The 60,948-nt window shown below is 52.8% G+C and overlaps 4 protein-coding genes and 1 long non-coding RNA gene across 8 annotated transcripts; 4 read left to right on the forward strand and 1 right to left on the reverse strand.

Annotated features, from left to right (window-relative positions):
• The first annotated feature begins 12,521 nt into the window (after positions 1-12,521).
• On the forward strand, positions 12,522-25,533 carry Yju2b (YJU2 splicing factor homolog B). The gene is made up of 10 exons (XM_004872435.4): positions 12,522-12,642; positions 15,324-15,492; positions 17,903-17,956; positions 18,904-18,986; positions 21,279-21,334; positions 22,636-22,696; positions 23,403-23,545; positions 23,635-23,807; positions 24,563-24,701; positions 24,898-25,533. The coding sequence occupies exons 2-10, from the start codon at positions 15,490-15,492 to the stop codon at positions 25,365-25,367; spliced, it is 1,182 nt and encodes a 393-aa protein (XP_004872492.1). The 5' UTR covers positions 12,522-12,642; positions 15,324-15,489; the 3' UTR covers positions 25,368-25,533.
• Positions 25,534-25,710: 177 nt separating this feature from the next.
• Positions 25,711-30,227, forward strand: Mri1 (methylthioribose-1-phosphate isomerase 1). Its single transcript, XM_004872438.4, has 5 exons — positions 25,711-26,801; positions 27,558-27,733; positions 28,673-28,849; positions 28,925-29,149; positions 29,518-30,227. The coding sequence occupies exons 1-5, from the start codon at positions 26,431-26,433 to the stop codon at positions 29,655-29,657; spliced, it is 1,089 nt and encodes a 362-aa protein (XP_004872495.1). The 5' UTR covers positions 25,711-26,430; the 3' UTR covers positions 29,658-30,227.
• A 952-nt stretch (positions 30,228-31,179) lies between these two features.
• On the forward strand, positions 31,180-36,550 carry CUNH19orf53 (chromosome unknown C19orf53 homolog). Of its 2 annotated transcripts, none has more exons than XM_004872440.3 (4): positions 31,180-31,372; positions 31,450-31,505; positions 33,120-33,288; positions 36,354-36,550. In XM_004872440.3, exons 1-3 carry the CDS (start codon positions 31,276-31,278, stop codon positions 33,258-33,260), a joined length of 294 nt encoding a protein of 97 aa, XP_004872497.1. In that variant the 5' UTR covers positions 31,180-31,275; the 3' UTR covers positions 33,261-33,288; positions 36,354-36,550. The 2 variants fall into 2 exon arrangements, with proteins under 2 accessions (XP_004872497.1, XP_004872498.1); XM_004872441.3 differs by having other exon boundaries at positions 33,120-33,264.
• A 3,617-nt stretch (positions 36,551-40,167) lies between these two features.
• On the forward strand, positions 40,168-60,654 carry Zswim4 (zinc finger SWIM-type containing 4). 3 transcript variants are annotated; one of them, XM_087201393.1, is made up of 15 exons: positions 40,168-40,555; positions 42,388-42,589; positions 42,815-42,919; positions 44,370-44,726; positions 45,693-45,841; positions 45,924-46,074; positions 47,298-47,465; positions 48,082-48,435; positions 49,773-49,910; positions 50,308-50,562; positions 51,201-51,336; positions 54,403-54,557; positions 56,839-57,002; positions 58,103-58,184; positions 58,880-60,654. In XM_087201393.1, the coding sequence occupies exons 3-15, from the start codon at positions 42,913-42,915 to the stop codon at positions 59,737-59,739; spliced, it is 2,976 nt and encodes a 991-aa protein (XP_087057519.1). In that variant the 5' UTR covers positions 40,168-40,555; positions 42,388-42,589; positions 42,815-42,912; the 3' UTR covers positions 59,740-60,654. The 3 variants fall into 3 exon arrangements, with proteins under 3 accessions (XP_087057519.1, XP_012923871.1, XP_021106027.1); XM_013068417.3 differs by lacking the exon at positions 42,815-42,919; XM_021250368.2 differs by lacking the exons at positions 42,388-42,589; positions 42,815-42,919 and having other exon boundaries at positions 40,422-40,555.
• On the reverse strand, positions 48,429-54,407 carry LOC147821158 (uncharacterized). Its single transcript, XR_015447464.1, has 3 exons — positions 54,146-54,407; positions 50,350-53,651; positions 48,429-49,403 (listed from the first exon to the last, which is right to left on the reverse strand). It is a non-coding gene; the product is annotated as an uncharacterized LOC147821158 (long non-coding RNA).
• Positions 60,655-60,948: the final 294 nt, after the last annotated feature.

The following is a 60,948-nucleotide window of genomic DNA, read 5'->3' on the forward strand; positions in this document are numbered from 1 at the left end:
ACATTTCAACACTTTTGCCTCTTTTCCCTTTGGCTATATATTTTTATACAGCTTCCTGGAACTAACATATTTCTTGCACGCTTGTAATCCCAACCACTTGGGAAGCTGAGGCAAGAGGACCACAAATTCAAGGCCAGTCTGGGAAACTTAGCAAGAACCCATCTCAAAAATAAAATAAACCCACCAGGGATTTAGCTCAGCAGTGCCACACGTGCCTCAAAAGCACAAGGTCCTGAGTTCGAAAGTTGGAAAGAGTGGTGAGTGTACTTAAAGCAAAGAGAAGTATTTTGAGAGGAATTAATGACAATGTATCTTTAACTATAATAAATTTTTTACTTAAATACCTCATTGGTCAATCATTTGTGGCAATTTCTGTCAAATAAAAACATCATTGTGTGTCCTGATCCACTTTATTCACCAGCTCTGACACTGTGTGACTTCTGTCTCTTCCCTAAAGTCAAACTGACCATGAAAGATAAAGCTTTGAATTGATTCAGGACATCAAGGCAGCCACAACAGCACAACTAAAGACACTCAGGAAAGAGGACTTCCAAAGCTGCTTCAGAGGGTGTCAAGAATGTTGGAATGAGCACATTTTAGTGAGGGGGTATATTTTGAGGGGGGGAGTAATGCCAATGTGTCTTCTGTTATAAATGTTTTTAAATAAATAAATACTAAAATAAAAGGGATTAGGGCCGGGGATTTAGCTCAGTGGTTTCGCTGCCTGCTGCGCAAGCCCAAGGACCTGAGTTCCACCCCCAGTACCAAATAAATAAATAAATAAATAGGATTAGAGGTGTAGCTCAGGAGTACAGTGCTTGCCTAGCATGCATGAGGCCCTAAGTTTGATCCCCTACACCACAAAAATAGAAAAAAAAGCCATTCTGACATCTCATAAATGCTAGCTCTAATCATAAACAAAACACACACAAAAAGCATAAGCTATGGGGAAAAAAAAGCATACGCTATGTCTACCTCAGCATGACTCAGTGAAATTAAACCAATCAGATCTAGGCCAGTCAGTTAAAAAAGCTGTTTGCCTTTCCATGAATGTTCATGCAGAAGAGCTGATCACTAAACAGGGCAAAATGTTTTCTTCCTAAAGCTTTCTAAACTGTCCTAATTGATCAAAAGGAACGTCCTACCACGTGGGTTGAAGTCTTCCCAATTCCAACCTATATTTTTTGTATTTTTCCTCAATTGATTTGAGACAGGGTCTCACTGTGTAGTTCAGGCTAACCTTGAACTCACTATATAATGTAGCCCAGGCTAGCCCCAAACTCAGGGCGGTCCTCCTGCCTCAGCCTCCAGAGTGCTGGGATTACACCACGCCCAGCTCCTTGAGGTGATTTTTTTGTTTTCCTGTATCGGGAATTGAACTCAGTACCTTCAGCATGCCAGGCAGGCGCGGTGTCCCTGAGCTACATCCCCCGCCCTCCTTGATGTGATTTTTGACACTGTACAAATACCGTGTAGGAAAGTAGCTGGCACATGGAAACCTCATGCCAACAGAATAAGGCTCCCCCTTTAACACGGGAATCAGGAAGAGCCCTTCGCTCCTCCAGCTTGGGAAACAGCCTGTGGGTTTCAGCCCTGTTCCCAAACCTTCAACCGCCGCTCGTGTTCAGGGCACATGATTCTTCAATCAAATACAGCTGCCCAGAAAAGGGGGGAGAGGATCTGGAATCTAAATGGATTTTATAGGAAGTGCACCTTTCTCAAACTTTCAGAGGAAGTTTTCTATTTCAAGACATCCTGTTGTGACCCCTGTGGTAAAGAATGCTTTCCTAATGGAATTAGTCACCACTGACTCATTTCTGCAACGTTCCCAGTTGCGATTTTGCCTAAACAAAGATCTGGCTTAGAGAAGTCAGATAAATTACAGATGACCTTAATAAAGTATACAGTACCCAAAGGCAAAAGTTTTCTGTTTTTCGTTGTTTTTAATGATCCGTACTTAAATGAACAGGATCAACATTGGGACTTCTTTAAAGTGCGGAGGCTCCGCCAGCATCTAATCATAGCCAGATCTTCCTCTTGTGGGCGTAAAAAAATGCTCCTAAGGATAAAAAGTCAGTTTCTGTTCAACTCGGGTGAGACCGGACGAACAACAAAGAACAACTCAGACCAGCTCGGAAAGCAAAGGACTTTTCGCCAACACACACAGATGACTCAGTCGCATATTTGCCACGCCCCTGTTGCCATGACAACCTCACCGGAGTCTGGGCGGGACTTTGGGCGCAGAACCAGCCTCCCCAGGAGGCCCCCAGCCCGCGTTTGCGCGTGCGCTCGCGAGCTGTCGTTACGTAGAGGCGGAAGCAGAACGCACGCCGGGCGCCTCAGCTCGCGTCTGGATCCGTTGGAGCTTTAGAGTCCGAGGACTTCAAGAGGCACAAGAAGCTGGGCTGGGTACCTACTTGAGTCTGAGAGCCCTTCGAGGAGACCCTAGAGAAGACCTCCGCCTTCTAAGCCAGCCCTCTTCCTCAAAACAGATCGTGGTCTCCCAGCCTCGGTTTCCCCGTTGGTAGTTCTCAGCCCGTATTAAGAGGAGGATTTGGGGATTTAAAGAACCTGGAGCAGGGCGGGCCTGGGGCTGAGATGGGGTGACGGGACCCCACAACAGCTGGAGGAGGTGGGTGTTACTGTCTTCATTTTGTAGGAAAGGAATCTGAGATCCAGAAAGGCAAGCGACACACCCCAGGGGCTGAACTGGAGCTTGGCAGAACATGGAGGGAGAGGGGTCCTCCCTGGGTGACCCCATGGAAAGCCCTAGCGGGGGTGAGGATGGTGCCCAATCTATTATGTCCACCAGGCCCCGAACACCGTCCAGGCTATAAACATGGTAGAGCACAGTGTTGGATTTAGGGGTCGAGAGGTCCACGACTTTCAACACCGTACTTTGCGGGCAAGTTCTTCAGCCCACATGGCATCCCCTCTGTGGTCAAGTCGGCTCCCCAACTTCCTGTGTATATGATATCAGTCCCTCACGTATCCAGTTTATCTGAAAATATTAAATGGAAAGTGCCAGGAATAATTCGTAAGTTTCAACTAATTTTGATTTGGTATATTATTATAATTGTTGTATTTTATTAGATGTTGTGAATCTTACTGTGGCAAATTCATCAAGTAAATGTCATCTTTTTTTTTTTTTTTTTTTTTTTGGTACCGGGGATCAAACTCGGGACCGTGCGCTTTCGAGGCAGGCACCAGAACCAATGAGCTAAATTCCCGCCCCATCAAGTAAATATTATGTGTGGGACAAAGAAAGTTTATGTTAACTATCTCATACTGAGGTTTTAAATGGCCCACCAGGTGTGGTAGTGTATGCCTGTAATCCCAGCACTTGGGAGTCTGAGGCAGGAGGATTACTGTAAATTTGAGGCCATCCTGGGCTACATAGTTCAAGGTTAGCATAAACTATGTAGTTTGACCCTGTCTCAAAAAACCAAAATATTAAATAAAAATTAAACAGTCAGATGTTCCAGAAACAGGTTGACCAAGTCAAAGTGTATGACACAGTGAATAATTGGACTGTACAGTTCAACTGAGTAGAACAAGCGCCAGTTGAGAATCAGGAGCTCTGAGTTTGGTCCCTATTTCTGCTACTGTAAGCTCTGTGACCTTGTCATTTATCTTCCCAGGACTTGTTTTCCCCTCTGTCAAATAAGGTTGTTAGGGTGACTTTGCAGTTCTAGAGCTGGAACCCAGGGCCTCGTGCATGGTAGGCAAGCACTGAAGCACTGAGATATACCCCATTCCTTTCTGTTTTGAGGCAGGATCTTGATTAGTTGCCCAGGCTGTCCTCAAACTTGGGATCCTCCTGCCTCAGCCTCCTGAGTAGCTGGGACTACAGGCTTGTGTCATCATGCCCAGCCTGTGATTTCTCAGGACCTGGAAATGCTCAGGATCTGACCGATCGCCCCCTCCCCCAGGTACAGATGCCACCCAGCCTCTGCCTTTGACCTATTCTCCTCCAAATGTCTTCTGTTCTTTCAGCCTCCCAACTTGGGCTCCTAAACACATCTTCCCAAGTCAGTTCTTCCCGGCTGTTGTTAACCCTCAGACAAACTCATTATTATTCTGAATCTAACAAGTGAATCATGGTGGTTAGTGCAGCAGAGGCAGTGGCTCGTTTGTGGGAAATGACCATGTTTAGGCACAAGACACCCTGATGTTTACATGAGGAAATATTTAAAACTGCCCTTTCAGAATGCTCTGTGATAGAGTGAAGAAATTACAGGATGAGCCCCAGGGTTCACATCAGTTATTCTGACCCAGCTCATATTCGAGCAAAGAGCTAAGTTATCCCTTTCATTCTCCTCATCCACTTGCCTCTCTGTGTGCACCACAGTTGCCAAGTCAGGGTAACAAGTCAGGAGATTCACTATGTGTGACAGCAAGGAGTGACATGTATGCAGCCACAGAAATTTGAGGTTCGGATCTGCATGAACAGAGAAGAGCCACACAATGATTTTTAAAAGATCAAAGTAAGTTTATTATAAAAGTACAGCAGATAATAAGCATAGTCAAATAATACCACACAAGGTAAGGGACAGCACCAAAGATGAAGGGGAATCCTCCAGGGGAAGGATCTTTTATGAGATGGAGCCTTCAACAAGCAAGAGAGAAAACACCACACCATACCCAGTTTCTCTGTTCCTTAAGTACTGCATTCAGACAAAAGTGACTTGGTCCCAACAGGCCTGCGTGGCTAGAGGGACTGTTCCCAGGCTTGGCTTCTCAGAACCTTCTCAGAGCGAGCAGTACTTCATGTGTTAACAGTTATCTCTGTACACTCCTTTCCCAGGAGGTTGCCAGCCTCCCTGCAGAAGGGCATTCAGCCAGTGTCACCTCAGTGAACACACACATTCCAGATGACACTCGTTTTAACCTTTCCCTGACAGTGTGCTACCCAAAAAGAGTGGGAACTTGAAGTAACTGGGATCCTGCTCACAGGGATCTGACCAGCGTGGTCCACACTGAGCCCACTACAGCATAAGCTCCAGAGAGCAAGACAGTTTTGGTTAGCTGGGTGCTGTGGCACATGCCTCTAATCCCAGCTATTCATGAGGCTGAGGCAGGAGGACCCCAGCCTAGGTAACTTAGCAAGGTCCTCTCTCAAACTGTAAATAAAAGGCTGAGGATATGGCTTAGTAGAGCACGTGCCTAGCATGCATGAGGCCTGGTTCAATTTCTAGTAGAGCCAGAAAAAAAAACAAACCAGGAAATGCTTACCTCTTGAAGTCAGTGTTGGCAGCATGGAACATCCCTAGCATATTCTTCCCAGCTATAAGCAAAAGCTTTTAGCAGCCTGGCGTGGTAGTGCATGCCTGTCATCCCAGCACTTGAGAGGCTGAGGCAGGAGAATTACAGTGAGTTCAAGCCCAGCCTGGGCTACATATTGAGTTCAAGGTCAGCCTGAACTACATAGTGAGACCCTGTCTGAACTTCCCCCCCAAAAAAGGCTTTTAGGAAACCAGAAATGCTATGATTATCTCTCTTGTCTTCAGTTCCCTGATTTCTCAGATTTCAAAGATGAGATTTCCAGAGATTGTCAGACACTTCCTATTGCCCAACAGCTCAACTAAAGTAACAAGCAAGAGAACCAAGCATAGTACCTAACAGCTCCTGAGAATACTCTTTCAGCCCTATCAAGGCCCCAATTTAGTCTGAATATGATTTGTCCCTGCCAGAATTCATACTAAGGCTTTGTACTTGTGACTACTGTGATTGTTAGCCTGACTGGATCAAAAAGCCTGCCAGATTAGTGACACACTTCCAGGTGCATCCAAGTGGGGCATGGTGGTCTGACCTTGGACTCTGCATCTGTTTCCCAGCCCTTTCCTCTCCACTCTCCTAACAACCCACTTTGCTTTCCCGCCTCCATGAGGTGAGCAGCTGTTCTCCCCAGGCCTTTTTACCATGTTTCTGCCTTGGAGCAAGGCATGGACTGCACTACCTGAAACCATGAACCAAATCAACCTCTCCTTGAAGCCTGTGGGTGTCAGGTGCTTTGTGCCAGCGGAGGAAAGGTAATAACACAGTGGCTAGCATAGTGTGGAGAGAAAGCGCGATCTTTAACAGCTGTTTGCATAATAGGTATGGAACGTGATTCATTCCTTTCTCACAGGGCTAGGTTGATTTTCAAGGTAGGATCGAGTTCTCACTCTTGCAGGGCTGGACTAGTTACCACAAGAGCTGGTTGCTTTAAAGTGAGGCTGCTTGTGCTTTGCCTCTTGCTTCTTCCCTTACATGTGCCCGCCTGTCCCCAGCTGCCTTTGTGCTTTCCACCCTGAGCTGATGTAGCTTGAAGCCCTCCCCAGTGGCCTTCTCAGCCCCCAGAACTGCAAGCGAAAATAAAATTGTTTATAAATCACCCAGTCTCAGATATTCTCTGACGGTAACAGAAAATAGACACCCTAAGACAGCCACAAATCCTTGTTTTTTTTCTTTTTTCAGGTACTGGGGGTTGAACCCAGGGCATTCACACTGGGCTACTTCATCAGCCCTTTTATTTTTTATTTCAAGACAGGGTCTCAGTAAGTTGCTGAGTTACCCAGGCTGGGCTGGAACCTGCAGTCCTCCTGCCTCAGCCTCCCAGAGTGCTGGGATGATCAGCACACACCCCCACACTGGCTCACAGATCTTTTTAAAAGTTCAGACACCTTATAAAGTACCAGCAGTGCCTGGACTAGACCATGCACAAGGCTATGGGTTCCTCCCCAGCACTACAAGAAGAAAAAACAAAGTGCCTGAGTTTTTGGGGGGTTTTTTTGGTACCAGGAATCAAACTCAAGTCCTTGCGCTTGTGAGCCAGGCAGCAGAACCACTGAGCTAAATCCCCAGCCCTCATATTATTCTTGTATGTAGACAACTCTGAGCTCTGGAAGGTAAATGTCTCCATTGTGTGTTTCTTCCTGTTACAGTGCCACAAAGCATGATGGGGCCTCTGGCTTCCATGATTCTGAAAGGGAGGTCCCCTTTCTTATTCACAGCCAACAGTTTTTCAGAGGCAAATAAGGTTAACAGATGCTAGCAAAAGGAGCTCTCCATGTGGGCGGAGCCATGGAGCGCTTGCTGTTCCCATCACCCCTCTGCAGGGCACCCACCCTGGCGCCAGGCTGAACATCCTGGTGGCCACTTGGTTCAAGACCAAGGTGGCTGTGCTGATTCTTATGATCTGGCCCACAGTGTCTGTGACTGTCCCCCCCAAACACACCTTTCCACCATTTAGTAGTCTTGACTTTTTCCATTCGTATTTGTCGTGGGACCTCGTGGGACTTCATCACACCCTTGTGCCCTAGGGAAGTTTCAGTGGGTCAACAGCAGAAGCAGAGAGGGAGAAATGAAAAGGCAAGTGGACAACATCATTATGATTTCATCGCCACTATGATGTCATCATTATGACATTACCATCACAGATCACTGATACAGATTTATTTTTCTGCTGAGTACTTGGTCCCCATTTCTTCCTATATGTTTAAAATTCTTTTGTGTGTGTTTTACCAGGCATTGAACCCAGGGAACATTGAACTATACCCCCATCCTCTTTTGAGAAAGGGTCTCACTAGACTACCCATCCTGGCCTTGAACTTGCAACCTTCCCATCCTGGCCTCTCAAGTAGCCTGGATCTGGGACTACAGGTGCATACCACCATGCCTAGCTCTAAAATTCTTTAAATTCTTATGTTTACCCAACAGAACTTTTTTATGTTAGGTTACCTTGCTGAACAGAAAGGTAAAATACATGGATTTGTGGTTATATGGATGTATCAGAGACATTCAAATATTTCTCATTGTCCATTGTCTCAATAATACATTCTTCTGTAATCCCAGCACTCGGGAGGCTGAGGCAGGAGGATTGCCATGAGTTTGAGGTCAGCCGGGGCTACATAGCGAGACATTTGTCTCCAAAAAAAAAAAAAAGAAGTACATTCTTTACTACATTTTAATACAGCATTTGACCTGTAGGAGAGCTGCTTACCTTCATGTTAGCTGGAGGGGCTAATTCTTTATTCCGTCAGCTCTGCTTTATGGCTTTGGAAGCACTAGGTTCACCAAACATACTCTCACTCTTAGAATGTGTCGTCAAGAGAGAAAAGAGGACTCTACCTATTTCCCTCCAGTGCTGGGGATGGAGCCCAGGGCTCACACACGCTAGGCAAATGGTCTACCATGGAATCACACCCCGTCCCTGCACCCCAGCATTCATGAAAGTGCCCATGGCCCTTCTAGCTCAGCAAGTTATAAAATCGCATGGTACTTCGGGCTGGGTTAGAAAATTCAGGGACAAGCCAGGCGGAGTGGCTCAAGCCTTCAATCCCAGCACTCAGGAGGCTGAAGCAGGAAGATCACCATGAGTTTGAGGCCAGTCTGGGTTACACAGTTCAAGGCCAGTCTGAAATACTTAGCAAGACTCTATCTCAAAAATATTTTAAAACAAAGAAAAATTCAGGGACAAACCAGGTTCTTTGGCAGATTTTTGTTAAGAAACTTGGGAGGAGGCTGAGGATTTAGCTCAGCGGTTCCACCACCTGCCTTGCAAGCGCAAGGTCCTGAGTTCGATCCCCGGTACCAAAAACTTGGAGAACTGAGGGAACAAAGCCATGTACCTATCTGAGGAGGCACCAGGGTGACCAGTGGTCGGGGCAGCTTCTCTGTTGAAGTCTTGACCCAGGCTCACTCTGCAGAAGGCAGAGGAAGATTATCCCAGAAGCGCCCACTTCGATGCAAGTTCCACTAAGAATAGCACCACAGTGACTGAGGCATTACTGTGGCCTGGATGTGATTTGTCCCCCAGAGATTCCTATACTGGAAGCTGAGTCTACAGCACTCCTGTTGAGAGATGAGCCATCTTTAAGAGGCGGGGCCTAGTAGAGGCAGTTAAGGGCACAGTGGAAGGATTCATTCCCACCTCAGGAATGGGCAGGGCTGGATTAGTTACCAAGAGTGGATTTTTTTTGGTACCGGGGATTGAACTTGGGTCTTTGCGCTTGCGCAGCAGGGGGTAAAACCACTGAGCTAAATCCCCTGCTACCAAGAGTGGATTGTTAAAAAGCAAGTGTAGGTTTCTGGGCTCCTCCCTTTTCTGCCATGAGATTCTCATTCTCTCCTCCCCTCCCCCTCCCTCTTTCTTCCTTTAACTCTTGTCTTCCTCCTCCTGTTCCCTTTCTCTTCCTGTCTCGTTCCATGGCTGCTGACCTCTGCTTTCCTCTGCACACGGCTAAAGACAGTGTCCCACTAAGTCCCAACTTTCCATGTCCTCAGGTCAGGAACTTCAGGATGCCAGTTCAAAATTCCAGGCTCTCCTGATAGCACAACTAAAGACACTCATGAAAGAGGACTTCCAGAACTGCTTCAGGAAGTGGCACAGATGATGGGATAAGTGTGTTCAAAGCCGAGAGTATCTTGATGGGAATTAATAGCAATGTGGAGCCAGGGATTTAGCTCAGTGGTTCCGCCGCCTGCCTCACACAAGTGCAAGGACCTGAGTTCGATCCCCAGTACCAAAAAAAAAACTTCCTTAAAAAAAATAGCAATGTGTCTTTTACTGTAATAATTTTCTTTTGGTACCAGGGATCAAACTCAGGACCTTGCGCTTTCGAGGCAGGTGTGTGCCACTGAGCTAAATCCCTGGCCCAAGAAAATTTTTAAATAAAAACAATTCCCAGGAGCAAACCTGATTGGCCCAGCTTCCGTTAAAACTGGTACCCTTGCCCAATGAGCCACTGCCAAGGGGGAGTACACTAAGTACAAATGACAGCAGCAACCTCCAGAGACTGGGGGTTCTCACGAAGTAGAGGATGGAGGTAGGGCAGACACCTCAGAAGATTCATCCACAATCACAGAGCAGTTATATATAGAAGACCTAAAGCCCAGTGTGGTTGCATACTCCTGGGATCCCAGCTACTCAGAAGGCCAGGTGGAAGGATCAAAAGTTCCAGTTGCTGGGCTGGGGATTTAGCTCAGTGGTGCCGCCACCAGCCTCAAAAGCGCAAGGTCCCAAGTTCAATCCCTGGTACCAAAAAAAAAGTTCCAGTTTCACTTGGGCAATTTAGTGAGACCTTGAAAGGGCTGGGGGTGTCACTCGGTGATAGAGTGCTTGTCTAGCATGCGCAAGGCCCTGGCTTCCAACCCCACACCACACAGACCCTTAGAGGTGGCGGGGAGCTGGAGTGTGGCCAGCAAGAATCGGGCTTGGTCTCTGTTGCCTTCACAGGCAGGAATAGGGCTGGAAGGTACCAGGACCGGGGAAGTGGGTTTCCACTTGATTGAAGAACCTCATGCTTAGAGCCTGCCTTCTCCACCGTGACTCTTCTTGTCCCCCAAATCTTGGAATGCTCTGCCTTGCCTTCTTCCCCTTTTCTTCCTCAAACCATTTTACACATACATTCATCGGAGTGTATTGCCTTCACGCTCACCTTACAGAGGAGCAAACAGAGGAACCTGGCCAGGGTTACTGTTTCCCCAGGAAACAGTGCTGTTTGCAGACCCAGAGCTGGAATGCGGGTCCCTGTCCACCACCCTGCCCAGGCCAGCTGCTGTCTTCTCCCGAGACTTCCTCTGACCCACAGTCCCTGGCATGCTCTGGGCACCTTAAGGAATGGCTTCTCCATCTCTCAGGCCAGGGTCTGGCTTCCACCACCTGTAAATATCAACACTGAGGGTCTAGTGTTCTTTGAAAGCTGAGGGTTCTCACATTTCCCCTTGCCCAAAATACTGGCTACAAGGTGACACTCTGACTTTTCAGTCACTACCTCTTGGTTCTGGTGCTCAGTCAAAATCCAGGCGTACTGAGTGAGCTCATTAAGGTTGAGCACAGCTCCACCTCACTCTGGGGACCTGTGAGGCTGCCTCCACCCCACCTTGCCTCATTCATCCTTCAGGGGTCTCAGCCCTCACTTCTGCTTGCTCCTAAATCCTCACCCTGTTAAAGAGTCTACTGGCCTCATACAACCCCTAACTATAGCTCAGAGGACAAGGGCTTAAGATTTCAAATCAGCTGGTATAGCTGACCTCCTCTCCTCACAGGTCCGTGGGCTTGGGCCAGTTACTCGAACTCTCTGGATCTATCTCCTAATCAGTAAAATCAATAAAAATCCACCTTGTAGGACCATTCCCTAAGATGAGGCATCTAAGTCCTGAGAACTGGCAGAGAAAGCAGTGAGCACCATGATTCCATGAGAACCAGGCTAAAACCTGGATCGCATAATCTGATGGTGTCATCATTGCTTCTCACACCACCTGGGGGGAACTGCCAGGACATAGCTGCTTCACCGTGGAGAAAACGGTGTGCCTTTCTTTTTCCCTGAGTCTGCAGGGCCTAGCATGTAGTAGATGCCTGATAAACAGACACTGAGCTGGGTTTGATAGCCCCTGCCTATTATCCCAGCTATTGGGTAAGCTGAGGCAGGAAGATTGAAAGTTAAAGCCTTCCTGGACAATTTAGCAAGACCCTGTCTCAAAATAAAATGGGCTAGGATGTAGCTTACTGGTAGAGCGCCCCTTGGTTCAATCCCCAATACTGCAAGTAAAATAAAAATTAAAAGGGCTGGAATGTAGCTGTGTTCAGTCCCCAGAACTGCAAATAAATAGCCCATTGAATGAAATAACGGACTCTGTTAGGCCCCACAAGATACAAAAGTGAATTCAAAACAAGCGTGATGGGGTCCGCGGTGTAGCTCAGTGGTTTCGCCGCCTGCTGCGCAAGCACAAGGGCCCGAGTTCGATCCCCTGTATCAAAAGAACAAAACAGGTGTGGTGGCACATACCTGTAATCTCAGCAATCGGGAGGTGGAGCCAGGCGGACTGCCCTGAGTTTGAAACCAGCCTAAACTACATATCGAGACCCCGTCTCAAAAAAAGAAAAGTAAAAAAAACAAAATGAATTCAAAAGTCTCTACGCAGAAAGCATGGCCCGATTGGTTTGGAGGCGCTAAGCAAGGTTCTGCCCTCTTCTATAAAGGGCCAGATGGTAAATATTTAAAGCTCCTTGGCCTATAAGCTCTCTGTTGTGACCATTTAACTCTGCCCTCTGCCTTGTAGCAGTCATAGACGTGGCTGTGTTCCAATACAACTTTATGGACACTGAAAGTTTAGTTTTTTATCATTTTCACAAGGCAAGAAACATTATTCTTTCCCAAAAAACATTTAAAATGGAAAAACAATTCTTAATTCACTAATTGCACAAAATCAGGAGACTGGGGCTAGGGATGTAGCTCTGGCAGAGCGCTTACCTAGCATGCACGAAGCCCTGGGTTTCATCTCCAGCAGCTCAAAAAAAAAAACCCAAAATGAGGCCAGTTTCATTCACACCTAGCTCCACTTAGGTCAACCGGGTTCGGTGGGATTTAAGGAAGTAAAACAGAGCTCCTAGGTGGGCGGGTCAAGAAGCAGGCTTCGGATTGGGTCTCGCGTGGTGGGCGGGACGGATGGAAGGGGGGGATATAGTGACGTGAGCACGGCGGGGCGGGGCAGGCCTGGATTGGTCTATTCTTGTAGCGTATTCCCCATTGGGCCAATCAGTGCGGCGCTGCTAGCTGGCCCTGACGTCTGCGTCACGCGGGGTGGACGCTACCCAAGCTTTCACGCCCTGGGCGCACTTCCGGTCACAGTGGCGGCGTGACGTCAGGTGGAGGAGAGGTAAGTGCGGGTGGGCAGACGGACGGACTCGCCTGGAGCCGGACCGAGTCCCCGCTGCGACCCCTGACCTAAGTCCTCCGATTCCCTACCCAGCTCTGGCCCCTGTTACGCCCGCAAGGCTCCTCAGTTTCCTCTAGAAAATGAGACTTTCAGGTCCCTACCTCGTTGAGTGGTAGTGAAGATTGTGTAAAACGGTGGGCGAGAGAAATAACCAAAACCGCCAGCCTTTGACTTGGCGTCAGGTGCTGTCCTGAGTAGTTCAATCGCTGAGTCTTAAGAGCAACGTTAGCAGATCAGTACTTTTATAAACCCCTATTTTCCAGATGAGGAAACAGGCTCAGAGAGAGTAAGCAGTTTGCCCAATGCCAGGCAGCTAAGGAAGCAGCAGATTCGAGATCCCATTTCAAGCCGTGAGCTAATGGGGTCAGTAGTTACCCTTGGCCTTGATTTCTGCACATCAGCCTATAATCTTGCCTGTATTATTCACTGGGATGACAAAACCATCTTAAGTCTCTGTCCCTCTCTCACACACACATACTCAACAGCTCCTGTAAGCTGAGTCTTTCCTTTATGCAAGCACTTCTCTTACTTCATTCACAGCAAGCCAAGAAAGTCAGTTCTGTCCCTGTCCACTGTTTCCCAGTGAGAAGATACAATTTCAGGGGAATCCACACACTGACCAAGGCCACCCAGCTAGGGAGGAATGAAGCTGGGATTTAAGCCCAGGGAGCTGTGACCCCCAAAGCCTGGCATTTAAGTTATTTTGTTAGCAAAGGTATTTTTACAGTGGAAAGGACCTTGGAAAGCTCGCATCCAAGAGAATCCAAGACCAAGAATCATCTGGGTTGGTGGCAGAACAGTTTCATTTGGGACTTTGCACCACCTCAGCCCCTCATTGCATCAGAATCTCTGCTGTCAGCTTCTGATGCTACCCAAGTTACCCAGCCCCCCATGTCCTTGTTCATTACCTGGAGATAATAGTAACAATACATGCTAAATTTCCAGTATCAGACTGAATATTCACAGTGGCTGGCACTCTAAACTTCAGAGCACAAGCAAATAGGTTGATAGATTGCTAATTAGAGACCAAGTTTCCTGCTTCCTGAGCAGTGGCCAGTAAACCAGGCCTGCAGGCCAAATCCAGCCCACCCCTGATTTTGTCCAGTGCTCAAGCTGAGAATGGTTTTAAATTTTTAATGGTTGGGGGGGCATAAAACAGATTATTGTTTGTGTATCATCTGCCTGCTTTTAGGTGTGAGGCACATTTGAGTTATTGAGCACATTCTTTCTGGGCCGAAAAGCCACAAATATTGACTACCTGGCTTCTGACAGAGAAAACTGGCCAATTCTCATTCCTTGCTGTGCAATATCTTTCCTTACTGTATGCTAGAACTTCCTTTTATTTGACCTAAAAGTCTTCTCCAAACATGGGGGGTAATTTCCTACTTCCTCTGCCTGGATTTTGTACCTAGGTCACCCATACAGATTGTACTGGAACCTCTCTTGGTTATTTAGCTTCTTTATTTTCTTGCTGGGGGGGTGCTTTGGGCGGGGGATGCCGAAGATTGAATTCAGAGCCTTCCCCCTGAGATACATCCCAGATCTTTTTCAATTTTTTTTTAGTTTGAGATAGGGTCTCGCCAAGTTGCCAAGGCTGGGCTTGAACTTGCAACCTTCCTGCCTCAGCTTTCCAAGTTCCTAGACTACAGGAACAGGCCACCACACCTGACTATTACCCAGTTAGATTCATCAGGGACCAGACACTATGTTAGATTTGGGGAATACAGCACAGATAACCCAACAAGAAAGACAATGTATACACCAATAAATAGAAACAGGGTGATGTGGCAGAACACTCATGAAGAAGTGACTTTTTTTCTTTGCCGTACAGGGGTTGAACCCAGGGCCTTACACATGCTAAGCAAGTGCTCCACTGCTGAGCTACACCTCCAGTCCAAGAGTGTTAGTTTGAGTGCGAGAGGTGGCTCTGACCAATAGCAGGTGGCTGATAAAAGAGCAGTCAAGACAGGGGACAAGAAGGCAGAGGAACACCAGGTGCAGGCCAGCTGCATTTGACCTCTGGGGACAGCCAAGAAGCCCATGTGGTTGGAAGAGGGTAGGGTGCTCCAAGAGGCAAGCAGCAGCCACACAGATTTGATTTTAAACGAAATGGAGTTAGCCAGGTCCAGTGGGTCAGGGGAAAAAAATTAAAAAGAACAATATTTTGTGACAGGTAGCAACTGTGAAATTCAAATTTCCATGTCCATAACGTCAGCCTTTGCTTCTTGAAGTGCTGGGGGTGGAACCCTGAGCCTGACACGTGCTAGGCAAGTGCGCTACCACTGAGCTGCACCGCAGCCCTGCGCGACACCTTTCTTCATTTATTCATTCATTCTTCATAAAAAGGAAGGACAGCAAAGCGGGGAGGAAGGAAGTTAGTTTCTGGAGGGGCTGAGCAAGAGGCCCCCCTCTGGCTGCCATGGAGTGAGCAGGTAGAGGGGACAGGGCAGAGCAAGGGGCGGGAGATGATGGGGGCTGGACGAGGTCACCTAGGTTGGTGACAGCGAGAGAAGAGCAGTATCAGGTGTGAAATCAGCATCAGCCAGAGAGTGGACGGGACTGACTCATTCGTTCATTCTCATTCATATTCTCTCTCGCTCTGCCCCCCACACACACATCAGGTGAGCACTGCTCTTCGGACACTTCCTACCCTGGCAAGAGGCTCTCCTGAGCCAGCACTACCCAACCCTCACCGCCTGTGGCCCCTTTCCAGACTCCGAGGAGGGCAGCATTAGGCCATTTTCCGAGTGACCCCCTTGAGGACGAGGACCAGTAACAGCTCCCAAGATGGTGAGTAGCAGCCTCCTGCTCCCTGGAGTTCACACTCCATTTTTTTGTTTTGGTACTGGGGATCGAACTCGGGTCCTTGCGCTTGTGCAGCAGGCAGCAAAACCACTGAGCTAAATCCCTGGGCCCATGCTCCATTTTTGTCAGGCCCCAAAGTTGTATCTATCCTCCTCTTCCTGAGCTCTAAGGTAAATTCTAAGCCAGATCTTGAATTCTTTCTGAGTTTGTTTTTTGCACTGCTAGAGATGGAAACCCAGGGGTACCCTACCAATGAGTTACATCCCCAACCCTAATTTTTTTATATATTTGATTCAAGGCCTTGATACATTGCCCAGGCAGGACTCAAATTTGCCATCTTCCTGCATCAGCCTCCTAAATATAAGGATTACAGGCATGTACCACTGTGGTTTGTTTGTTTTTTTTCCGGTACTGGGGATTGAACTCAGGACCTTGGGCTTGCAAGGCAGGCGCAGTGCCACTGAGCTAAATCCCCAGCCCCCCACTGTGATCTCTTGATAAAGTAGTTCTAAACCTTTGGTCGGCACTAAAATCATCATCTAGAGTTTCTTTTTGTTTTGTTTTGCTTTGTTTTTTGCAGTACAAGGAATTGAACCCAGGGGTCCTGTACTGCTGAGGTACATCCTCAGCCCTTTTTATTTCTTATTTTAAGACATTGTCTTGTTAAATTGCCTAGGTTAGGCTTGAACTTGCAATCCTCCTGCCTCAGCCTACAGAGTAGCTGCAATTACAGGGGTGTGCACTGCCGTCCCTGTCTACCAAGTAAAGAGATCTTTTGTCGTTTTTTTCAAATGAGGTAAAATTCATGTACCATAACCTCAATCTTTTTTTTTTTCTTTTTAATGCTGGGACTCAAACCCTGAGCCTTGAATGTGCCAGGCAAGTGCTGTACGCTGACACTGAGCCACACCCCAGCCCTAGGCCACGGTTCTTCCGTCATTCCTGTGTTGGTGGCCATGTGTATCATTCTGCCTTTTGGCTGTCTGAGGTCTGCTTGGCGAGGCTGTGTGTACTGGGCGGTGCAGAGCCCAGTGTTCCTGGGAGCCTCTGAACAGCCCAGGGCCACAAGCCACACCCAGCAGGTCCTTGGCAGCCCAGCCCCTGTACTCCAACCCTCAGGTGGTTGCACCGAGCAGACAAGCTGAGAGCCACTACCCTGCTGGGGCTTTAGGTCACTTCTTTGGGTGCCCGCCAGCTTTGACAGAGAGAGGCTTGGGCCACAATCAGTGCCTTTTCAGGAGATCTGCACTTCAGCTGCGTGTATTGTTTTTTGTTTTTGTTTTCCAGTACTGAGGATTGAACTCAGGGCCTTTGCACTGAGCTCCATCCCTCGTCATTTTTTATTTTTTATTGTTGTTTTTGACAACAATAATAAAGAGACAGGGTCTTGTTATGTAGTGTAGGCTGGCCTTGAACTTAATATGTAGCCCATGCTAGCCTTGAATTCTGTCAATTCTCCTGCCTCAGCCTCCTGAGTGCTGGCATTGCAGGCATGCACCACCTCATCCAGTTTTATTTTTATTTTGAGACAGGATCTCACTAAGTCAGTAAATTCCCCAGGCTGGGCCCAAACTTATGATCCTCCTGCATCTGCCTCCCAGAGTGCTGGGCTTACAGGTATGTCCCACTGGTGTTTGCATAGTTCCAGTGTTAAACAAAAATGCTCCTCAACTGAGGATGGCGCTGCCGCCCAATAAACCCATCGTGCATGGAGAACTAGCAGGTCACACACATGTGGGATCCGCTCAGCAGCACTGCGCACTGTGGGGGTCAGCTGTTTCCCCTCGTGGTCACAGGGCTGCCTGGGGCTACAGCTCTCCATCTCTGCCCAGCATCCTGAAAGAATAGTGTGGAACATCACTAGCCTGGGAAAAGATCAGAATTCCAAGGACAGCCACTACTAAAAGCAGGTCACATTTGCACTGTCATAAAGTAAGAAATCTTAGGTCGAGGAGCTGAGGCTGTGGTGCAGTGGTGTCTGCTGCACACGTACAAGGCCCTGGGTTCCATCCCTAGCACCAAAAAAATAAAAACAGTTAAGTCAGACCATCCTAAATCAGTGATCACCTGTGGCACACACCTGTAATCCCAGGACTCAGGAGGCTGAGGAAGAGGATCTCCATGAGTTCAAGGCCAGCCTGGGCTACATAGCAAGGCCCTGTCTCCAAAAAAGTTAGCGGCCATCTGTGGTCGCTCCAAAAGTACACAAGCCACTCACATAAGAATCTGAACCTCATAGGATCTTCCAGAGTGAGGACAGCAGGTTTTCATGTGAGTGGCCATGCCCTAGGCAGGCTGGACATAGTGCCCCTTGCTCAGGTCCCATTCCTGCTCCTCGGGGCTGCAGACAGCTCTCCAGAGGGTCCCCTCCACTTCATGTCTCTCTTCTTTCCAGGGTGAAAGGAAAGGCGTCAACAAGTACTACCCTCCGGACTTCAACCCAGAAAAGGTAAGGGTGCCCAGTTCTCAGAGAGACCTGTGCTGGAGCCTCGCTGAGGAAGGGTGGAAAGCACTGAGGCCTCTCTGCCTTCGCTCATCACACGAGTCTCAGGCGCCTCCCTCCTGGGTGACCTGCGGGGCTCTGCTTGGTGGCCGTCCCCTCCACTTTCCATCAGGCCTGGTGTATTTGTTATGGCCCGGTGCCTCCTCCTCCTGACCACCAGGCCCTGCACTCCCTCTAGGTCACCTCTCAGAGGTCCTCCTTGACATCGCTGTCGGGCACGCTCTCATTTCCGTCACATCACCCCTGCCACATTGGTCATTGACCTGTGTCTGACCATCTCCCCCACCAGAACACCCGCTCCACAAGGGCAGGGCTGTCTGTTCCCAGCCCAGTGCCTAAGCATCCCAGCTGTGTGACCCCGAGCACAGTATCACCCTGTCTGTGCCAGAAGAGAGAAAAAAACCTCACCTCACAGAGTCATTGACCATTTAAAATGAGATGAGCCAGGCATGGTGGCACACTCCTGTCATCCCAGCACTCAGGAGGCTGAGGCAGAAGGATCACCACAAGTTCAAGGCCAGCTTGGGCTACATCGTGAGTTTGAGGCCAGTCTGAACCGCATAGAGAGACCTTGTCCCAAAAAGACAAGTAAATAAATAAAGCATGTAGGATGTGTGCAGGTCTTACTTGAATACTGCACCACATCTCAGGAGGGACTGGAGCATACGCAGATTTGGGTCACCCTTGGGGTTTAGGCACTAACCCCCACAAGCCAAGGGAGGCTGTGTTCCTGATGCCAACCACACACTTCCCCAAGCCCTCCCTGGCCCTTGCATTGCCAGACCTAACAGAGGCCTGTCGCCCGGGGAGGCTCTGGTCCAAAGTGTGGGGATGCAGAAAGCCTGAGGGCTTCGGCTCAGTGGTGCTGATATCTGTCTCGCCCTTGCCTACAGCATGGCTCTCTCAACCGATACCACAACAGCCATCCCCTCCGGGAGCGGGCTCGGAAGCTGTCACAAGGCATCCTCATCATCCGGTAAGACACTGCCACCCCCTGTGTCAGTCTCAGTGTCTCCTGATTGACCCAGTGCTTTGAGGTCATAATTCCATAGAGCAGAAAGTCATTGCATCAGTCAGCTATTGCTGCATAGCCAAAAAATCCCTCATTATTGCTGACAAGTCTAGATGCTGCTGCTGAACTTGAAGGGCTGGGCCAAGCTGTGCTCACATCTTTGGGAGCAGCTGACTGAGGACTGGCTGGTCCAGCAGGGCCTTGAGCTGTACCACTGGGCTCTGCTCCCTGCCACGTCTCATCCCCTGGCTGGCAGCCCGGGCTCAGCATGAGAGCCTGCAGCAGCTCTTGGGCCTCTTCAGACCAAGACTCAGAGCTCGCGCACTGTTCCTTCCTCTCATCTCATCGATTGGTCAAAGCAGGTCACGATTCCAGGGTAGGGCCAGATGCCACCTCTCCATGGGATGAATTGCAGTGTCACACATATGAGATGGGTAAAGGCAGGGCTGGGCGTGGTGGCACATGTGTAGTCCCAGCTCCTTGGGAGACTGAGGCCGGAGGATCACTTGAGCCCAGGTGTTCCCGGCAGCCTTGGGAGTCTAAGCATAGCAACCCCATCTCAAAAAAAAAATCATGCCAGGATGGCCAGTGTCTCTTCCTCTGCCTTAGCCTTTTGTTGTCAGGCCAGCGCCCTGGTAGCTGACCCATTACAGGAAGCAAAACTCACCTCCTGTCACCCCAGGAGAGCAAGCCCTTGTCTGTCCTTCCTCTACTGAATCTCACCTCCCCTGGGGACTCCCAGCCCAGTCTCGAGGTCAGCCCTGAGCCCGAGCAGAGGGCCCAGCAGCAGAGTCATCAGGGGAATGTCTGTTGAGGAGAAAGCCAAGTGTTGAGCTCTAGCTGGGCGTGGTGGCGCACGCCTGTAATCCCAGCACTCAGGAGGCTGAGGCAGGAAGAGCACTGCAAGTTCAAGGCCTGCATGGGCTACATGTGGAGACCCGTCTCAAAACAGCAGTAACGAAAGATGACAGATCCCGAGAGTGACCTTGGGAGCCCCCTCTTCACGCTTCACAGCTGCCCCAGCTCACCTGCTGAGCTCTGCCCTGCACTGCCTCTGTCCATGCCTCTGAACCCTCAACTCAGGGCTGGGGCTGTAACTCAGTGTGAAAGCCCTGGAGTCAAATCTCAGTGCTGCCAAAAAAGTCTCAGGGAAGGATGAAGTGTGTATACAAGGGTGATGCCTGAGACTGCATCACCCCTGACCTCAGAGCCCTGTTACCCTGGGATTGTTTTTTAAATTATTTTGACACTGAGCTCCATCCCCAGCTCTTTTTTTTTTGGTACCGGAGATCGAACTCAGGACCTTGCGCTTGTGAGGCAGGCGGCAGAACCACTAAAGCTAAATCCTCGGCCCTTGTTTTTTATTTTTGAGTCGCAGTCTCACTAAGTTGCCCAGGCCAGACTCAACCTTGCAATCCTCCTGCCTCAGCCTCCCAGAGTCCTAGGGTGACAGGCTGTTGTACCACGCCCGGCTCACTATGTGATGTTCACATGACCAAGTCTACTGAGGGCTCTGTTCTCAGGACAGACCCCTGTCATCAGGTGACTTCAATGACAGCACAGCAGCTTTACTAAACTCTCATCAACACTGCTCCTGGAAGTAGCCTGTAGCTGGCCGCCTGCTCTGTTCCACTTTGTCTAGGAGTCGGGCGTGGTGTTGCCTGTCTATAACCATAGCCACTGGGAAGGCTGAGGCAGGAGGATCACAAGTTCTAGGCCAGCCTAAGCAACTTAGCAAGAGCTTGTCTCAGAATTTTTAAAAGGCTGAGGTATAGCTCAGGGGGGTGTGCTTGCCTAGCAAGCAAGTATGAGGCTCTCGGTTCCATCCTCAGCACTGCAAAAAGCCAACAGTCTCACAGACACAGAAAGTCATTAAAGACACTGCAGCACCCAAGGAGGCTCTCGAAGTGACGGGGCCCAGGTCACTGGCTGCAGAGCTGGTTGGGGAGGCCCAGCATGTGGCGGGATTGGCACCGATTCTTTACCCACTCCCCATCCATGTCCATCGCAAGGAGACCGCAGCCACTCCCACCCTGAGCTGGCATCTGTCACCCACCCCTCAGATCACAGTCCCAGCCAGGGAGAGCACAGGGGGACAGGTGCCAGTACGATACTGTCTGGCCAGGCACTTGGTGGACCTCTGAAGTCCCAGCTCCTCAGACAGCGGAGGCAGGAGCCCAGGAGCTGAGGGCTGAGCAGCGTAACAAGACCCTGTCTCAAAAACAAACAACCACAAGGTACTGTCTGTCCTTGCAGGTTCGAGATGCCATATAACATCTGGTGTGATGGCTGTCAGAACCACATCGGCATGGGTGAGCTCCCTACCTCACTTACTACTCGGTCCTGCAGATGTGGAGCCCTGAGGTGCTGGGCGCTGCAGGACTCTGTCCCCTCCTAATCAGGAATTGAGGCGGGAAGGAAGCAGGCCCCCAAGATGCAGAGTGATTGGGGAGCCACCTTTGGATTCCAGCCCATCGACCCCTTCCTACCCAGGAGACCCTCAGTAAGCAGCTGAGCTCTCTGTGCCTCTGTTTACCTCTGTGTAAAACTGAGACGATGCAAGGGCCTAGCTGTATGACATATAAAGTGTTTAGTATAAGCCTGGTGTGGTCCTGCGGGCTTATCATCCCAGCACTCTGGGAGGCTGAGGCAGGAAGATCACGCGTTCGAGTGCAGCCTGGGCAACTTAGTGACACCCGCTCAAAAATAAAATTAAAATGGGCTAGAGATGTAGTTCAGTGTGAAGGCTCTGGATGCAGTCTGCAGTACCACCAGGAGAAAAAACCACGCGCTCCATGCCGAAGTCTGGGAAAGGCAAGCTGCCAACACCCTTGCTGTTTTCATTTGCACACGGCCCGGAGCAGACCACACAGGGCCAGGCTGCCAGCGCCAGCTCCACAGCCCTGAGACTTCGGGCAGGTGATCTGAGTTCCTGGCTCCATTTCTGCCTCTGTCGTACAAGACAGTATCCAGTCTTCCCTCTGTGCCTCAGACCACAGCCATCTGCACCGTCCCTTCTGACACCCGATGGGGGTGTCACCCACCCTCCAAGCACACACCTCGAAGCAGAGGATCCCGCTGGGTGTCATCTGACGCACCTGGAGAAGCTGCATCCCCAGGGCTGTCCCATTCCCACAACACTTCCAATGCTAGCCACCAGCCGTGGCTGGTGTTCCCTGGCCTGACCAACCAGCTATAAATCAGGCTCTCAAGCTCCCCTCACCGAGTTCAGTTAATCTGCTCAACTGACAGGACTCAGGGAATCTGGTTTATTATAAAGTACATTCTAGGGGTGCAGCAATTCCCGTGTCTTGGCTGCAGCACTACGGTCATCCTCCTTGACTGAAAGGGGAAACAGGCCCAGGGAGCGAGGCACCCGGCCTAAGGCTGCATAGGCAGTGGAGCTGGAATTCAAATCCAGACCTCCAGCCCAGCCACCCCTCTGGTGTGAGCAGCTGTGGGTGCAGCCAGGATGCATTCTGCCCAACCTTGAATTCCGGTGACAGCTGGAGCTCCATCCTATGAGTGGAGCCACACCATATACCTTGCCCCATCCCGGAGGAAAGATGCTGGCATAGCCCAGCCTGAGCTTCCCTTCTCTTCCACCCTGCAGGAGTTCGTTACAATGCAGAAAAGAAAAAAGTGGGCAATTACTACACCACCCCTATCTACAGGTAAGGGGACAGCAGGGGCAGGGCAGAGAAGGAGGCTGCAGGGAGTCTCCTTGGGCCACTCTGCTTGTCAGTCAGGGAAGATCCCCCACCCAGAACTCCCTGTGGCTCTCACCTTCCTCAAGAAAATCCAGGCCCTCTCCTGGGCCCACAAGGCCCTGCTCCTCCCTCCCTTGTCCTCCCTTCTCCTGTGTGTCCACAGCCCTGCTGGCCCCTGCCATCCTCCACCTGGCCACACTCCCGCCTGTGCCCTCCACTAGAGTGTTCTTCCCAGCTAGCTGCAGACTCTGTCCTTCCCTCGCTGGGCTGTCTGCTCAGACCGCACCCTCACAGGGGCTTTTGTGAAGCAGCACTCACCCCAATGGTGTGCAACTGCTTGTCCCCTGCTGTGATGCCCCCCTCAAAAAACAGGTGGCTCAGTTGGTCCCCAGCAGCTGGCATCAAGCAGTCTGTCTTGGATAGGTCTGTGGAATGAATGAGTGGATGAATGAATGAGTCCACTCCAGCCTCCTTGGGCTTTATGTTTTGTTTGTGCCACTGGGCATGGAATCCCGGCCTCTGGTTGCCAAGTGAATTTGTATCCCTGCACCTGGCCTTGGGTTCACCCCTGTGCAGGTGGGTGCGGGGCAGGACCCCATGCAGAGCCAGTAGCATAGGTGGCCATGAGCCCTTGGGCTCGAGGAAATGGCCACTGGCCCTGCCCCACCAGGTTCCGGATGAAATGCCACCTGTGCGTCAACTACATCGAGATGCAGACGGATCCTGCCAACTGCGACTATGTGATCGTGAGCGGTGCGCAGCGCAAGGAGGAGCGCTGGGATATGGAAGACAATGAGCAGGTGCTGCCCACAGGTGAGTGCACCCGCCCACCCGCCAGCCCTGCCCAGCGCGCCGGGGCCAGCGCCCAGGTCCCTGGAGCCACCTTGTCGCGGCTGTTACAGAGCATGAGAAGAAGCAGAAGCTGGAGACAGATGCCATGTTCCGCCTAGAGCATGGCGAGGCAGACCGCAGCTCGCTCCGAAAGGCCATGCCCACGCTGAGCAACCTCCAGGAGGCCCAGAGTGCCTGGAAAGACGACTTCGCGCTGAACAGCATGCTGCGCAAGCGCTTCCGGGTGAAGGGGGTGGGGCTTGGGGGAGGGGCACGTGGCCGGCTGGCCGGTCAGGGCGACCCTGGAGGAGGGGCTGGAGAGCGGAGCAGGGTTAAGGCGGGCCCAGCCAGCACCCCACCATGCCCCAGCTGTAAGCAGATCTTTTTACCTTGTGCCTTGGTTTCCCCATCTCTCACATGAGGATCGCACCTTTAGTTCATGGCACTGCTGTTACAGAAATACACAGAGGCAGGAGGATCGCTTGATTCCAGGAGTTCAATGTGAGCCTGGGCAGCGTAGCAAGAGCAATTTCCAAAAAAACCTGACTCTATGTTTTGAAAAATGCGTACCAAAGATGGATACGTATTTTAAAGTATAGTCTATGTAAACAATAGCAGCATTTACTGCCACTATTAAGCACGGTACCTCTGCATAATCAGGTGCTGTGGTTGTATCCAACTGGCAGTGTGGTAACTGCGTCACACTGGCGTCCCCACAGTCAGAAGGAGGTGTGTTGCACAGGAAGGTACACCAGCCACAGCGACACTAGGCAGTAGAGAGTGGCAGCTCCATCATCTCAGAGGCCACCGGCAGGTACCCAGTCGGTCGCTGGCCCAGCCGTCACTCTCCAGCCATGACTCTTGTTGAGGTGGACGAGGGAGGGCTTGACTGGCACCAACAGCTATGTGTCCAGGTCTCCCTCCCGGGAGCATGAAGAGGAGCTGACTGAGACCCCAGCTACAGGGCTCTCACCATGCCCCGTGCTGTCCCCAACACAGGAGAAGAAGAAGGCTGCCCAAGAGGAGGAGGAGCGGGATCAGGCGCTGCAGGCCAAGGCCTGCCTGGCCATCCCGCTGGTGCCTGAGACTGAGGATGACCGAAGGCTGGCTGCCCTCCTCAAGTTCCACACACTGGACTGTGAGTGAGGCCCACCACAGGGAGGCCAGAGCTGAGCAGGGTGGCTGGGCTCTGGACTGCAGTCTTTCCAGAGCATTTTACAGGGGAGGGTCCCAGGGCTGGATCCCAGGGCCTTGTGCGTGCCAGGCAAGCACTCTGCCACGGAGCCGCATCCCTAGCCCCTCCTGCCCCCCTAAATATCCCTTCCTCCCCTCAGCCTACGAGGCCAAGCAGAAGCTAAAGCGCACAGAAATCATCAGCCGGTCCTGGTTCCCCGCCCTCCCAGGGCCCGGCGCCAGCAGCAGCAAGGCCAGCAGCATGCTGAAGAAGCTGGCCCAGGGCCGCAGGGCAGGACCCCCCACCTGTGCCCCCATCACAGTGGGCGACCTGGGCATTGTGCGGCGGCGGTCTCGGGACATCCCAGGGAGCCCCCAGCACACCACCGATCCCCTCACAACCTGGGAGCTGCAAAGGCCACAGGGGAACCCCCAGAATGGATCTGCATCTCCCGAGGACTGCCCTCAAGATACAGCTGAGAGCCCCAAGACCAGCCCGCCTTGGGAACAGGAGGGGTGCAGCCAGGATGAACCCTGGCCCCCTGCAGGCAGCTCCCAGGAAACAGACAGCCCGAACCCTGGCTGCTCCTCACTGGTGGCTGACTACTCAGACTCAGAGAGCAGTGAGTGAAGGGCTTGGACCATACACAGGTGTCACTTCCAGGAGGCTCACCTGCCTCCAGCCTCCCCGCACCGCACCTTCCCAAAGCCTCACAGTTATTTATGGTCTGCGCCTGGGCACCTGTCCCTTGTGGGACCCCGACAACCCAACATTAAAGCCCTGTTTTTTGCCCCTGCCTTGGATTACAGTCTGAGCCCCAGGGCCACAGTTAGGACGAAGATGACTGTGAGAGGGCTAACTTCCTGGAGTGAAAGGTGGGAGAGCCCCAGGCAGCAGGGACGCATGGGGAGGCCAAGCTCCTGCAGCCCACAGGGACCTCATGGAAAAGTTCTGATGGCTTGGAAAATGGCTAGGGTCCATCATGTGTGTATGGCCCGCGCCTCAGTGTTAAAGAGGATGTCACAAACATCAACTGAGCCCTTGCTGTCTGCCAGCCCCTAGGGATATGGGAAAGATGCCCTGCTTTTGGGGGATGACTTCACCAAATTCAGTGCCCGCCTGTGCCCACCTTTCTGAAGGTGGCCTGCTGCCCTATCCCATGAGGATAGGCTTCGGGAAAGCTGTGAAGAACTTGACTGAGGTCCAGCTTCGTGGCACAGGCCGGTACTTCCGTACTGTGGGAGGCTGAGACAGGAAGATGGCAAGTTGAAGCCTAACCTGGGCACCCTAACGAGACCTTGTCTCAAAAGAGTAGGGGATGTAGCTCAGTGTGAAGGCCCTGGGTTCATCTCCAGTATCAGGATGGGAGGTCCCCAACTAGTGCCTTGGTGTAGTGAGACCACCAGGACTAATGCTCTGGCTGGAGGCCTCGGGTGCTTTATGGAGCCCCCCTGAGGTTGCAACTCAAGGTGTGGCACACATACACTAGCAGCCACACGTTAAATACAAGGGCCTGCATCCAGTGGACGCCCCATAAAGGCTGCCACTTTGCACTTCAGAGCAAGCCGTTGTGCTGGGCTCGCCGGTCCCGGGAATCTGGATTGCGGTGAGCGTGCGCTGCTTTCCGCTGAGGTTCCGCCCTTATGCTCTGGTCCCGCGCCTACGCGTTGGCGTCCGAGGGCGTGGCGGCAGCATGGCGCTGGAAGCTATATGCTACGAGCCCGGCTCCCTGCGGGTGCTCGACCAGCTGCTTCTCCCGCAGCAGAGCCGCTACGAGGCAGTGGGCTCGGTACAGCAGGCCTGGGAGGCCATCCGCGCCATGAAGGTGCGTGGCGCACCCGCTATTGCGCTCGTGGGCTGCCTCAGTCTCGCCGTGGAGCTGCGCACCGGCGCCGGGGGCCCGGGCCCCGCTGAGCTCGCGGCCTTCGTGCGCGACCGGCTGAACCTCCTGGTCACCGCGCGGCCCACCGCCGTCAATATGGCCCGGGCCGCCCGCGACCTGGGGGACGCCGTGGCCCGAGAGGCAGCACGCGACGGTGCCACGGAGGAGGCGGTGCGGGAGAGGTACGGAAGCCGAAGCCGCCCACTTCACCGGCGGGAGCTACCGCCTGTGCACTGGGAAATTGAGGCACGGTGTACTTGAGTCCCATGTCCCAGGTTCCAGGGCTAGAAAGCTACTCCGGGCAGGTTGGCCCCAGAGTCCTGGCATTCTGTGCTGCCCCTAAGTCTGCCCGGCCTTCGTGTGCCACTTCGTTCTCGTAGTTTTTGCTTTGCAAGAATTTCGCTTCCTATCCTGATCTCTTCCCTGCCCCTCCTCCTCTTCATCTCTGCCCCAGTCACACCATTTCCCTCTGGTTACAGGCTCGCTCTAGTCCCAGAGCCTTTGCAGGAGCCTATGCTAGCTTTCTGGCTTGTCTTCCCCAAGGCTATAATACTGCGCGTGCCTGATTCTGCTTTTTTTCCTTCACTTTATTATCAGCTCTTCCCTTGCCTTCCTCACTCCAATGTCCTCAGGGATCAGCCTCCTGAGCAGCTGGGATTACAGGTGTTATACCATCCCGCTTGGCCATCAGGGCAGAAATTTTTGTCTTGTTTATTGCTGTGCCCCCTCCTGGTACCAGGCACAGAGGAAGTTCTGGGAAAATGTGTCACATGAGCACATGGTGACAGATTCATGATGGTAGCAGAAGTATCCAGGCCTCAGCAACGAGAGGCTTCCAGGAAGAAGGCCCCACAGAACAGTACCAGGCGGACAGGAGGGGCTGGCCTGGGCCCTGAGGCCATAAGCTGGTGCTGAGACCCCCTTGTCCTCTGCCCCAGAGTGATTCGATATGCTGAGGACATGCTGGAGAAGGACCTCAGGGACAACCGCAGCATCGGGGACCTGGGAGCCCACCACCTCCTGGAGCAAGCAGCCCCCAAGGGTGGCAAGGTGACCGTGCTGACCCACTGCAACACTGGTGCACTGGCCACTGCTGGCTACGGCACAGCCTTGGGTGAGTAGGCATCTTCGGGGAGGAAAGGGCCATTTGGTGGTACAAGAGAAAGAAACCAGGCTGCAGGTGTAGCTCAGTGGTAAAAGCATAAACTTTGCTTAGCATGCTTGAGGCCCAAGGTTCAATCCCAGCCACCAGAAACAAGACAGAAAACTAAGCCAAAACTACTGTACCCTCACATAAACAAAACCTGACTGCCTTAGTTCTTGTATAGAAACACTTGAGTTAACTTCAGGTGCAGCTAGATCTAGGGGCTAAAAGCATAGCAGACAAGTTTTCTCATATCTCATGAAGTCTGACAGAGCCACTTGTCCACCTCAGAGCTGCCTGAGCCATAGGCTTAGAAGATGACCAGAATGTGGCCCCTTATGACTGACAGGAAGGGGTTGACCTCCCCCCAGGTAAGACTGGGGTAGCCACAGGAGAGGGAGTTAGGTGGTAAACTTCCTGGTGGCAGACAGTCTTCTACCTGCTGGGGTCCTGCCTCATCCCTGGGAACTCAGGTCTGAACCTGGCTCAGACCGGCCATGGTGGTGCACACCTGTAATCCCAGTACTTGGGAGGCTGAGTCAGGAGGATCACTGCAAGTTTGAGGCCAGCTTGACCTACATACACAGTGAGTTCAAGACCAACCTGGACTACATAGCGAGACCTTGTTTCAAATTTTTTAAAAAGGGCTGAGGATATAGCTCAATGTTAAGTTCCTAGGTTTAATCCCCAGTACTACCAAAAAAGAAGATCCTAAACACTAAGGACAGAGCCGCCTCAGACCGAGGGGCCAGACCACTGTGTATGACTGAGGAACCAGGGAAGGATTCATGGAGAAGGTGTCATCCAGGCAGATGTGGAGGAGATGCTGCAGGGATCTGAGGAACAGCGTGCCAAGTAGAGCTGGTGAGACCTGCAGTGCTGACCCTGCCCTCGCCTGCCTGCCCATAGGTGTGATCCGCTCCCTGCACCAGCTGGGCCGCCTAGAGCACACCTTCTGCACGGAGACCCGGCCCTACAACCAGGGTGCACGGCTGACAGCCTTTGAGCTGGTATACGAGGGCATCCCTGCTACGCTCATCGCCGACAGCATGGCAGCTGCTGCCATGGCCCACAGGGGCGTGTCAGGTCAGTGGCAGGTGTGGGGGGCCCAGGTGGCCAGGACTTGGCCTAGTGACCGCTCATCCAGTTTCTCACCCCCAGCTGTCGTCGTGGGAGCTGACCGCGTGGTCGCCAACGGAGACACTGCCAACAAAGTGGGCACCTACCAGTTGGCCATCGCCGCCAAGCACCATAGCATCCCCTTCTATGTGGCCGCCCCCAGCTCCTCCTGTGACCTCCGCCTGAAGACTGGCCAGGACATCGTCATCGAGGAGCGGCCAAGCCATGAGCTCACCGATGTGAACGGAGTCAGGATTGCAGCACCTGGTGAGCTGTCAGGAGAAAGAGGGAAGCGGGGCATAGTGGCACATGCCTATAATCCCACCACTCAGGGGACTGAGGCAGGAGAGCTGCCACAAGTTCAAGGCCAGCCTGGACTAGATAGCGAGACCCTGTCTCAAAAAAGAGTTTGAAGCCTTTGTGGGCAGTGACTGTCCAGGAGTGGTAGGGGGATCTGACCTCGTAACCCTGTTGCTCGGATCAGTGTCCATGTCTTTGTCCATTGTGAGAGTGAGGAATCCCAGATTCTCAAGGGCTACCCAACCCCAAGAACCACTGTGGTGGAGACAGGTGACAACAGCTGAGGGTTTTCGCAAAGCCAGTCCCTGCCTCCTTAATGTCTTCTCTTCCCACAGGGATTGGAGTTTGGAATCCTGCCTTCGATATTACCCCACATGACCTCATCACCGGTGGCATCATCACAGAGCTGGGTGTCTTTGCCCCCGAGGAGCTCCGAGCAGCCCTGAGCACCAGCCAGTCGGGGGCAGGCACCTAGGTAGAGCCAAGCCATCCCCTCCACCCGCCTCTGTCTCCCAGGTTTCCTAATAAGAGTGGTGTAGCTAAAATCTGACCTTCCTCCCCCAGCCACATTTGATCCTGAGCAGGAAGAGTAGACAGGGCCTTGCATGGCTCATAAGGGCCTAATAGGCCAGACATGTTGGCACACACCTGTCATCCCAACACTCAGGAGGCTGAGGCAGGAGGATCACTATGAGTTTGAGGCCAGACTGGGCTACATAGTGAGACCCTCTCTCAAACACACACACACACACACACACCCACACACACACCCCAAAGCTGCCCAGGTTCAAATCCCAGCTCTACCTGTTTCTTCCCTGTGTGATCTCGGCAAGTCACTTCACCTCTCTGTGCCTTAGTTTCCTCATGGATAAAATGGGGATAAAGCCAAGTGTGGAGGCACACATTTGTAATCCCAGCACTCGGGAGGCTGAGGCAGGAGAATCAATGTGAGTTCAAAGCCAGCCTGGGCTACATAGTGACTTCAAGTCCAGCATAGACTACAAAGTGAGACCTTGTCTCAGAAATAAAGATAATATTTTAATGAGGTGTTTTTGTTTATTTGTTTGTTTTGAGACAAGGTCTTGCTCTGCTACCAGGCTCAATAGTACACTACCATGCCTTGTTTACTTTTTAAAAATCAAAATGCCAAAAAAAATCCATGATGAAAAACATCAAGATTTTGAAAGAGAATTACACCTTGCACTTGAATTTGAAATTCTCATCTCATACTTAATCCCAGCCCTGATTCCAATAAATCTTTATTTACAAAATCAGGCAGCCAGTACACAGGCTACAGTTTTTCTTCTCTTTTTTCCTTTTCTTCTTTCTCCCCCCCGCTCCTCCTTTTCTCTTAATTGAGCCTATGGATGGTCTCACACTTCTCTAGTATGCATGGAGACCTGGGTTTGAGTCTCAGCATATAAATTATGTATACTAATCATCTATTTTTAATTTTTTATGAGTTTACAGTACATGATGATTACGTTCATCGTGGGGAGTTGGTACATGTGTATAACATACCTTAGTTCTTTTTACTTCCCTTTTTCCATCATCTTTTTTTTTTTTGGTACAGGAATCAAACTCAGGACCTTGCGCTTGTGAGGCAGGCGGCAGAACCACCGAGCTAAATCCCCGGCCCCATATGTATAAAGTTTCTAATGTAAGGTCCTGAGTTCAATCCCCCGTAACAAAAGAAAAATATTTTTGGCACCTGGAAGGTGTAGCTTCCTGATTGAGCTCATGCTAAACATATATTATATATATATATATATATATATATATATATATATATATATATATATGTACACACACACATATAGTGAGTTCCTCACCTCATCCTAATCTAAGGTTTTGTGTATAAAGACCATAAAATAGTAAAGTTTTATAACACACATAAGCACCCTATAAATATTAACATTACTACTTTTCATTGGAAATTGTTGCAAAGTCCACGTTGGTAGGCTGCTGGCCCTTTAATTGCCACGCTGTATACCGTGAGTCTCTACGCCCTTCCGCCCCGATGTATCCCATCGTGCCCCGCGTCTTCCGGGCGCAGCCTCTCGTAGCCTCGCCCCTTCGGCGCGCGACCCATCATGGCGCAGGGTCCGCGCAAGTTCCAGCCGCGGAAGCCAAGTAAAAGCAAGTCCGCGGCAACAGCCTCAGAGCGGAACCGCGGGCCAAGGAAAGGCGGTGAGCAGCGGGCCGGGGAGTAAGCGGGGTAGAGACGGCCCGGGCCGCCCCAGTCTCATGCGAGTGCGTCTCTCTAGGTCGGTTGATCGTCCCCAAGAAGGCACGCATCGTGCAGCAGCAGCAGATCAAGAAGGTGAGCGGGTCCCAGGGCTGGGGGAGCTGTGGAGGACAGCCAGGCGCTCCAGCCCGCCGAGCCTGTTTCCTCCTTTGTGCGGCTAATATGGGAACCTTGAGCACAGTGTTGGGAGAGCGTTCGAAGCCCTTGGGGTTGAAAATCTAGCTTCACCAGAAGGCAGCGCCGAAGCAAATCTTAGCTCCGCGAGTGAGCAGGATTTCTTCACCCCCCAGCCTTTTTCCCAGTAATCCCCAGCGATGGCGCCCTTTCTTAGTTTGTGAGAATGCGAAGCGACCGGGCGCCTGCAGACGCTGCGGGCGGCACCAGGCCCAGTCGGGGTGCGCGGTCTCGTTACCGGTGTCGGATTTTTATAGCCAGGTGGATAGGGCTGAGCCTATAAAGAAATTGGAAAGAGATTTAAATCTGATCTTGGACTGTTCTCCACACTCACTAGGGCTGTGATCCTGAGCAAATCATTTAACTTCTCAAGATCATTGCTTTTCTCAAAACTAGTTACCTAGAGACCTGTTCAGGTCCACGGAGTAGGGTCAGGAGGCGTCTGTCTCGTGGAATGCCAAGACGCCCAAAACGAGCTCCTGATCTCACATCCCCATTCTCCCTCCCTGCCTGTGACCCTGCAGGTCTCATTTCAGGACGATTCTGTCCTTCCAGATGCTAGGGATCACCACTGAATCCCTGTTTTCTTTCCCATTCCACCTGTCCTGTCTCCTGCCTGAACCTATGTAGTCACCTCCTCCTGGCCTACACTGCTCTCTGCCACAGCAGCCAGACGATGCCATGAACACTACATATCACAACCTGGCCTTCCTCTGCCCAGCACTCTCCGTGTCTTCTGCCATACAAAAGCCAGAAAAGCCCTGCATAATTTGCCCTGCACCACCCTGCACACTCCCTTTCACCTTTCCCTTGTCCCCTCTCCCTCCAGCCTCTTCATCTTTCCTTGTCCAACCTCGGGGTGGTGGCAGCCCTCCCCTCACTTAATCTCCCTGATGTCTCTTCATCATGGCAACACTTATTCTATTATGGAACAGTTGGACATCTGTGTCACTCATGTGCCTGTCTTCCACTCCTAGGCATTGAGTCTTGGCTCCAAGTAGGCAGGGATTTTTCTGCCTACTTTTGCTGTAGTGTTCACAGTGCCCAGACACAACAGTTAACTACCCGGTGGTGGCAGTTGTAGTTATTAGAACTCATAGGCAGCACAGGAGCAGTGTGAAGAAGGTAATTCAGCCACCAGCTACCAGATTGACTCAGACCCACACTGACACACTGCCCCCCCTTTCCTGAAGAATAAAGATGACACAGGACAAGAGGGCTCTGCCCACCTAAAGGCAGAGACTCATCGAGCTCCCGTCTTTCATCACCCATGTGGCTTGGGAATCCTCATTAGGTCCCTCCCCATTCACATGGGCATGAGAAAAGAGAGGCGGGAAAGGTTTGTGGTGTGTTCAGTGTGCAGGGCGGGGCTTCAATCCCAGTCCTCCGGGCCCTCGTGAGGGCTGTGCAAGGGGACAGTTGCAGATCCTGTGCCCTGTGAGCTGGCAAGAGGGCAGCTAGCTAGGGCCTCCCGCTACTGCATCTCAGTCTGATACCCTGGGGTTGCCCCTATAGGATCTAGAGATCGCGATCCGGAAGAAGATTGAGCACGACATGGTGATGAAAGCCAGCTCCAGCCTGCCCAAGAAGCTGGCACTGCTGAAGGCCCCAGTCAAGAAGAAGGGGGCCGCTGCCTCCTCTAAGACTCCTTCCTGAAGATGTGAGCTCACAGGCTGTACCTCAGGCAAGAGGACCCATCCGCCACCAGCGGTGGCCCCTAGAACTTGAGCAGGGCCCCTGGAGCCTGGGAGAGCTGCAGGCTAGGCTGCTCAGGGTTCAAGGAGGAGGGAGTGTCAGCATCCTCTGTCCCCTCCCCAGTCCTGTCTCCACTGGCTTCACCCAGACGATAAATATGACTTTGTCATCCCCGTGTCATCATGTGGTTCTGTGAGCAGGCCCGTGGGGGCCAGGTGAGCCCATTTGTGTCTATGAGAGTCCTGTCCCACGATGCTTTCCACCACCACCACCACCACCACCACTCCCAGCACACTCTGCCTGGCCAGTCCTCAAGCTGAGGAAGCATCAGGGAGGAGCCACACATCTGTAAGTGAGGCACTGCACTGCCTTGAGGGTCTCGGTGCCATTATCCTGAATGCATCAGCTGGCAGGATGCCTGGGGTTCAGAGCCAGGGCTGGAACCTGCTGCTGCCAGATTCTTGGTCCTGCTATCAGCTGGCCTCCTGCTGCTGCATTGTCCCAGACCATGACTCTTGTCACTGTCCCTCTTGGCGACACCCCTCCCCCAAGTTGATGCTTGGTCTGTTGGATGGGACGGGACCTGTGACATTTTAGGGAGCTGTACCCTGTTGTCCTTCCATTCCACCTATCTCTTATCTTTGGGATTTGGACTCTCGGTACAGTTGGCTGCACCCCTTGAGGCAAGTGATCAGGGTAGCCTCACCTTCCCTGGTCACTCACCCGCTCGGGAAGCAGAGGTGTTTGGTCTCCACCCACTGCCCCCAAATCCCACCTTTTTTGTCTGTTTTAGCAGTACTGGGGAATGAACCCAGGGAGTACTTGAATTACAACCCTCTTGCCTCAGCTTTCCAGAGTGCTAATATCGCAGGAGTGTCCACGCCAGCAGGCTTCTGCCAACTTTGTGATTTTTTAGCATGGACAACACTTTGGCCACTCCTCAGTAAGCTTATCATAGATTACCCTGTGCTCAGCTGGGGTGCTGCTCAGTAGTAAGTGCCTGCCTAATGTGAGTAGGCCCCGGGTTCCATCTCCAGCACGCAGAAACAAAAATCACTTTATGTGAGGATCTGGACTCGGCATCCCTCCTGTAAGGCTTATGTCAAAGGGTTTGTCCTATGTGGCGCTTGTGGAGGAACTGGAGCCTAGCAGGAGGCCATGTGCCCTCAGGACAGCACCCAAGGGACACTGTCTCTGCTTGCTGCCTGGTGAGGGGAGCTCTGCGTGGCAGGCATTTCCCCAGTGCCTTAGTTGCAACATGGGCAGCATGAGCTGAGCAAACCTTCCCTCTCTAAGTGCCTGTCTCATCTCAGTATGGTAAAGTGGATCGGCCTACCCTGCAACCCAGCAGTTCCATGCCAAGTTCAGATGCAGAAGGATGGGAATGTAGTGCTCCAGTGTGTTTTGTAGTGCTGGGGACGGAGCTACTCCCCCAGCACATTTTATTTTATATTTTATTTTGTTCTAGTTTGAGATAGGGTCTCACTAAGTTACCCAAGCATGTCTCAAAACGTGTGATCCTCCTGCTTCAGCCTCCCCAATAACTGGGCTTACAGATATCCCACTGCACGTGGTTTGTGCCAATGTATAGCAGGATTATTCACAACCACTGAAGGGGGACATAACCTGCATATCCATCCATAGGACAGATGAACAAAATATGGTCCATCCATACAATGGAATGTTATTTGGCCATAAACTAACAGACAAACCTTGAGAACATGTGCTGAGTTCAAGCAGCCAGACACAAACACTGCATAGTATGTGACTATTCACGTAAAATGTCCAGAGCAGACAGGAGCTGGGAGGGAAGTGGCGGCGCTGCTGATGGGATCACCTTGGGTTGATGAAAGTGTGAAACTAGACAGGTGGTGCATAGCCTCGTGTGGACTGACCCTGAATTGTGCACTGGGATGAAGCTAAAATTGTGTGAATTTTGCTAACAAAAAACAGGAAGAGAAATTTCACCCCACTGTCCTGACAACATCCTGAGAAATGGGGCGCTGGTGGAGAGACTAGTGTGGGGCTCTGCATCCCTCAGGAGTTTCTGGGGGACACAGGAGCCCCAGATCCCAGACTGGGAGGTGGCAGCATCTTCCCACACCCCTGAGCACCCCTCAGGGAACCAGGGCCCTCTGCCCTGTCCCTCCTCAGGCTGGGGTGTCACCTGCCCTGGGAGACAATTTGCCCATATCGAATCCATCCTGTGCCAGCCTCTGGCCTAGGGAGGGCTAAGAACTGGCCTAGTGAGAGAAAACAAGGATGCCACCAAGTCTGTGTTCCCGGCAGGCCACCTCCTCCCTGCTTAGGCCTCCTGGCTTTTGCATCTGCGGTGCCCACCCCAGGATTACCCTTCCTGGATGTCTTCTTCCAAGAGGAGGTCATGGAGCAGCCTTCCCTGCGCCCTGCCCGTGTGATCTGGGTTTTACTGCAGTGCTGGGCAGGCGCCTGGGAGGGAGGGGCTCACTTTGTTGCCCAGGCTGCCTTGAAACTCTTGAGCTTGAGTAATCCTCCTGCCTCAGCCTCCAAAGTAGCTGGGACACAGGCTCAAGCTCCGCACTTGGCTGATTGATCTTCAGATCTGAAGTCACCCTGCCCTGCTTTCCTCTTTTCTGCTTTGTTTCCCAAGGACCAGTGCACAGCTGGCACTGGATGAGCAGGTGCTGAAGGAGGGAAGGAGGGAGGGAGGGAAGAAAGGAAGGATTTATCCTCACTGCAAGGAAAGGGATCAGATCAGAGCAGTCAGTGATCTTTCAGCACAATATCTATGAACCAACTAGAGCTGTTTTACAGCCCTGCCTGTTGTAAACCATTGACTACAATTCACAGTCCTTCCACAGTCCTTCCTACAATAGTGACAAGTGCTCCCGGCTGAAAGATTATCAGCAGCCCTCCACCCCCTGGGGGAGCTAATTGGTGTCCTTTGGCGGTTACCTGGAATATCTTTTATCTGTAAAAGTGTCTGTTCTTCAGACCCCGGGATCAAACCTAGGGACTCTACCACTTAGCTACACCCCAGCCAGCCCTTTCTTTGTTGTTCTTTGTTTTCCACAGGGTCTCCCTGCTAAATTACAAAATTGTCCAGGTTGATCTCCAACTTGTGATCCTTCTGCCTCAGCCTCTCAGAGTGGCAGGATGACAGGTGTGCGCCACCACGCCCGGCTTTCAGACCCTTTGAACCCCTTGCAACATCTGCCTGGTTCCTATGTAAGTTAAATAAACATTTTAAGACATGCTCGTCTTCAGATGTTTATGAGAGTCCCTCTTTTTTGAAAAATCTTTTTAACCTGTCTGTCTGGAATCCAGAAGGCGAGAGAGTTGCATCACACTGGACTCTGGTGTCATCTGGCATCGCCTCAGCCCCCAGGAGGCGCCTCAGAGGTGGCCAGGCCTCTCACAGGCTGCCAGTGCCCAGGAGGAATCCCAGAAATTGGCTCCTTTTGTAGCTCTGTCACTAGCGGGCCCCAGGCATGGGGTCTGGAATGTCAACCCACAGGTCCCAACCCCGGAGCTCCCCAAACAGCCTTATTTTTCCCATGACTTCCCTAGGCGACTCCCCCCACCCACACGCACCCCCATTAGCACTGCAGTCAAGACCCCACCCCAAACCCCACAAGGCCTGTTCTACACTCCTGCCTGGCCCTCCACAAGCCTCTCCACCTCTCTGAGCCCCTCCCTGTTCAGTGGGGACTGTGACACCTCCGTTTCTTACCCCCTAAGCAGAAGGGTATGGGACTCACGGTGTGACCATGAGGACCCTTGGGTGCTGGGCGTGGGGGCAGGCGTCCAGTCCAGCACCTGCCGTTCTTCTGCCATTCCCTGCCCCTCTCCCTCGGGGCCAGTCCTCTTCTGACCTAAGCCTTTCCCTTCTACCTCCACCTCTCCCCACCACCCCTGTTGAGAATGCCCACTCCTCCTGGCAAGGCCCTGACACTTTGCCCATGAACTTGTGTTTCAAAAGAAAGAAAAGAAACCTAAGAAGCTAAGTCAAGCCAGCCAGCAAGAGTGGCTGCACCAACCAGAAAGCCAGGAAACTAACCAGGCTGGCTCCCCGGGGTCAGCTTGGTTGGGAGCTTCTGGGGACTGACAGAGGGAGAGGGGGCTGGGACATCCCCAGAGCTGGGGGTCTGGTGGCCTTGGGCAGCTAAGCCTCCTGGGCAGCCCTGCTTTCCCCACAGGTCGAGCAAGGACACGTGGGGCTGGGGTCAGGAGCTACACATGCCTAGACGGTGAGCTCACACATTGGCGGATTGGTGGCAGGATAAATGTGGCTTCCACTTCCCCAAAGAAGCCAGGGCTTGCTGGCTTCAGCAAGAAGGGAGGATTTGAGTGTCTGGATGCCCCTTCTCCCTCACCAACCTCTCCTTTCCTAAAAGTATTGCTATGCTACAAAGGTGGGAACTTGAAATAGGCAGAGAGACTCCATCCTTCGGACATTTCCAGGGCCCTTTCTGACCGGCCACATTCTCCCAGAACTGCTTGCTATTTGGCTGTGGGCAGCTTTCAGCCCCTCTCCAGGCTTCATTTCCCTTACCTGGAAAATCAGATGATCCGAACAGAATTCTGAGCCAGGCATGGTGGTGGATGCCTGTCATCCCAGCACTTGGAAGGCTGAGGCAGGAGAATCGCCAGGAGTTAGAGGCCAGCCTGGACTACATACCTAGCAAGACCCTTTGTCTCAAAAAACAAACCAAAGCCTTAGGGCCGAGGATTTGGCTCAGCAGCACCGTGCCTGCCTCCCATGTGCAAGGTCCTGAGTAAACCAAAATATATTCCAGTAAACGAGGAGTCCAGAGTAGCCCCAGCTGGCTTCCACCAGTTTGGCTCTTCCGGCCGGGAGGCCTCAAGCAAGCCCATTTCCTCTTCTGAAAAATGGAGGTGACTCTCCACTTAGCAGCACTGTGAAAGGCCTAACCTTCATGCCTATCCTGGGTGCTAGCTCAGCCTGCTTCAGCGGCCTGAACCTTTCTACAATCATTACTGATTCCAAGGCTGACACTGGGGCAGGCCCTGTGCCAGGGAAGCCCAAAAGAAATATACCAGGAGCCACACACGTCGTTGGAAATGTCCCTGTGTCACACACAGCAGCAATTTCAATCATACATTTTATTGAACCCACATATCATTTTGACCTGTAATAAATATTTTTTAAAAAAATTTTTTTAAGATAGGCTCCTGAATTTGCTATATAACCCTGGCTGGCCCCAAACTCACAGCAGTCCTCCTGCCTCAGCCTCCTGAGTGCTGGGATGGCAAGCAGAGCTGACAGCCATAAAAAAAGAAAAAAAAAATTTTTTTTTTTTTGAAGCAGGGTCCCCATGTGTACCCCAGGCTGGCCTGGAACTTGCTGTGATCCTCCTGCCTCAGCCACCTGAATGCTGGCCCTGCTGAAAATTTTTAATGGGACATTTTGTGGCCATTTTTTTCTGTAAGCATCTGAAATCCAGCCCCTAGTTTACACCTACCGCACAGCCTACTCAAGACCCACAAGTGGCCGTGGAAATCTGGAGGGTGCTAGGCTGAGGACTGCCCAGGAAGTGCACCTTCAAGACCCGGAGGAAAAACCTGGAGGGCCAGGGGTTTAGCTCAGTGGTTCCACCGCCTGCGCCTGCCTCGAAAGCACAAGGTCCCTACAATCTCCCATACCAAAAGTAAAAACAAACAAAAAAACCCCTGGAGGTCCCAGATGGAGAAGACAGCCAGGCTTCTCAGGGGCCAGCTTGGCTGTGTCCTGCTCTGCATATCATTTGAGCTAAATGGGGGCAAAGCCTAAGTCGGCGCATTCCACAGTTTACAGACTGGGCGCTTGCTGCATGCGGGTAACCAGTGGACCCTGAGAGGAGCCAGACTAGCAGCATGGGAACAAACAGATAAACCTTGACAGAGAAGGGTGAGGAAGGGAAACTAGGCTGCTCTGAGATAATGGGGTAGGGGAGGGGGTGGTGAGAAAGAGCATGGGCAGCTTCTGGGCCAGAGATGGTGGCCAGGACAAGCCAAGTAAGAAAAATGATCAGAGATGGTGGAATTTGAAACTATTGACTTTATTAGATTGAGAGTCGAAAACTAGAAATTTCGTCAAGCGTGGGAGCACACACCTGTCATCCGGGAAGCTGAGGCAGGAGGATCACCTGAGTTCCAGGCCAGCCTGAACTACTTAGCGAGACCCTGCCTAAATAAATAAATATTTAAAATGTCATGATCCAGGGCCGGGGATCTAGCTCAGTGGCAGCGTGCCTGCCTCACAAGCACAAGGTCATGTGTTCAATGCCCGGTACCAAAAAAAATGTCATGATCCAACCGACTTAGGGCATAGAAAGGATGGGGTCCTAGTCAGACCCAGTGCTGATTTCTGTGTCTGGGGCGACGTCTGCAGCCCTCTGCGCCCCACCAGAAGTCTGCACCGCCGGTCCCCGTCCCCACCCTCAAACTCAACCCCATGCCCAAAGACGCTAAGCGCGCTTCTCGGATGGCACCGCCGCAGGTGAAGGCTGAAGTGCTGCCCCGCTCCTGGTGGCGCAGCCAATTGCCCGCCTGGTGCCGGAAGCGACCCTCGGTAAACAAAGCCGTGTGTGGGCGCAGCCCCAGCGGCCCAGGGTGTGCTGTCCAGCCCCGGGGAGGCGGGGGAGGAATGTTGTGAATGAACTCAGGACCCGCCCCGAAACTCCGCATAAGGCCTGAGCCGTAGGGGTCCTCCCGCTCCCATTGGCCTCCGGCGCTCCGTGATTGACAGTGCCGCCCGCTACGCTCCGTGATTGCACAGACCCAAAAGACTGGCATCGTAGTTCTCTAATGAACACTGGCATCTGGGAGACGGGTCTGAAGCCGCAGCCAATGGAAGGAGAGGATCGCGGAGGCCAAGGGAGGGTCCAATAGGAACGGGCGCCGGGGGCGGAACGACGGCGGAGGATAAAGCGGCTGCAGAGGCACCTTTATTGTTGTGAAAACTCTTAAAGGGGCCGCTCCCCGGGCCGGCCTGGTGTGGGGCGGGGGTGGCTAGGGTGGAGGTCCCAGACGGCCGAGCGCTAAAGAAGACGGCAAGGCGGTGCGGAGCCCTAGGAGCGCGGCGGGTATCGGCCGACCCCGCAGCTCCCCGCCCCCACCGCCCCGGCCCGGCCATGGAGCCCCTCACAGCCAAGCGGAGCCGGGGCGACCCAGGGGGACCCGAGCCGCGCGATCCCCGGGCCGAGCGGGGCCGCCCCGAGACGTTGCTGGACCTCAGCGCTAAGCGGGTGGCTGAGAGCTGGGCCTTCGAGCAGGTGACGGACGGGCCGGGCGGGGACCCCCCTGCCGGCCCCGGTGCGATCTGGGCTCAGACCCGCCCCCTGGGCTCCAGAGATGCCATTGCCCTCGTGTCCCCCTCAGTCTGCGACCCCAAGCCGGCCCTGGCGCCCCAGCCCCAGGGCTCTCGCCACTCAGCCTCATCCCCACAAGGGCACCCGTTCTATCCTCATCGACACCCCAACTCCTTGCCCGGAATACCCATCTCCCCGTGTCTGAGCCCCGAGATACCCACAGTGCCCTGTTTCCGTCCCCCTCCCCCCAGACCCCTGTCCTACTCTCCAGGCAAAGAACTCCCCATCTCTCCACATGTCTCCGCTCGGGACAATCCCTCTGGGCCTCTACCCTCCTGTCCTACCCTCCAGCCCCAGCATCCACCTGTCCCTTAAGGACCATTCCTGTCCCCCGACAACCTCTCTCCTTGTCCTAGTCCTTCCTAGAGGGAGCTGGGCATTCGGGTGGTATCTGACAGGTGGAAACCTAACCAGCCTCTCAGGCCGATTCCGGGGACTCTGCCTTGGTGCCCCGGAGCTGGGGTCCTTCAAGCCCCCTTGGCACCAGTCTCAGAACTGCCAGACTGCCCGGGCCAGCACAGCTTGCGGGATGCCTGACTTCAGGAGGTCTTAGGGGGCTCCCGAGTTAGGACTGATGGGTTTGTGCCATGGTGGATGGAACCATCTCTGATTCATGGACTGGAAAATCCCTTCTTAGTCATTTGCCAACTGTCACTGGGCCAGTCATTGGCTGCTCCACTTCCCCCAGAAACCTAGGCAGGAGGGGGCTCAGGAAGGCCTCCGCCCTTCCTTGTGTGTGTGACCCACAGGACCTGGCCTGGCGGTGCTGAAAGCTCCTGGGCTCTTCTGTAACCCTTTGGGAGTTGTTGTCCTCCTGGTTTTGAGGAAACTGGGACACAGAGAGGTTGAGAAATTCGCCCAAAGTCACCAGCCAGTGAACAGCAAACTCAGATTGGAACAAAAGTTAAATGGGGTTGTTTCAGTGCCCGGAGCCCAGGGAGGGGCTCAGGGAATATGCTGAGGAGAGATCTTGTCCTGGGAATGAGAGTTCTCCAGCCCCAGGGTTCTGAACAGACAAATTTATCACAGCTCTGAGCCTTTCCTCCTAAGCTGTAAATCAGAGTATCAAATTGTTAGGTTGGTGTGAGAAATACGGGAAATCACTTTTTTGTTGTTCTTTTGAGACAGGGTCTTACTATGTAGTTCAAGCTGGCTTTGAACTCACAGCAATCCTCTTGCCTCAGCCTCCTTAGGGCTGGGATTACAGGTGTGCACCACCACACCAGCTTTCCTTCTTTCTTTTTTCTGATGCTGGGGATTAAACCCAGGGCCTCTGAATCTTGTCACTTTTGTCTAACTTCTTCCCATCCCCTCAAGACCTGAGAAGTGGGCACATCCCACCAGAAGTCTGCTAAATCCCCTGGCATCCAGAAAGAAATCAGTAGTAAGATCTAGGGTGCTAACTGTTGGCCATGCATTACTGTAAGTGCTGTACACACATTAATGCTTTTTATTTTTTGTTTGAGCTAGGGTCTCAATAAGTTGCCCCAGGCTGACCCTGAACTTCTGATCCTCCTGCTTCAGCCTCCCAAGTAGCTGGGATTACAGCCTCACAACACAGTGCTAGGCTCATTGATGCATATTGAATCCCTGGGAGACGGTTGATGTTCACATCCCCACCTTACACTAGGGCAAACTGAGGTTCAGAAAGGCCGAGTGACTTGCCCAGGGTCACACTGTTTATAAACAGCACAACCAGAACCCTAGCCTGGGTGTGACCCACTGACCCTCTGCAGGTCGAGGAGCGGTTCTCCCGGGTGCCGGAGCCTGTGCAGAAGCGGATCGTGTTCTGGTCATTTCCACGAAGTGAGAGGGAGATATGCATGTACTCGTCACTAGGGTACCAGTCCTCAGAGGGTGAGCAGGATGCCCGGGTGCCCTTCACCCGTGGGCTGCACCTGCTGCAGAGTGGCTCCGTGGACCGCGTCCTCCAAGTGGGTGAGTGGGTGTCTCTGATGCAGGGAGACTGAATTGGGCAGGAGCTTCCAGACCTCAGGCTCAGAGGCCCTGGAAAGTGTGTACAAGATACTGGTGTGGTTCTCTTGCACTGAGCTACATCCCCAGCCCTTTTGATTTTTTAAATTTTGAAACAGGGTCTCCCTAAGTCCCTAAGCTTCCCCAGACTGGGTTCCAACTTTCTTATTTTGTTTTGTTTTTTGTCAGGGTCTCACTATGAACTCCAGGCTGGCCTAGAACTCACAATGTAGCATAGGCTGGCCTCGAACTCTTGGTGATCCTTCTGCTGCAGCCTTCCAGCTGGGATGACAGGTGTGTGCCACCATGCCCAGCTTGAAGCAGATATTGCTGTACCGAAATTCAGGTCTTGTCCTTGGCCTCAGGCAGCAGGCTTAGATGGGGATATGGAGGGGAAGGGAAGGCCCCCCACTGAGATGGGAGGGTTCAGGCAAGGGACTGATCAGGTTCAGTGAGACTGATCCTGGATTCCAGGCAGAGGCCATGGAGGGTCTTGGAGATGGAGCTTGAGACATGGCACTGAGGATCCCAGACCTCAGACTCCCGAGTCCTGCTGGGCTTGGGTGCAGGATAAGAGCTGAGGCGAACAGTAGACACCAACACTGAACTAGGAGTAAGGGAAGAAGCAGGGAGGCAGGGACCAGGGGCGGGGTGACTCTACACCCAGGCAGTAGGGTGTGGGTGGGAGCTGGACACATAGTATAGAGGCATAGGTGACAGCGAGTCTCAGACACCAGGCGGAGACAAGGAGAGGTTGGGATCCGAATTTTAGTATGACACGCAGCGAGAGTGGTGACTTCAGTTCACAAAGATTTGTTACAAGTTTTATAAAGTACTAGGAGAGCCAGATGAGTTGGCACGTGCATATTTTCCCAGCATTCTGGGAGGCTGAGACAGGAGGATCACAGGTTCGAGCCCAGCCTGGGCAATTTAGTAACTTAGCAAAACCATGGCTCTGGGCCAGGGCCCAACCAGGGTTACCTCTATGGACCCTGGTGAACTCACCCCGTGCCTGGCCATAACCCAGCCAGCTGCAGGCCCATGGCCAACCTGGTATGAGGAAGCCATCTCTCCACATGATGCAGGTTTGGCCCGAGCTGCCCAACCAGTCAGATGAGCCCGGCAGACACCTGCCTGCCCAGGGGCCAGGGAGGGACAGGGTGCAGGGTGATCTGCCTCAGGTCTGCCTGTCAGCCCACAAGGTGAAATGTCACATTTCCCAGGAAGTGCAGGGCTCCTGTCACCCTAGCTGTATCCATGGTAACCCAAGAGCTGAGAGAACCTGTCTCCAACATCACAGAGCAATGATACTTTGATCATCAGAGAAAAAACAAGGGTTTGTTCAGGACCTGAGCTTATACCAGAGTTCTAAGCATTTGTCATACATTAACTCATTCTTTTTTCTGGTAGTGTGGGATTGAACCTAAGTCCTTCGCCCTTAGCCACATCATCAGCCCTTTTTTTAACTTTATTTTGAAACAGGGTCTTGCTAAATTGCCCAAACTTATGACCCTCCTTCCTCAACTTCCCACAATGCCGGGAAGACAGGCATGCATCACCATGCCTTGTTGATCATTTAATTTTTATTACAACTACATGAGAAGGATGTTGTCATGATTTGTTGGACAGATGGGGAAACTGAGGCACTGACAGGTTTAGTGACCTGTGCTAGGTTATTTGGCTGTGCTCTACATCTGGGTCTTGCTGGGCATGGTGAGTAAATGCTACCTGTTTCTGGTTTTAGGGTTCCACCTGAGCGGGAATGTGCGGGAGCCAGGCAGCCCCAGGGAGCCCGAGCACTTCTACCATGTGTCCATCAGCTTTGACCGCTGCAAGATCACATCTGTGAGCTGCAGCTGTGACAACCGAGACCTCTTCTACTGTGCACACGTGGTGGCCCTGTCACTGTACCGCATCCGCCATGCATACCAGGTGGAGCTGAGGCTGCCCATCTCCGAGACTCTGTCCCAAATGAACCGAGACCAGCTGCAGAAGTTCGTGCAGTACCTCATCAGCGCCCACCACACCGAGGTGTTGCCCACTGCCCAGCGCCTGGCCGATGAGGTCTTGCTGCTGGGCTCCGAGATCAACCTGATGCATGGTAAGGGGGCCCGGTGTCGCGGCCACCTCACATCCTGTGTGCCAGGCACTTATCGTGGAATCCTCAGTGCCCTGGATATGCAGACCTTGTGGGTGGCGCATCCTGGATGTGCTCTGACCCCAGGGCAAATGAGTGGTCAGAAATCAGGCAACTGGGCTGGGGATTTAGCTCAGTGGTTCCACCACCTGCCTCATAAGTGCAAGGTCCCTAGTTCCATCCCCAGTACCAAAACAAAAACAAAAACAAAAGAAATCAAGCAACAAACAGGGCTGGGCACCGTGGTGCATACCTACAGTCCCATCTACTCAGGAGGCTGAGAGGCGAGGGCGTGGAGGAGCTGATGGGGAAGGACCAGATGGACAGAGAGCACCATAAGGGTGGATGGGCTGTTCTGGGTGAGATGGACAGGTGAGTAAATGGAGAGGGGGGTGTTCGGAGTGGGATGGGTCAGTAGGTATGTGTACATATGTGAGCAGGTATGTCAGCAGAATGTGTAGAGTTTCCCTAGGTGAATAGATAGGAGTGGGGAATGGAAAAAGGAGCTGGTGGTATTTGGGGCATGAGGCATGCATTGGTGGGTGGGTGCGTAAATGAATAGTTTGTATGGATGGCTGGATGAATGGATGGATAGAAGGGATGGAAGGGACTAATGGACGGATGGGAGAGTGGGTGTGTGGGTAGATGAATGCCTGAGTGGATGGATAGAAGAACCTGAAGAGGAATGGTGGCCAGTGAAGAGATAATAAAAAGGTGATGATGGCTGGGAGGACAGACAGGGGTAGGCGGATAGGTGGCTGGCTGGACGGCTGAAGGTAAGGTGGATAACCGGACGAGTGGCTGTTGTTTGCCAGGATGAATGGAGCTGAGGTGATGTTGGGTGATGTGCAGGAATGACAGGCGGGGCAGGCGCCTGCCCACTCTACCTGACCCCTTCCTGGCCTGAGCTTTTCCCTTTCCATTTCCCAGGCGCCCCGGACCCCACAGCGGGCGCAAGCATCGAGGACGCCAACTGCTGGCACCTGGATGAGGAGCAGATCCAGGAGCAGGTGAAGCAGCTGCTGTCCAACGGCGGCTACTACGGGGCCAGCCAGCAGCTGCACTCCATGTTCAGCAAGGTGCGGCAGGGGCAGGGGGGACGCTCCCGGGGAAGGCCCCGCCCCCTTTTCACACCCCTCCCCTACTCCACCCCCTGCACAGGTGCGGGAGATGCTGCGCATGCGGGACTCCAATGGAGCGCGCATGCTCATCCTCATGACCCAGCAGTTCCTGCAGGACCCGCGCCTGGCGCTGTGGCGGCAGCAGGGCGCAGGAATGACTGACAAGTGCCGGCAGCTATGGGACGAGCTGGGTAAGGCCTGGGTGTGAGGGTTGGGGCCCTGAATCTGCTCTCCATCACTTGGGGACACTTACATAGCTCCTGCCACATGGGCAACGAGGCCCTGCCCCATGATGCCATAGAGGGTAGAGAAGGTACCTGGTGAAATACTATCCACGGGGCCAGGAGCATGGTGGCGCATGCCTGTCATCCCAACACTCGAGAGGCTGAGGCAGGAAGATCACGAGTTCCAGCCTAGGCCATATAGTGAGTTCAAGGCCAGCCTGGAATGCATAGCAAGACCCTATCTCAAAACAAAACAATACTATCTATCCACTCCTTTCTTGGTTTCCATGACAAATTGGATCCAGGACCCCCACCCACTCAGGAACCAGGAAGCTTCCAATGCTCAAGTCCCTTATATAAATGGCATGGTATTTGCATAGAACCCGCACACATTCTTTTCCTAGTCCTGGAAATGGACCCCAAGAGTGCTTTGTCACTGAGCTACGTCCCTCTTCAGCTATTCTAATTCTTCATTTGGAGACAAAGTCTCCCTAAATTGCCCAGGCTGGGTTCCAATTTCTAATCCTCCTGCCTCACACTCTCCAATCACTGGGATTACAGGTGAGTGCCACCCTGCCTGGTTTCCTTTTTGGCCCTTTTTTTTTTTTTGGTACTGGGGATCGAACTGAGGACTTTGTGCTTTCGAAGCAGAGAGTGGAACCCCTGAGCTAAATTCCTGGCCCTTTTTTTTTTGGTACCAGGGATCGAACTCGGGACCTTGCACTTGCGAGGCAGGTGGCAGAACCACTGAGCTAAATCCCCGGCCCTTTATTATTTGTGCGTGGTTTTCATATACATTATTTTTGTGGTGGTGGAGAAGGAACACAGGACCTTTACACTCAGCTTTTCATTTAATTATTTATTTTATTTTGAGACAGCGTCTCCCTAAATTGCTAAGTTGTCCCTGCTAGACTCAAACTTGCAATCCTCCTGCCTGAGTGCTGGGATAACAGGTGTCCACCACCATGCATGCGAAGCTGAATCCTGACTTCTAACATAAAAATAGAATGACCTTGGACAGTATTGTTTTCTCTTTGCCCCTCGGTTTCCTTACCCAGTGAAGAGTGTATTAGTTGCAACCTCAACGGGTCCAGATTAGGATTAGGCAATGCAGTGGCAGCCTGCAGGAGGCGTTATGCAGTGTGTGCTGCCAACATAGGTCCTCATCCTGACCTCCCTTGTGCCTCCAGGGGCCTTGTGGGTCTGCATCATTCTGAGCCCACACTGTAAACCAGAGGAGCGAGCAGGCTGGCTCCAGCTGCTGGCCACATGGGACAAGCTGGACGTGTGCCCACTGGAAGAGGGCAACTACTCCTTCGATGGCCCCAGCCTGCAGCCCTCAGCAGCCCCCAGCCCAGGTAGGATGGTTCCTGCCACTTCTGTCCAACAAAACCATCCCCACTGACTGCCCCAACTTGCCGTCATGGCAGTCTGTTTCAGGAGAGAGGAGTGGGGGACAAAAAAAAGGGGGCCCAGCCATTGGCAGTCTTCCCAAATAAGAGGAAGTAAGTGCTGAGGGCAGGAGTGATGCAGCCTGAAGGACAGTGAGGTGCAATTCTTAGGGCACTTGCAACCCTGGCTCAGCTTCCTCTTGGCTGTGAAGGTGGAAAGAGGACGGAGAGAGTAAAGAACAGGTAGTCAAACAGAGTGGGTATGTGAAATAATGAAGAGAAACAGGTGTAGGGATGGTGCGAGAGAAAGGCAGACAGAAGAGCAGAGAAGAGAAGACCAAGAGACTGACAAGAAAGCAGAGGGAGAAGGACACAGACACACACCTACTCACCTCAGTTTTCTCCTGTGTGTGGGCCGGAGCGCCGCCAGCACCCACCCCCATCTCCAAGTGCTGCTTTGAGGACCGGGAGGTGAATGGTGCCCATGGCTCTGCCCAGGGTCTAACCCAAGTTGGAGCCAGGTGGGGAGCACTGGCTGGAGCTGGGCGCCCACACTAGACCACCTTGGGCGCCTCTCCCACAGGCCCCCGGCAAGGAGAGGCGGAGGTGACAGCCACCCGTTCCCGTCACACGGTGTTTGGGCGTGCCCTGCAGGCCGGGGCACTGCACTGGAAGGACGCCCACCTCCAGAGGATCCTGGCCAGCGACTCCCCCAGTCCCAGCCTCACAGGCAGCACTGGGGGTGACAAGCCGGACTTTGACCCGCAGGGCCGCCCGCTCTGGCTAGGCGAACCCTTTCCCACTGCCTGCGCCCGGGTGGACACCCTGCGTGCCCATGGGTACCCACACAAGGCGCTGCGGCTGGCTGGCGCCATCGTCAACACCCTCCGGCTACAGCAGCGGCACCAGCTTGAGATCTACAAGCAGCAGAAAAAAGGTGGGCACCAGTCCTCTGAACATCCCCGGGGTGTAGGAACAGGGACAAATCCAGACTTCCACCAGGAAAAGAGCCACGAAGGTGTCTGGCACAGAAAGGAATTTAATACAGGGATTGAGGATTCCCAGACCCATCGGAAGCAGCAAGGGACTGAGCCGAGCACAGTGACAAATCCCTGTAATCTGATTCCAAGTGCAAGGCCAGCCTGGGCAGTAGAGTGAGACCCTGACTTTAAAAGGGGACTTCTGGGTGTGGTGGTGCACACCTGTCATTCCAGCACTCTGGGAGGCTGAGGCAGGAGGATCACAAGTTCATGCCCATCCTGGGCAACTCAATGACTTAGTGAGACCCTGTCTCAAAATAAAAATGAAAAAGGGCTATGGATGTATAAGGATGTAACTCAGTGCCAAGGCTCTGGGTTCAATCCCAGTACTGAAAATATACAAAAACCACTCTAAAGCACAGGGACTGTAGCACATTGGTAACAGCAGCAGACTGCAGTCCTGAGGGGATCTCTAGCTCACAAGAGGACACCAGAATTTGCTGCCCAAACCTCATGTCTGGACCCTGCATCCTCCGGAGTCTAGGAAATGTAGATTCTGAGCCACCAGCTCCTGCAGTAGAGGGAATGCCAGCCACAGGTCCCTCCAGAGCCTTGACCCAGGGGTGACTAGCTTTGCAGATTTTTTCAAGAGCAATCAAAAGCCTGTTGATGTGAAACTTGGGAATTTGTAGTTAACCAGGCACACTGAGAGTGCCCTGGAGAAGGGGCGAGAAGAAGGGCACTCCAAGTGCAGGGAATGGCACAAGCAGGATCCCGAGGGAGAGAGAGGGTGCTTGCTTGGCCTGGAGGAGGAGGCTGGGGGTGGGTTCCAGACAGCAGGTGACCACCCTGCTAAGCAACCTCACATTGGTCCATGGAGACTCCGAAAACTGTCTGAGCTGGACTTCAGCCAGGTGAAGCAGTCCTGAGGGATAGAGGAGGAGACGGCACTGGGATTGTGTGTTGTGGAAAGCCCCTCGTGTCCTCCCTGTGTCCTGCCTGGTCCAGCAGTGCCACCACAGAGTCCTAGGTCAAAGAGCATGGCCTCTGAGTGGGCTGCTGGTAGCACCAGGGGTCAGGAAGAGGAATGTGCCCCTCTTGTGCACGTGGGCAGGACTTGTGCCCCTTTTTAACCTGCAGAACAAGGGCCGGGGATTTCACTCCGTGGTGCAGCACCTGCCTGGCAAGCACAAGGTCCTGAGTTCGATTCCCAGTACCGGGAAAAAAAAAGCAATGGACAGCTTGTGGGCTGCAGCACTACCAAAGTTGTGAATGCCCCTTTGTTAACCTGCAGAGCTGCTGCAGAAAGGCATCACCTGCATCACCAACACGGAAGGCTGGATGGGCCACCCCCTGGACCCCATTGGCTGCCTCTGCAGGGCACTCCTGGAGGCCTGTCGCCTGGAGGAGGAGACCCTCTCACTTTACCCAGGTACCCACGTTGGAGGACCTGGAGAAGGACCATCCCCACTGTGTTGGCCCCGCCCCTCACCCAGTGATCCATGAAGGTGACATTACACCCTGGCCACAACCCTGACCTAGTACTCCTAGGTGGTGTCACACATCCTGGCCCTGCCCTACCACAGACTCCTGGACTCCTGAGTGACATCACTCTCTTGGCCACGCCCCTTGGCCAGGAGCCAATACACTAAGCCTCTTCTGAAAATGAGGCCACTCTAGAGGAGCTGCTGCTAGGAGCAGCCCTACCCTCAGATCGGGGGCGCCCCCAGCTCTTATTCCACTCCTGTTGCCATGCTTGGGCCCAAGAGCCACAGGTTCCCAGAGAAGGAGGTGTCAGCCTTCAGCAGCCCTGGTCCTGTCTCCCTCAGACTCAGGCACCGAGAAGCGGAAGGCACTCTACCAGCACGTACCGGTGCCCGGGAGCCCCGGGGAGTCTTATCTGGCGCTGGCGCTGGAGGTGGCACTTCTGGGGCTGGGGCAGCAGCGGCCCTTGCCCGAAGGCCTGTACGCCCAAGACAAGGTGGTGCGCAACGAGGAGCAGCTGTTAGCCCTGCTGGAGGACGTGGATTTGGATGACAGGCTGGTACAGGTGCTCCGCAAGCAGGCGGGGCTGCAGCTGGAAGGTGAGGCCCCGCCCCCCGCGCTTTATTGTTCACGCAGAGAGTGCCGGCTCCTAGTCCCGCCTCCTAGTATGTACTAGCAGCCATTAACTGCTGTGGATGGTGAGCCCCCTCGAACACCACCCCCCAGCTCTGCCTCCTGGGCTTTACTGTCAACTCAGAGAGAGCCAGTTTTTAGTCCCGCCCCCAGGACATGCTGCCAGCCAATAACTGCTCTCAATGGTGAGGCCCCGCCCTTTGCCCAGTTTGGAGCCAGTGGGCTAACCGTTTCTGAAAGGGGAGGTAACAACATGAGCACCGCCTCTGTGCCTCACTGGCTCCGCCCATGGTCTGAGCCAATTGGCTTGTTTACTGTGAATTTCCACCCCCACTGCTGCAGGAGTTATTTGGCGCTTCCCCCTCTGGTCTTCCTCCTGGTGGAACCTTGCTGGTCTTGGGCCCTAGAGGCCAGGGGCTGCCTCCACCTCAGAGTGTCAGATTTCTCCTTGGATTGTCCAGCACTTGTCTCCGTCTCAGCCCTAGGCCCCTGTCCCTAGGATCTGTCCCGTCCAGTAGGTCCTGAGGTCTGGGGAAATTTGATGGGGGAGGTGGCCACTTCCTAGGTGCTGAGCTGTGCCTAGGTCCTGTGACTGTGCCTGCAGGGGGTCCCTTCAGCGGCTTCGGGGAGGTGCTCTTCCGGGAGAGCGTGCCCATGCACACCTGTGCCCGCTACCTGTTCAGTGCGCTACTGCCCCACGACCCCGACCTGGCCTACCGCCTCGCACTCCGTGCCATGAGGTGAGGACGGGGATATGGGGCTGGGGACACAGCCTGGGTCAGGGTGACAGCAGGGCATGTGAGCCTACCCTCTGGGAAACTCACGGCCTCACTACCTACTGCAGCTGCCTCATCCTGGCATCTGGGTCTTTGGCTCCTCCTTACCAACAGAAGTGTGTAATGTGATTTTGAACTTGGGGAACATCCCTTGGCACAGAATTAAAAAAGGACACAAAGCCTAGTCCTTCAAGGCAGGTTTAGCTCACCCCACCCAAGTCTCTCTGGAGACGAGCAAGATTTACCTTTTTCTGCAAGAGTGGAGATTGCTGTAAACCTTTCTGCATGTTGGCAGCTGGGTCTCAGGGCTGGGGTGTGGCTCAGTGGTGAGCACTTGCCTAGCATGCTCGAGAGCCTGGGTTCCAGCCCCAGCACCAAAAAAGAAAATGCTTTTTACATTTTTATGGACCCAGCACACTCCCTCTGCACAACTCTGCTCCCAGTTTTTATATTTTTGAATGATTGAAAGAATCAAAATCAAAAGAATGCTTTTTAACATGTGAAAAATATATGAAATTCAAATTTCAGTGCCCAGAAATGAAGTGTTATTGGCACCCAGCCACATGTATTCATCTGGGTTTTGTACAACAACACATAATTGCATCATTGTGACAGAGACCAAATAGCCTGCAAGGCCAGAACGGGTGGTTGTCCAGCCTTTTGCAGGAAAAAGACCTGATCCGTGTTAAGTCTGTAGAATTGTCTAAGCAACCAGGTAAATAAGTGTATTTACCCTCAGCTTACACATAACAAGCTCAAGGTGTCTTCCATGGTCATGCAACAAGGAAATGTAGGGAATAACTGAAACCAAGGATTCAGGGTATAGCTTAGTGATAGAAACACCCTACCTTCCATCCCTAATTCCAGAAAAAATACAACCGCGTATGTATTGATGATTACAGAAATTTTTCCTTGTCAAATTCCTTAATGGTTTAAGAACCATTTGGATCACATGTGCATTCAGTCAGGTGGTCTGAGTCATCGAGGGATGATCACAAGCCTGTGGTAGAATTGTATAGCTTTTATGCAAGTTCCAAGCCATTTGGGGGTTTTTGTTTGTTTGGGGTTTTTTTGTTACCGGGGATTGAACGTGGGACCTTGCACTTTCGAGGCAGGTGGTGGCACCACTAAGCTAAATTCCCGGCCCTTGTTTGTTTGTTTTCTTGAGAAAGGGTCTCACTATGTAGTTCAGACTGGCCTTGAACCCACTATGTGGCCCAGTCTGGCCTTGAACTTGTGGCAACCCTCCTGACTCAGCCTCTCACGTGCTGGGATGACAAGCATGCACCTGGCACCATACCATTTATATAAGGTACTTAAGCATTGACAGATTTTGGAATCTGGGGGTGCCCTGGAACCACTCTCCTACAGAATCTAAGAAGTGACTGACTACACAGTGAGCTGGTTAATAGTATACAGGAGTTTTTGAGTCATTCAACAAACATTTGTTCACCCATGATGCACCAGACATTGTTCTGGCTGTTGTTAATGCCCCGATGGAGCTGACATTCTAGGGAGCTTGACAGTGAATAAATGAACAGGTAAACTGTGTCCGGTGAGAGGACACTTAATGGCTGGGAAAGGAGGGCTGCAAGGGGAGAGGCATCTGAAGCAGGAAGTGGTAGTTTGCCATGTGGTAGGGACTTCAGGGCAGTCCACTGAAAATATTTGAGAAAGACCTGGGGAAGAGTATCCAGGCTGTGGTAGTGGCAGTGCGGGGGACCTGCAGCAGGGTGATGCCTGGTATGTTTGTGGCACACTGAAGAGAACAGGGTCGGGTGGAACTGGGAGGGGAAGGGTGTGTCGGGCCTAATGGGGGCTGTGTCAGGACACAAGCTAGCCCTCCGCTCTTCACCAGCCACCAATCACGACTTCTGCCCCTCTTCCCCTGCCCTGCCAAGTCTCTGGTAACTGCTCTTCCCTCTTTTGCAAGATCCACTTTTTTCTTTTTGAGACAGGATCTCATTGAGTTGCCCAGGCTGGGCTGGAACTTGCAGTCCTCCCGCCTCAGCCTCCCCCAGTGCTGGGATTACAGGCATTTGCTACCACACCCAGCTGAGATCAAATTTTTTGGCTTCTATATGAATGAGAACATGGGATATCTGTATTTTGTGCCTGGCTTATTTTATTTAACACGATGTCCTCTCAGTCCATCCACATAACTACAAGCAGCTGGATTGCTTGTGTTCGGGGTTGAGTAGTACTCCATTCTACCCTAGTTTCTTCATCCATCCATGAATACACCAGTGGATTCCATGTCATAGCTGTCATGAGTGGTTCTATAATAAACACCAGAGTATGGGTGTCTTTTTTACGTACTGATTTCCTTTCCAGCAGTGGCATTGCTAAATCATATGACAGTTCTATTTTCAGGGCTTTTTTTTTTTTCTTATGTACTGGGAATTGAACCCAGGACTGAGCTACATCTCCAGCCTTTTGTTGTTGTTTTTATTTTGAGGCAGGGTCTCAATAAATTGCCCAGGCTGGGCTGGAGCTTGTGACCCTCCTGCCTCAGCCTCCCATAGTGCTGAGATTACAGATGTGTACCACCATACCTAGCTATTTTTAGTTTTTTACGTCACCTCTGTGCTACTTTCCACAGTGGCTGTACTAATTTGCCTTCACACTAACAGTGAGTAAGGTCCCCTTTCCTCCACATCGCCTCCAACATTCCCAGTCTCGCTTTTTGTTCCTGCCACACTGGAGATAGAACCCAGGGCCTCACACGTATTAGGCAAGTGCTACCACTGAGTGCACCCCTGGTGCTTCTTACCTAATGTTGAGGCAAGGTCTTGCTGTGTTGTCCAGGCTGGCCTCACACCTGGCGATCCTCCTGCAGCACCCTCTGGAGCAGCTAGGATGACAGCCTTGCGCCACCAGGCCCCATGTGATGACAGCCACCCTAACCCCACTGTGTCTTAGACACCAGCACGGGGAAGTCTGTGCACACCCAGCGCTGGTGCTCTGCTGGCCCTAGTGGAGAGGCTGGGTGGGGTCTCTCTCACTGTGGCTGGCTTCTGCCCTCACCAGGCTGCCCGTCCTGGAGACAGCATTTCCGGCTGGAGACCCTCGCCCCAACCCACTGGACTCCATCGTGAGCAGCCGCTTCCCCCGCTGGTTCATCCTGGGCCATCTGGAGACACGTCAGTGCGAGCTGGCGTCCACCATGCTGACGGCTGCCAAGGGTGAGGACAGCACTCCCCCGCCCTGTCTCTGTCCTCTCTTCCGCCTTCTCTTGCTCTGCCTTCTGCTCCTGCTCCCCCTCCCAGTGCTGTCCCAGGGGCTGGGGTTGTGGCCAGCAGCAAGACTGTCCCTGATCTCCTTTCCTGTGGGAAGACAGAAACAGTCTAGAGACAGAGACCGTTTATCTTTCTGGTGGTACTGGGGGTGGAACCCAGGGCCCCCCATATGCTAGGCAAGCAGGTGGACATACAAGCAAGGACCTGAAGGTGAAGCTGCCCATGGCAGTGGACACCTGCGTGCTGCAGCCTGCACAGCTGAAGGGTCCACAGAGGGAGCTGTGGGGGATGAAGAAAAAGGACAGAACAAAGAGATACAAAAGCTGGGGCCAGGTGGAGCCTTACTCCTGATGGGAGAAAAGTCCTGCCAGGCAACTGCAGGGCGTTTATTTATAGTGGTAGAGATAAGGGAAGTGCAAGGGGGAGGAGAAGGGGCTGGTCTGTAACCAGAACCAGGAGAGCAGCTAAGATCTGCAGAACATCATGCTTTGATGGTTTTATAGGGAATGAACAGGGAGGAAGGCACATCCACAGTGCAGCAATCCCAGCACCTGTGATCCTAGCACTTGGGGAGGTTGAGGCAGGAAGACTGAAAGTTCAAGCTCAGCCTAAGTGACTTAGCAAATTAGCAAGACCCTGTCTCAAAGTAAAAAATGGTTGTGTAGCTCAGTGTGAAGGCCCTGGGTCCAATCCCCAGTACCACAAATTTAATTATTAATACATAAATAATAAATAAATAAATAAATAAAAACACCTGTAGGCCAGGGATTTAGCTCAGTGGTTCTGCCACCTGCCCCACAAGTGCAAGGTCCCGAGTTCGATCTCCGGTACCAAAAAAAAAAAAAAAAAAGACGGTCCCGAGTTCAATCCCCAGTACCAAAAATAAAATAAAATAAAAGACCTGTAGATAAGGACAGAGCTATAGAGATATCAAAGGTTTTGGTCAGCTTGGTACCAAAATATAGTAGGCTATGCAACTTCAACAATAGAAATTTATTTCTATTTGTGTTTTTTGAGACAGGGTCTCAAACTCACTATGTCTCCCAGGCTGGCTTTGAACGGGCAATGATCCTCCTGTCTCAGCCTCCTGAGTGCTGGAATGACAGGCATGTGCCACCAGGCCTGACCAGAAATTTATTTTTCCATAGTTCTAGGAGCCCAATCCAAGGTCAGGTTGCCAGCAGGGTTGGCTCCTGGTGAGGACACCACCTTTTCATTACATCCTCATGACAGGGAGACTGGGAGTCAGAGGAAATTCGTGTTTTCTCATAGGGTGCTGGTCCTCTCCTAAGGGCCCTACCCACAGGACCTCATCTAGCTCTAATTTCCTCCACAGGCCCATCAGACACCTCGCACTGGAGATTCTCAGCACAGGATTTGGGGGAAGGGGACACAGCTTAGTCCATAGCCTCTGGAAGACCTTTCCAGGCAGAGGGAGCCACCAGTGCAAGGCCCCTGGGGCCAATCATATCTGATGTGCTTGAGGAACAAAAGGTGGCTGGTGTGGCCAAAGAAGGGAGAAGGGAAAATATAGGATCTGGACCACTGTTAATAATAGCAATGAAAGCCAACATTTTGGCTAGGAGTGGCTCACGGGCACAGCACATGGTTTTGAGCTTTTGGGGAGTTGTTTCGGTTTGTTTTGTTTTTTGTTTTCTTCTGGCACTGGAGACTGAACCCAGGGCTTTCACACTGAGCTATATCCCCAGAAATTTTTATTTTTCATTTTGAGACTGAGTCTCACTAAGTCACTGAGTTGCCCAAACTGGGTTTGAACTTGATTCTCCTGCCTCGGCTTCCCAGTATGCTGGGATTACAGGTCTGCACCATGCCTGGCATAGATCACATGGGTAACGTGAAAGGCCTAGAGTTTGATCCCCAGACAAAGAAAAAGAAAAGAAGCCAATGTTTGCCTAGCACTTTACTGTGCTGCAGCCCATCCAAGTTTGGACTCACCCCTTGTGAGCTCCCTTGGTGTTGCCCGCTTTATGGGTATAGCAGCCAAGGCACAGAGAGGTATAGTGAGGGGTGGGACAGGGTTTGAACCTTGTCATTCCAGGTCCAGAACGGTTGGCTTGACAACTAGGACCCTGTTCCTTCTGCTGGAACAGAGGCAGGGACAGATCAGACACGCCAGGTGGGCTGGGCCTGCCAAGGTGCAGGCATGGCCTGGTCCCCATGCTCCTGGCCAGGGGAACGGGGGACCCAACCGTGCCCTCCACCGCAGGAGATGCCAAGTGGCTGCACGTGGTCCTGGTTTCCATCCAGCAGAACATCCACTCCCCAGCTCTGCTCTTCAAACTGGCACAGGACGCCTGCAAGACAGCCACCCCAGCCAGCACACCCCCAGATACCACGCTGCTGGGCATCGCGCTGGAACTGGGCCTGCAGGTGAGCTGGGGATGGGGCCTGCTCATGTGCCCGCCTCTGGGTGGGGCTGCTTGGAGCCCCGCCTCTGGGTGGGGCCTTGGGAGTTCCGCCTTGGGTTGGGTTTGAGTGGGAGCTTGGGCTCTGTGAGTAAAGGTCCTAGTTCACCTAGCATCTGCAAGCCCCTGAGTTAAATCCCTAGCTTGCAAAAAAGCAAAAACTGGAACAAGCCAGGTAGTGCACCCTTGTAATCCTACCCACTCAAGAGGCTGAGGCAAGAGGATTGCAAGCTCTAGGCCAGCTGAGGCAACTTAGCAAGACACTGTCTCAAAAGTAAACTGGGCTGGAGGTGTGGCTCATTGATACTGCTCTGGCCTAGAGTGCCTGGGTCTCTGGGTTTCATCCCTAGCACTAGGGTGGGGAAGAGCCTGGGGCTGGGACTGTGTGCCTTGGTGGTTCAGGGCTGGGGAGGGGCTGTGTTTAATTGGTTCAGGGCTGTCAGTGGGTGGGATTTAAAATGAGGATGGGACTGAGCCCACCAATAAGGCACTCACCTGGGGGCATGGCCTGAAGGGAGCCAGGGAAAAGGGAAAAATGCCACCTCAGGGGCCAGAGCCTTGGGGCGATATCTCCTTGTCAAAGCACCTAATGGGTTTGATCTCCAGCACCACAAAAGAAAGGTAATCCTTTACCCATATCATGCTGTTTAACCCTTGTAACACCCCTATAAGGTAAATACTTTTCTTTTTCTGTGAGGCTGGCATGGAACTCCAAGCCTCATGTACGCTAGACAAGCACTCTACTACTGAGCACCCCCCCGACACAGATACTTTTCCTTTTTGTATGACTGGGAATAGATCTGAGGGAACCCCAGCCCCTTTTTTGAAATTTTTTTTAAATGTTGAGAGAAAGTCTCACTAAGTTACCCAGGCACACTTGCGATCCTCCTGCCTCAGCCTCCCAAGTAGCTGGGATCACAGCTGTGCACTAGGCTGCCCAGATCTAGGATACCAAGGAGGAGACAGAGGCCAAAGGGGTAAGGCCTCGTGCCCCAGTTTGTTGGGTCAGTTCTTTCTTGTACCCCACACTCTTGAGACCCCTTGTCTCGCTTTCTGGCCCTGCAGGTCATGCGGATGACCCTGAACACCATGACATGGCGCCGGAGGGAGATGGTGCGCTGGCTGGTCAGCTGTGCCACAGAGATCGGTGAGAGACCCAAGGGGACACCCAGCCAGTCACCCTGCTCTGCTTCGGGAGGTGCCACCCAGGGGAAAAGCAGAGGCCCTTGATTAAAGCCTGCACTCAGGGCCAGGCAGGGAGGGGATGTCAGGCAGGGGAGATGGAGGCAGACAAAGGCCAGCTGGGCTATAGGAGCTCGGGAAAAAGAAAGGGGCTCCAGGCCGGGGATTTAGCTCAGTGGTTTCACCGCCTGCTGCGCAAGTGCAAGGACCCGAGTTTGATCCCTGGTACCAAGAAAAAAGGAAAGGGGCTCCACATATGGGCTCCTCACCCAGTCCCGCTGCCCCCTGCTTCTTTGAAAAGGTAAAAAAAAAAGTTTCTTGGGCCAGGGATTTAGCTCAGTGGTGCCGCCTGCCTCACAAGCACAAGGTCCCAAGTTCGATCCCTGGTACCAAAAAAAAAAAGTTTCTTAGCCAGGTATGGTGTTGCATCTGGGAGGCAGAGGCAGGAGGATCCCAAGTGCAAGCCCACCCTGGGCAACTTAGCAAGACACTCTCTCAAAATACTCATTTTGAAGGCCCTGGGTTCAATCCCTAGTACCTCCCAAAGAAGTTTAGAGGCAGGAGTACTTCCGGAGGCCTGGCTGTTGCGGGGTGTGGAAGACCCGTGGTGTCTCTGAAGACCCCGCCTCCTCCCCTGAGCCCACCCCCAACCCCCTCCAGGTCCCCAGGCGCTGATGAACATCATGCAGAACTGGTACTCGCTGTTCACGCCCGTGGAGGCGGCCACCATCGTGGCAGTGACGGGGACCGCACATGCCACGCTGCTGCGGCTGCAGCTGGACACGCCACAGCAGGAGGAGCTCTGGACCTGCGCTCGCACCCTGGCCTTGCAGTGCGCTATGAAAGACCCTCAGAACTGCACCCTACCCGCCCTGACCCTGTGTGAGAAGAGCCATGCAGCCTTTGAGGCCGCCTACCAGATTGTGCTGGACGCGGCGGCCGGCGGCCTGGGCCACGCACAACTCTTCACGGTGGCCCGCTACATGGAGCACCGAGGGCTGCCGCTGAGAGCCTACAAGCTGGCCACGCTGGCCCTGGCACAGCTCAGCATTGCCTTCAACCAGGACAGCCACCCAGCCCTCAATGATGTGCTGTGGGCCTGCTCCCTCAGCCACTCGCTGGGCCGCCACGAGCTCTCGGCCATCGTGCCCCTCATCATCCGCAGCATCCACTGTGCCCCAATGCTGTCTGACATCCTGCGCCGATGGACACTCTCAGCACCAGGCCTTGGCCCTCTGGGGGCCCGCCGGGCCACCAAGCCGCTGGGCACTGACCGGGCGCCACTGTGTCAGCTCCTGGATGCCGCTGTCACCGCCTACATCACCACCAGCCACTCTCGCCTCACGCACATCAGCCCACGACACTATGGTGACTTCATCGAGTTCCTGGGCAAGGCCCGTGAGACCTTCCTGCTGGCACCAGACGGACACCTGCAGTTCACCCAGTTCTTGGAAAACATCAAACAGACCTACAAGGGCAAGAAGAAGCTGATGCTCTTGGTGCGGGAGCGTTTTGGCTGAGATGTCAGCAGTGGCCAGGGACACAGAGGATGGGATCCCCAGTCCCTGCCTCCTCATCGCCTGCAGTGCTGGGCAGAGCAGCATCAGTATTAAGTCAGGGAAGGGGATGGGAGGTGTGTGCCTGGGAGTGTGCAAGCGAGTGTGCAAGACACAGGAGCAGAAGCCATACTACCACCCAGATGCCTGGAAGGGGGTGTGTGCTTGGGCAGCTCGTATAACCCCCACCTTGGCCTTGGGCACCCCAGAAGCAATTAGGCAAGCACTGCTCCCCTTGCTGGGCTCCGGAAGAGGACCTGTCTGGAACCTGGTCCTGGGTGATGCAGCACAGGGTCCTGGCTCCCACCCACACGGCCAGGGGACTTTCTACAAGGGCAGCTCAGGGGCCCCATTCTGTTGCCCTGAACCTCCTCCCAGGCTGCCCCACCCCCAGTTGAAGGGTCTCACAAGGTCTCAGGCCTCAGCCACATACCTCACTCTCAGCCCCTTGTCCGGCCTGGATCCCTTGGCCACGAGGCTCCTCGGGGAGGCTGGGTCTGGGATTGTCACTGCCCCCCCCCACTAGGCACTGGACAGACAACTCAGGAACCAGGCAGTGCTCATACCCCCCACTGAGCACGGTGTCAGGATCTGGGCACTCGAGAGCCAGGGGACCCCATGTGGAAGTGAGACAGGGGCTCTGGGTCCTCCCTCTGGCTGTCTCCACCCCTTCACCTTACTGTCTCATATTTCTCTCCAGTCAGCCTCCCTTTCTATGTTCATTTAGGTCCCAGATGTGGCTCTCTGGCCTCCTTCTCCTGCCCTGGTATGGCCTAGGAGGAGGAGGAGGAGGAGGAGGAAGAGGAAGAGTGCCCCACCCCCACCCCATCCCACCTTTCTCCCCTCTTGTATAATAAGGAAGATGGAATCATTTTGTAACTTTTTCTTCTATTTATTGAACCGTATATTGTATTTCCTTCACACACACCCCCTGCCTTTTTAAAAAGATGAAACAGCTTCTTTTTAACTTTATTTTGAGACTAAGGTGTGTCCCCCCATCCCAGAGTCAGCGTCCCCCTGTTCTCTCAGCAAAAAAACAAGAAAGATCTGCAGTCTTGTTTCTGGTCAAAGGTTCAATTGAGGGCCGGAGGGGAAGCGGCTACGGCATAGAGGACTTTACAGCTGTCATCTGCTTATTACAGCCACCCTGCAATGGATTATCCCTGTGTGTGT

This window comes from Heterocephalus glaber, unplaced genomic scaffold (genome assembly GCF_053883595.1).
Source record: "Heterocephalus glaber isolate CG9 unplaced genomic scaffold, H.glaber_assembly_v1.0 deba00001760, whole genome shotgun sequence".
NCBI classification, from domain to species: domain Eukaryota; kingdom Metazoa; phylum Chordata; class Mammalia; order Rodentia; family Bathyergidae; genus Heterocephalus; species Heterocephalus glaber.

Bases quoted from the DNA above. Each gene is read 5' to 3' on its own strand.
- Yju2b (XM_004872435.4), top strand. The intron at 18,987-21,278 runs GTAAGACACTGC...CTGTCCTTGCAG, and splicing joins CAAGGCATCCTCATCATCCG to GTTCGAGATGCCATATAACA. The intron at 22,697-23,402 runs GTAAGGGGACAG...CTGCCCCACCAG, and splicing joins TACACCACCCCTATCTACAG to GTTCCGGATGAAATGCCACC.
- Mri1 (XM_004872438.4), top strand. From the start codon at position 26,431: ATGGCGCTGGAAGCTATATGCTACGAGCCCGGCTCCCTGCGGGTGCTC. The intron at 28,850-28,924 runs GTCAGTGGCAGG...TCTCACCCCCAG, and splicing joins GGCCCACAGGGGCGTGTCAG to CTGTCGTCGTGGGAGCTGAC. The intron at 29,150-29,517 runs GTGAGCTGTCAG...CTCTTCCCACAG, and splicing joins AGTCAGGATTGCAGCACCTG to GGATTGGAGTTTGGAATCCT.
- CUNH19orf53 (XM_004872440.3), top strand. From the start codon at position 31,276: ATGGCGCAGGGTCCGCGCAAGTTCCAGCCGCGGAAGCCAAGTAAAAGC. The intron at 31,373-31,449 runs GTGAGCAGCGGG...GCGTCTCTCTAG, and splicing joins CCGCGGGCCAAGGAAAGGCG to GTCGGTTGATCGTCCCCAAG. The intron at 31,506-33,119 runs GTGAGCGGGTCC...TTGCCCCTATAG, and splicing joins AGCAGCAGCAGATCAAGAAG to GATCTAGAGATCGCGATCCG.
- Zswim4 (XM_013068417.3), top strand. From the start codon at position 40,415: ATGGAGCCCCTCACAGCCAAGCGGAGCCGGGGCGACCCAGGGGGACCC. The intron at 47,466-48,081 runs GTAGGATGGTTC...CCTCTCCCACAG, and splicing joins CTCAGCAGCCCCCAGCCCAG to GCCCCCGGCAAGGAGAGGCG. The intron at 50,563-51,200 runs GTGAGGCCCCGC...CTGTGCCTGCAG, and splicing joins GGCGGGGCTGCAGCTGGAAG to GGGGTCCCTTCAGCGGCTTC.